The 72,089-nt window shown below is 30.3% G+C and overlaps 7 protein-coding genes across 14 annotated transcripts in view; 2 read left to right on the top strand and 5 right to left on the bottom strand.

Annotated features, from left to right (window-relative positions):
* The first annotated feature begins 13,282 nt into the window (after positions 1-13,282).
* Positions 13,283-16,446, top strand: LOC114376398 (high affinity nitrate transporter 2.4-like). The gene is made up of 3 exons (XM_028334492.1): positions 13,283-14,198; positions 14,633-14,748; positions 15,212-16,446. Exons 1-3 carry the CDS (start codon positions 13,389-13,391, stop codon positions 15,876-15,878), a joined length of 1,593 nt encoding a protein of 530 aa, XP_028190293.1. The 5' UTR covers positions 13,283-13,388; the 3' UTR covers positions 15,879-16,446.
* A 1,357-nt stretch (positions 16,447-17,803) lies between these two features.
* Positions 17,804-20,618, bottom strand: LOC114376399. 6 transcript variants are annotated; one of them, XM_028334493.1, is made up of 5 exons: positions 20,461-20,618; positions 20,225-20,302; positions 19,612-19,760; positions 18,624-18,772; positions 17,804-18,385 (listed from the first exon to the last, which is right to left on the bottom strand). In XM_028334493.1, the coding sequence occupies exons 1-5, from the start codon at positions 20,519-20,521 to the stop codon at positions 18,262-18,264; spliced, it is 561 nt and encodes a 186-aa protein (XP_028190294.1). In that variant the 5' UTR covers positions 20,522-20,618; the 3' UTR covers positions 17,804-18,261. The 6 variants fall into 6 exon arrangements, with proteins under 6 accessions (XP_028190294.1, XP_028190295.1, XP_028190296.1 ...); XM_028334494.1 differs by having other exon boundaries at positions 17,804-18,380; XM_028334495.1 differs by having other exon boundaries at positions 17,804-18,354; positions 20,461-20,615.
* Positions 20,619-26,199: 5,581 nt separating this feature from the next.
* Positions 26,200-33,069, bottom strand: LOC114377320 (cell division cycle protein 48 homolog). 2 transcript variants are annotated; one of them, XM_028335773.1, is made up of 10 exons: positions 32,855-33,069; positions 30,597-30,728; positions 30,334-30,499; positions 30,023-30,251; positions 28,752-29,518; positions 28,424-28,645; positions 28,240-28,311; positions 27,879-28,160; positions 27,326-27,685; positions 26,200-26,749 (listed from the first exon to the last, which is right to left on the bottom strand). In XM_028335773.1, the coding sequence occupies exons 2-10, from the start codon at positions 30,623-30,625 to the stop codon at positions 26,456-26,458; spliced, it is 2,421 nt and encodes an 806-aa protein (XP_028191574.1). In that variant the 5' UTR covers positions 30,626-30,728; positions 32,855-33,069; the 3' UTR covers positions 26,200-26,455. The 2 variants fall into 2 exon arrangements, with proteins under 2 accessions (XP_028191574.1, XP_028191576.1); XM_028335775.1 differs by lacking the exon at positions 32,855-33,069 and having other exon boundaries at positions 30,597-30,756.
* A 4,633-nt stretch (positions 33,070-37,702) lies between these two features.
* LOC114373988 (auxin-induced protein 6B-like) lies at positions 37,703-38,550 on the top strand. The gene has a single exon (XM_028331567.1). The coding sequence runs from the start codon at positions 37,742-37,744 to the stop codon at positions 38,150-38,152; it is 411 nt and encodes a 136-aa protein (XP_028187368.1). The 5' UTR covers positions 37,703-37,741; the 3' UTR covers positions 38,153-38,550.
* Positions 38,551-40,448: 1,898 nt separating this feature from the next.
* Positions 40,449-44,137, bottom strand: LOC114373796 (ABC transporter F family member 1). Its single transcript, XM_028331340.1, has 5 exons — positions 43,769-44,137; positions 42,923-42,996; positions 42,615-42,825; positions 42,290-42,524; positions 40,449-41,759 (listed from the first exon to the last, which is right to left on the bottom strand). The coding sequence occupies exons 1-5, from the start codon at positions 43,976-43,978 to the stop codon at positions 40,702-40,704; spliced, it is 1,788 nt and encodes a 595-aa protein (XP_028187141.1). The 5' UTR covers positions 43,979-44,137; the 3' UTR covers positions 40,449-40,701.
* Positions 44,138-53,249: 9,112 nt separating this feature from the next.
* On the bottom strand, positions 53,250-55,220 carry LOC114377132 (heavy metal-associated isoprenylated plant protein 3-like). The gene is made up of 5 exons (XM_028335538.1): positions 55,105-55,220; positions 54,861-54,993; positions 54,396-54,625; positions 54,130-54,214; positions 53,250-54,045 (listed from the first exon to the last, which is right to left on the bottom strand). Exons 1-5 carry the CDS (start codon positions 55,207-55,209, stop codon positions 53,585-53,587), a joined length of 1,014 nt encoding a protein of 337 aa, XP_028191339.1. The 5' UTR covers positions 55,210-55,220; the 3' UTR covers positions 53,250-53,584.
* Positions 55,221-71,700: 16,480 nt separating this feature from the next.
* The window catches only part of LOC114376222 (4-coumarate--CoA ligase-like 7), a 5,966-nt gene continuing 5,577 nt past the window's right edge, over positions 71,701-72,089 (bottom strand). For both annotated transcript variants that reach the window (XM_028334216.1, XM_028334217.1), the window contains exon 8: positions 71,701-72,089. This exon is cut by the window's right edge and continues 94 nt beyond it. In XM_028334216.1, the coding sequence (XP_028190017.1) occupies positions 72,070-72,089 (20 nt within the window). In that variant the 3' untranslated portion in view covers positions 71,701-72,069.

Below are 72,089 nucleotides of genomic sequence, written 5' to 3'. Positions count from 1 at the left end.
CACCAACATACTTTTTGAATAATTCAAGTAAAAATTTATTGAAAAAATTATTACATTTTTATATTTTGTGATAAATATTTTTTTAATGAAATGCAATTGTTTTTAAATGTTTAAGATTAGCGCTAACACTTGATATCAGCAAAATTAATGAAACTACAGCTTTAGAAGTGAATCAATGAAAAAATGTTTACAAATCACTTCTTTTCAAACTATGAAGTCTGAAATCCATAATTTTGCAAATATTAATATAATCTAAATAACTTGTCAAAGCTATTAAAATATATTTTTGCATTAAAAAAAAAAAAAAGCAAAGCAAATTTTATCTAAGAAGATTGGTTCTTCAATAACTTAAACTGGATATTTCTCAGAATCGGAGTGGAATGTCGAATGCCCAATTACCCATAATGTGCTGTCTCGTTATCCATTAGGGTCTTTGTTGTGTTTATTGTGTTTTTAAACCACCCTAGAAATTAGCATAAGATTCAACATCCATTATTTCTAAATCATTTCCCTTCCATTAAATTGCTATTATAAAAAGAAGATTTTTTTAATTGAAAATTATAAGAGAACGCATTTTAAACTCACAACAGAGCACATTTTTTTTTGCAACTCGATAAAAATCCGTCTTTTTACCTTTTTAACCAGTGTCTGCCTTACATTTTTTTTGTTGTCATTTTCAAATATAATGCTTTGATATCATGTACAAATTTAACCCAGCTTATTATTATTATTTTAAAAAATATATCTCTTTATTGATTATCTTTTAACCTAAATTGTATTTCGCACAGTTAATCAGAATATTTGGAAGATATACGAAAAATAAATAAAAAAAGATACCATGTATTTCTTTACATAAATAGTCAACAAGTATGAACGTTGAAGTATAAAATTAAGATTAAATTGATACATGATTGAAGTGTAATAATTAAAAATACACATTATTTAAGTGTAGTTTATGTTATTCATACATTATTTATATAAACTTGAAAGTCACGTGCTTTCTCTTTAATAAAAACACCTTAATTATGTTTTTCTTCTTATTATTATTATCTCTATTTCATGAATTTAGTCTCACTCTTTTTTCACAAATTTAATTTCTCACTTGTAATTTTCATTTATTCATTAGCTTAACCTCATATATATATATATATATATATATATATATATATATATATATATATATGTGTGTGTGTGTGTGTGTGTGTGGAAATGAATTGGTGAGGTTAATAATATAATATAATGTCATTAAAAGTACAAACATATATCATAATTATCTTTCGCATATTTAATATTTTTACCACAGTTTCACATTAAATTCTTGATGATATATAGCATACAAAAATAAAAATAAAAGATATTGAGCAACAAAAGTGAAGCATAGGTCATGCAATTTCGTAATAATATTTTCTTATTGTTTTTAATTATTTTTAATTTGTATTCTGATTATTATATTTATTATTTATTATATTTGAAGATATATCCAATAAAAATCATAACTTAAATATTTAAGTGTTATGTATTAATTTGACAATTTTGTAACTAAAATATAAAATAATAATGAAAACAAATGCATGAAAAATTATGAATGTGTTTGGAAATTCATTTTACAGGCGTCGAATGGACCTTTTTCCATATTTCAATAAAAAAAATGTAAGAGAAATAAAAGGGTTGAATTGACGATAAGTTTAACATAATGGATATACAAACATACTAACAAGACTAAAAGAAATCAAAACTAAAATAAAAACACATAAAATATTTTTTTAAAATAAACTAATTATACTATCTTTAATAAGTATAGAAGTACTTCACTATACAAATGCAGTAGATTATTATAATAGAAAATTTTAAAGGTAATTTTTAATGAGAAAAAGAGTTATGCAGTTACAATATAATTTTCTTTTACACAGTTATTTAATCATAATCCATTATGTATGATAAATTTATTAATTTTTAAAATAATTATCTTAAAATAATTAAAATGATGATATATAATTGAAAAACGATATAAAATTATTTCCGTCACTTTATAAGTATTGAACACAATTTTTCAAAAAGTTAATTCTCCAAGTAAAATAAAATAAAATGAGTATGAATACAAATAACTTATTTAATAATTAGATATAACAATAGCAATTAAAATGTATATAACTGTATTTTTTTTATTCATTAAAATATAACAGTATATCAATAATAAGAAAAGATAAAATTTTAGTGGCGGCAAACAGGACAATACAATAGAGTGTTATGATAATACTTTTATTAAGACTTAATAATTAATAAAATGTGTCAAAGAACATATTCTTAGAATTTTATGTTTTAAGGACGTGATAATTGTAAATCTGTGTATAAAATACTATTATGGATTGATGATCAAAATTAGAAGTGAGTTAATGATTACATAGTTACTTAAAAAATTATGTATATTTATTTTTTAATTTTAACTATTTAAACATAATTTAATAATTTATATTTATTATTCTTATTTTTCAAAACAAATTAGAATTAATACTTGTTATGATATACTCCATATATGAAATAAAACTTTTTTATACAAGTATTATATTAAAAATAAATATCAACTGCACGTTAAAAAATATACTTAAATATAATAAGTACATCTCTTTTAAGAAAGTAGTAGTACGGAAAAGGTCTACGCTTATTTCGTGTACAAACCAACGAATTAATCACAGCCACAGCCTAGGTATAGTATTATAGTTAGTGATCCTGAATAATTGAAACAACTCTAGGAGCTCCTGAAAGGGTGGGTTGGGTTATGTACGGTGTGTTTCTGTCGCCATCTATTGTCAAATTTTAAATTACAAAAGCCAAGAGAAAGAGGGAGACAATCTACTTGTTTGTTTATCGTTTAGCTACTTTATCTTTTAACACACTTTCTCTAATTTTTATTTATTTATAATCGACTGAGATTTATAAAAAAAAACCATCAATGTTATTAAGTTTTATTTATAGTTTTAAAAATTAAGCCGGTGATTGATTCATTTATGACATTGGATTATTAGGTCAATGATCAAATCCCTGAGTCATTATCTAATATGCATGATCCAATTTATAATAAAAAAATATAAATTTTTTATACTTATCTTAAAAATATTTAAAAATAACATTACAAATTAATATAATTTTATAATATAGATAATTAGATACCAAAATATTAAAAAACATCATTGTTCGAGTTCAAACAAATAACTAACAAAGATCACACACATAAATAAATAATTAAATAAGTTCAAGTTCAAGATATGTTTTTAAATAATTTTAACTTTTTTCTATGACCAAGGGACATAAACTAAGTCATTCCCAACGACAACAACGAGGAAGAGGTAGAAGGTGTGTGTGATGTTGTGAGGGCGACCTCGACGGCGTAGCATGATGACGTAGCGGTGGCAAGCGGTGGCATAGACTCGTTGGACTTGGAGAGATCGAGGTACTGTGAGATTGCGAGAGGAAGGAGACTCAAGAGATGCCGAGACTCAGGAGGGTTTCTAAAATGGCTTGAAATGGCGCCGTTTCGAGTTGCATGGAGAAAAAAGAAGAAGAAAGGATTAGTAACCCGATTCGGGTTGATGAGTCACCAGTTTGACTGCAAACTCGATCAGATCGCCCCGGGTCGAAAGCACAATCGATCAAATGTATGACTTAACTCGGTCCAGTCATCGGATCACGGTTTGATCAATCGGACCGATTGGGTTGGTCCGAGTTTTAAAACACTAGTTTACTTTTAAATTAAATTAGGAGAGAAAATGATTAAATAAGAAGTAATACCTATCAAAATTGATAATTTTTAATAAATTTCAATCAATCTTAACAAAGGTGTTAGAATTAAAGTGTCAAAGATAATATTGCTAACATTCCTCTAAGTGATGGACAATATTCATGTATATAAATTAGTATTTTAGTTTATAAAGCATAGATGATAAATGATTATTTTATATAATTAAAATTTAAATAATAAATACATAATTTTTAATATATAAATTATATTATAGTTATAATTCATAATAAATAAATATAATTAATCAACAAGTCACTTGTTTGAGTAGTATTAGACTTGGTTTCTTTAAACAAGCTCTCGAGCTTGAATCTTGTAGATTAAAAAATGTGATTAAAAGTGAAGAATCCAATTTACAATGAAGAACTTAAATTATGATTTTAGATTATTTTTAACTATTGATAAAAAAAATTTAGAAAAATTATTGAAATTTAATTGAAAGATGAAAATAAAAGAATGTAGATTGAAAATGATAGACCATTAAAATATTCAAATATTATGTGTTTGTAAAGATAAAAGAAAGGTAGTATAAAATGAATGTGCTGAGAGAGAATCATTTGTTAATTACAAATATAGTATGTAAAATACACATCTAAAAATGATTTTTTTTTATAAATGCTTAATTGAGAGAATAAAAAGAGTGAGACTAGAAATAAATTTGTGGAGACAATATTTATATTATAAATAAATCTTATTTTATTATACTTTAGATTATAAAAACAATTAATAATTATACATGTCTATTATATAAATAAAAAATAAAAAGTTAGTGGAGACAATTGCCCTCATAATATTGAATGTAGATCCGTCCCTGATTCTTCTTATACTTTATTCATATATTCATTTCAAAAGAATTGATTTTTATGCCGATACTAATAAAATTTGTGCATCTTGACACTTTTGATTATGTTTGAATAATCTTGCATCAGTTGATCATGAACTAAATGATATTTTTTTAATTTAAGTATATTTTTAATCCCTTAAATTTAGGGCTCTTTTTTACTCTCCCAAACTAAAATTTGTACTTTTATAGTCATTTAAATTTCTTGAAATTTATTTTAGTCTCTCTTGTGATAAAAAAATCACCACAAAATTGTGCATCCAAACCTCCAAATATTAGTCACAAGGGACTAAAAAATTTACCCAAATAACTAAAAATATATTTAAGTCTTTTCAAAATTATATTATTAAATTAAGAGGAGTTGTTTGTGATGTAAGTGTGTTTGAAATAGTTATGAAAATTAGATTATTTTGAAATTAATTATATATATGATCAATTATTATCAAAATTGATTTTTTTCTTATATAAAAAATTTGATGAATTAAATTCTGGGAACTCATAAGAGTCAAAACAAACTTCAAAATTAAAGAGACTCAAAAACAATCTTGGATCAGAACATTTTGATGAAAACTGATTTTAAGATATTAATTTTTCAAATATTATTTTTCTATAAAAATAGCTAAAACGTTTTTTTTTTCAAAGTGAGTGAGTAATTGGAGCAGTGGATACAAATATATAAAATTAGGGAGCAAATTAAGATTAAAAAATAATTTTTATATGTAAATTTTTTAAAGGAATACATTTGTATATCTTCATTATTACTATAATTAAGTTTGTCTCTAATTAAAAATAAATGTTACAGGAGGAAACTTGAATTCGATTCTCACATAACACATTTTCTCATATAAGTGTGAAAATCTCTGGCTTGTATTTAAAAGAATATATGAACGGATGATTTTTCGTATATGTCAAAGCCAATATTATTGATTGATTGACTTGCAACTAGCTTGCTTTGGCCTAAGTTATGTTCAAACCCTAAAGTTGTTATCAAAGAGGGGCAACAAACTTTTGCTCTACTACTTGCCAACTATTACTATCTGGATTACGACAGTGAAGCATATTTGTTTAGTTTTTGAATATGAATTATCAAATTTGGTCAAATGTTGTCACACTTGGAAGCAAAAGTGAAACTATATACGTGCATCAAAATAAATAAATAAATAAATCCCAGTGTTTTGCATGTCGTCGTCAAAAATTCATCATTTTTTTATTATTAATTTACTTCCATTACTAAGTTCTAACAATTTGCATGAAATTTTCTATGAGATTATATGTAATTATTGAATTTGACTTTTCTAAGGCAAGGAATTTATTTTATAAAAAGGAATATGTTATATAAGTAAACAAAGAAAATAAGAGGATATATAAGTTTAAATTAAATAAATTTATACGGTACTTTAATTATTTACATACATGGTTTTTTAATCTCAATTATTAATTTTTGAATCACTGAAATTTTTTCTTCTTTTGCAATAGATATTTTCAATTTAAAAAATATAAAAACAAATCTCGTCATTATTAATAAAGAGGGCAATTAAGAAAATGATTTCTTTTACTATTTCTTGATTTTTTTTAAGAAGGAATATCACTTAAATTTTATAATTTTTTTCTCATTAATTTGTTATCTGCTTTTTTTTTTTTTTTGCCTCAAGTTATCTCTCAATTTACAGTTAAAGACTACTATTTTAGGAGTGTAAAAATTATTGAAATGTGTTTTATTTTTTTAAAGAAAAGAAAATATTTTTTTACATATAGTCAGGAATTACACTTTCATTAACATGTTTAAGAGATTTAATTACCTACTAATATTTGCCTCAATCTTTTTATATTTCTCTTTATTCTGACTAGGGTAAAAAAGATGCTATGTGTCTGGATATAAAACAGATATGTAATTGATTTAATTGAAAGTTAAAATAAAATGTTGTAATAATTTATAATAGTTGAAGATAAAAATGTTCAGACAAAAAAGATGACACTTAAGTAAGAATATTTATATTAAAATAGTTAGATATTTTTTTATTAGTAGCACATCGCATTTTTCTAGATTTGGTTTACCTCCAATAAATTTTTCAGGCAATCAACAACAACTTGGGTCTGTCAAGTCAAGATCGGCTCAAGTTTTTTTTATTTTTTATTTTCGGTTTATATATGTTTTATCTTTGATAAATCGAAAGCTAAAATATCCAATGTTCATCTAATTAATGATTACAATACCTGTGAACTTGAATGTGTGGAAAAACCGACTGCACCAAATCTTGTCCTTTTCTTATTGAATTGTGACAGTAGCAATAGTCGGGAGAAAATGACATCCAATTCAAAACAATGAATTTTTTTCCCTTTTTTTTTAGAGTTATATAAAGTTATTTTTTTAAAAATTAAAGTATTTTTTTTTTGTCTAGACCATAATTACCTTCCACCGATACATAATTATTCAAACTCAACACTTCCAATATTAAATTAGAACAACTCTATACATTTACCATTCACATGAATAAAAATCATTTATTTATTAAAAGAATTTATGTTTAATTCTCATTATATGTAATTTTTTTTTGTATTAATAAAAATTATACATGTGTGTGAAATTAGTCTCTAATTCAATAAATTATACTTATGATTTCTGATTTAGGATAAAAAAAATTTCATATCGATTAATCTACACACTCGGTTGAAAAGAAAAATAAATAGAAATTGAATTTTATGGGAGTGAGATAAAAGCAACACCTTGATGATGGTAAGGTTTTTTTTTTTTATTGATAAGGTTATATTATTAATATTAAGCAATTTATCTTGTACGCATTAAAAAAAATTGGAGAAAACTTTGAGGTGCAGGTGTAAAGCAATTTAAATATAAATTATACTTTTTATTCTTCATTTTTCTCGTCAAAACATTTTAGAGAGGTTATTGGTGACTAGTGACTGACACCTTATAGCTTAATGTGATGCGTGTAATGAGGCGCGCGCGCAAGAACACAAATCCTCATTTCCCCAATAAATTTGGTTGGTTAATTTAAATTTCGCAACTACGTTATAGGATGATAAAGTCCAAGGAAACCACACTGTAGATAGAATAATGCAAACCACACACGTACAAATGTTGAATCACCTCTTATATTTGCATAGTTTCCATCATGTAATAACAAGTGAGAGAAGTGTTAGATGTAATAAGAGTAATAATAAATGGACAATCATATATCACGCACAAATCCTTATTATTTGACATTTTTTTTATTTTTTATATCTTTTTTCTTATTAAATTTAAATCATATTATTAATTATATTTATATTTTTTTTCTCTTTTTGTCAAAGTGTCTAATATCTAACACTATTACAAAAAATACTTTTAAAGACAGTTGCTTATGTCTTTTCACCACCGTTTTTAATCGTTTTTAAATCTGCTGTCGTTGAAAGTCAATACTTTTCACAATAATTTTTAAACCATCTTAGAATCTCAATTTTCACATCAGTTTTCTTCGAAATTGTCTTAGAATATATTTTTTTATTTTTATTTTTTTTAAATGTTAAAAAATTGATGTTTATAAGACGATTTTTTCAAAAACTTCATCTTAAAAAGTGTCATTTGCTTTCTTTTTTGTTGAATTTCACGTTCCAAGTTCTCAATCAGTAATTAAGACAACATTTTACAAGAAGAATATGAATAAAAAAATACAAGCATAGATTAAGGCAAATTAAAAACACGTGTAAAGAGCAACAAAAAACTTCTAATATATAAAAATATATTAAGTTGTTGGGAACAAATTAGTCATCAATATGTTGATTTTATGATAGACCACCAACACTTTATAAAAATGCAAACTTATTATCAAAACCAACAGCCATAAATCAAATATAAATAACAAAGTTCTAAAACTTAAAAGAGCTTCTTCCAAAATCACAAGCTCATAATCTAACATTAGGAAAAAAAGGAACAACTTATAATAGTACATAGAAATGCAGTTTAAAATATATATATAAAGTTTGTAAGTAAATCACAAAATATTTAATTTTTTTTAGGAAGTCACTCCAAATTAAAATCATAACATATGAATCAGATAATTTCTTGAAAAACATATGCAAAAGATTATATTACTGGTCTGATTTTCTCAATTCCAGGAATAACAGTGAGATCAGGAAGCTGAAAGGATGATTTCTCTATACCTCGTTTACCCTGCCCAAAAAAATTGATGAGATATAAGTACTTTATATGGGCATACACTATGTAATTCATCTAAGTTATATCAATAATAAAAAATTAAAAATAAGACAAAGCAGAACTATGAGCATCTTTGTCATAAAGAAGTGTCCATAAAAATTATGCAAAAAAGTCATGATTATTCATTATAGATCCCCATTATATAACATAATGCAAGCTCCATATTCCCATTCAATCTAACAAAGATAATAAAATAGAAATGAATCAAGATTACCCATTGTCAAACACCTATAAGTCCAAGATTGGTGATAGCCTCAACAATTCCCCTACAAGCACCACATACATACAAATAAGAGAAACCTTATCAACATTATCTTCTTCATCCTATCACTACACCCCTAATGCAGACTACAACTATCAAGCATGTTTGCATTGCATCTTAACCCATAACAATCAATTTATAATGCAGATTTACCTATAAAATTTTTCTCTTCAAGACTTCAAGAACACCAACAACTTTGGGTTTGATGCAGTAGCATCCCACACCTTAAAAATGAAAAAGAAACCATTATATAACATTTGCATAATGGCCATGAGACCAAACTAATAGTGGGAAAGGGATGTCAAACAATTGAAATCTAAGCATGCTACACAAAAACATACCTCAACAACATCTAGCCTTGAGCAAATTTGTTTCAATTAAGCAATTTTCATCCTCAGTTGAAGCTGAACAAAAAAATAAGTTTCTTTTCGAATAATTATCAAAAGGAAGACAACAGTAAAAAATAAATAAATGGAAGCAAAAAAAACATGTTACAAATTATTACACCTTTTTCTTCTTATTGAGATGACTTTCTCTTTTTGCTCATTATCATTTTCTTCCTCTTTAGAATCAGAATCAACCTTCTTATTAGTAGCTGCATTTTCTTCTGAACCATCCTTCTTTTCAGTATCCTAGTTGTATAATAACAAACTTTCAATAAAAAAATATACAAAGAAGATGTAATGAGAAGAAGAAAATTAAGACATAAGATTACCTCCAAAGTAGAGACATCAGTGAAAATAAATTTCTTGAAGATTTTTCTAAATTCCTCATCCATGCATTTAACTAACTTTGCCTTCGTTGTACGTACTCAATTTCAATTTGTTCAACAAGCTGCAATTGAAGAAAATTAACGACAAAATTTGTGCACTAATGACAATATATTTCAAATATCATCCAAAAAATTTCAATCTATGATTAAATGGAAATAATAATCTGCTTCAAGATATGACCTAATAACCTATATACATTCCAAAACACTCAACAATGATACTCAATGCAATAGTTACAGTAATTAGTCATGTTTAAGAACTTCAATCGAAACAAAGTAAATTTGCAACAGAGGAATAACTAGTCCAAATACACAAATCATTTTCCTATCTTTTCCCTCCAATTCCCTTTCACCTAGCAAAGCCTTAGAAATTCTCTCACTCTCAACCAAAAGCTCTAAAACACAACGAGCTCTATTCAAATATGAAAAACCCTAATTTCACAACAATTGTTGGAGCAAAACACAAATATAAACATTCAATATCAATTTCCTATGAATCTATCTTTTCCAACGATAAATTCATTATCGATAACAAACCTCCAATGGAGTAGGAACAATAACCAACACAGCAAAGCCTACGAAAGTATCAAAGTAATTAAAAGTTAGATGGATGACAACCTATCTTGAATCATCGTTCTCTTTTGCATTGTCACTGTCATCGGCAGAGTTAGGAACCGGAGCCTCAAATTCCTTGTTGTTCTTCTTCGCTTCCAATGGCGGCGGTGGTGATCACTTTCCCATGATTTCTTGGCCATGGCGATGGAGTCATTGAAGTTGGAAATGATGCCATTCTAGTATGAAATCGTTTCAGCTGCCATCATTGAAGGTTTTTACAAAGTGAGAAATTCGATTAACAAGAAGGTTAAGTGTGAGATAAGAATCATGAGTGAAGTGAAGAAGATAATGAAGAATGTAGAAGCAAATTAATTTTAGATTCAATATGAAGATAATTTTCCAAAATCGTCTTTAAACTTGTCCAATCTAAGATGGTTTTCATCAAAATGATTGTCGTATTGAATGACTTAACGATAGTTTTACCTAAAACCATCGTTAACGAATCCACTTATTTACAAAAATGCTACCAACCATTTGTTAACGATGGTTTTGGCAAAACCGTCGTTGTTCTCACGTCATGAAAAGCTTTTTATGTTGATAACTGCTAAATATGAGTTATTTTTTATAATAAAAATATATTAAAAATATCTTTAAAAATATTTATTTAGCAATTATTTTTGGCTTAAATATTAAGAATTGATATTTTTTTATTTATGGCTTGTAGATATAAAAATGAGGCATTAAAAGCAAAAAAAATCTAGAAAATATCAAAAAATATAAATAAGGAAGATTTTTTTACATTAGATCCAAGTCCACTCCATCAATTATAAAAAGGGAGTCAAGCCCAAGTCTACTCCAACAGCTATAAAAGGGGGTCAAGCCAAGAAGAGAAGACATACCGAATCTCAGAGCACTCTAATACATACCTAAAGCCTGAGAACTCTCCCTTAGGAAATTCTTTCATTTCTTTCATAATTTTCTATTCTCTTTTTCCATCCCTTCTCCTCCATCAGTTCCTATACCCCTTTTCTAGTGTAAGGTCATTTATGGCTATGAGAGACTAAACCCTTAGTTAGGGCTTAGCAGGCCTAAAAAGTCAAAAGATGTATTTTACATTTCATATTTATCAATGCAAACAAGTGTTTTCTTTCCTATTATCTTTTCTTACTTTTAATTTCATGCATCATTCATCTTTGCATCATCTTTGGGAGTTAGGTGCTCGACATAGGGTAATCCTTAATAAAAATACAAGAAAGGTCTTGCATACATCTGTTTTAGGAATTAGTCGACCGACAGAGAATAATTTTTAATAGAACTAAAAGGAATGAGTATCTTAATAAAATCATCGTTAGACATAGAGTGATTGCATTATGCCCATGCATCAAAGCAAACATCTAGAATTAGAACTTCATGCATTTTTATCTATTGACTCTTTGCAAAGACATTTGAGAGATAGATGGGTAAAATAAATTTGTCATCATGAGACATCGATGACAAGTATTTTAATAGATGTGGGTAGGATAAATTCACCTGATTGATAGAGAAAAATCACAAATAGTACATCTTAAACAAATAAGGCATGTTAGGTCCTAACATTCTCATTCCATTGAAATTCCTTTTATATCTTTTGTCTCTTTTTATCTATTATTGTTTCTTTTAAACTCATCTTTTCTTTTACCTTATCTCATCTTTTCTCTTATAAATTAAAAATTATTCAACACAAATACAAAATAAAGTCCCTGTGGAAATCAACACTCAGACTTTCGAGTCTTTACTACTTGAATATTTGGTACACTTGCTAAATGAGTTAACATGTGTAGTGGTGTAATAGCTCGTGGGTGTCCATGCATGCATATTTTTCCACATAATAAATATATGATTGGCAAAAGGAAAAAAGTCTTTAAACATTCAAAACTAATTGATATCTTGAGAGAGAAAAGAGAGAGAAATATTGATATGATAGATGATTAGATGTGATAGAAAGAGAGATAGAGATAAATTAAGGTTGTTGATGAAATATAAGAACTCATGACAAGAAGAGACAGATAGAGAGAAGTGATAAATGCTAATAGGATGTTTAAAATATTTGGATGTCCAAATATCATTACTTGACACTTAATTTCCTTTGATTGCAAATGTCTAACTTTGTTTTTTGTTTATACTTTACTTTGTCATTCATTCCTTTTTCTTTAGATGAACTCAAGTATTTTTTTTTTTATCAAAAGAGAAGGATTAATCTCTCAAATCAATTAGATCTATTAATGAGATAATATAGTAAATAGATGAGTGCTAGCAATATTTTAACATACTTTTCTTAAAATATTCTTTTGTTGATTAAAAGTTATTAAAAATTATAAAATTATACTCATTAAATGAGAAATATAGTCTATTAAAATTTATAATTTTAATAAACTTAAGTTAATAATAGATAGCATATTATTAAAAAAAATGTGTTGTTAATATTTCTGAGGTATGTCCTTGTGAGAATATTTAGTTATGATCATCCATGACAATCAATGATCATGTGCAAGTTGCCACCCATTATTTATCTAAAAAATCAAACCCAATGGATAAAGTTAGAGACAAAGCGTTGAATAATAGCACCATACAAGTGTTATATTTATTTACCAGCAATGTAACTAGGCATATCTCTATCAGAGTTGATATATGTGTCACATATGAACCTTTGAGATATAACATGGGTTCTTTTTGGCATACGCGGCGAAATGCATTACGTCAAATACACCTTTGTTTAATGCATAATCCTTGGCAGCCGTTGGGAATCTCATTGGCTCTTTGCGCATTGTCAACGCCTTCCCCCTACTATAAATACAATCATACTCCTTGTCTCTCCCTCACAACTCAAATCAACAAAGCTTTTTCTCTTTAATTTGGTTTAAGCTTTGTTTGTTAATTTAGTTTTCCAAATTTAACACATTATTAAGGCTAATTATGGCTGATATTGAGGGTTCTCCAGGAAGCTCCATGCATGGAGTAACTGGAAGGGAACAAACCTTCATAGCCTCAGTGGCTTCCCCTATGGTCCCTACAGACACCACAGCAAATTTCGCTTTGCCAGTAGATTCTGAGCACAAGGCAAAAATTTTCAAGCTTTTTTCCTTAGCCAACCCTCACATGAGAACCTTCCACTTGTCTTGGATATCCTTCTTCACTTGCTTTGTCTCAACCTTCGCGGCGGCGCCACTTGTCCCCATCATTCGCGACAACCTTAACCTCACCAAAGGCGACATCGGGAACGCCGGCGTTGCCTCTGTCTCCGGCAGCATCTTCTCCAGGCTCACAATGGGCGCGGTTTGTGACCTACTTGGACCGCGTTACGGCTGTGCCTTCCTCATCATGCTCTCTGCACCAACCGTGTTCTGCATGTCTTTTGTGAATGATGCTGCTGGTTACATAGCAGTGAGGTTCATGATAGGGTTTTCGTTGGCCACTTTTGTTTCATGCCAGTATTGGATGAGTACTATGTTTAATAGTAAGATTATAGGGCTTGTGAATGGGACTGCTGCAGGGTGGGGGAACATGGGTGGTGGGGCCACTCAGCTCATAATGCCTATGGTTTATGAGTTGATTAGAAGAGCTGGGGCTACTCCCTTTACGGCTTGGAGGATTGCTTTCTTCGTCCCTGGTTGGATGCATGTGGTCATGGGGATCTTGGTCCTAACCCTAGGCCAAGATTTACCTGATGGAAACCTTGGTGCCTTGCAGAAGAAGGGTAATGTTGCCAAAGACAAATTCTCCAAGGTTAGACTCTTTCTTCCGTATATGTTTGAGGACACAAATCAATATATTAAATTTCTTAAGAGGTATTTCATATTTGGTCTGTGAAAATGTTTTCAGAAATCATTTCTTATTTTTATAAATAATTATGAAATTATTGCATTATTTTTTATTTATTTTCTATTTTTTCAAAAATTTATATAAACAATAATCTTGTTTTAACTTTTTTTGTTTTATATATATATATATTCAATCTTTAAAAATAAAAAAAAAGATGTAATATTTTTATTATTAATTATGAAAATAGAAAATGGAAACACAATAATAAATGCTCCTTACTTTGTTTACCAAGATCATCAAATATTGAATTAGGCAAAAATAGGGAAATATTTTGGGAAGAAAAGAAAATCAAGTAATTGATTAACTCATTAACTAATTTGGCTTCATTTTGTGTTCAGGTGCTATGGTATGCCATAACAAATTACAGGACATGGGTTTTTGCCCTCCTCTATGGGTACTCGATGGGAGTTGAATTAACCACTGACAATGTCATTGCTGAGTATTTCTATGACAGGTTAGTTCAGTTCATCATTAATTGAGGTCAAGCCTAAAGGCCCCAGGTTTAATTTTATCTGCACATATGATAATATGATCTCCCTCACAAAGCAACTGGTAATACAATAACAAACTTTTTACTTTTTCCCACTAATTAATTATTTATATATGTGATGAACCATATAATAATATATGTACTAATGATACAAATACTTTTATACTGGTACCTAATTAATTACAAACTATCACATATAATAAATTTGATAATTTATGGTAAAAAGTTTTACACTAAAGCGCGTACCTATTGAATTCATAATTAATTAGTACTTTTGCTATATTTTTTATTGACAAATATTAGTAGTTAATTTATTAGTTTTTATCAGTAAATTTAAATTTGTGATTTCTCCTGGCTTTCTTTCTCCCTTTACCACTAAAACAACATTATATTTCCTAATTAATTAGTTATATGTGATATAAAACAGGTTTAATCTCAAGCTACACACTGCTGGAATCATTGCTGCTTCATTTGGAATGGCAAATCTCCTAGCTCGTCCCTTTGGTGGATACACTTCTGATGTTGCAGCCAGGTTGTTTGGCATGAGGGGCAGGCTTTGGAACCTGTGGATCCTCCAAACCCTAGGAGGCGTTTTCTGCATATGGCTTGGGCGTGCCAATTCCCTTCCCATTGCAGTCTTGGCCATGATCCTCTTCTCCATTGGTGCTCAAGCTGCATGCGGTGCAACTTTTGGCATCATTCCCTTCATCTCAAGGCGTTCTCTTGGGATCATATCAGGCCTAACTGGTGCAGGTGGAAACTTTGGTTCTGGTTTGACCCAATTAATCTTCTTTTCAACCTCAAGGTTTTCTACTTCCACTGGTCTCTCCCTTATGGGTGTCATGATTGTGTGTTGCACTCTTCCTGTGACTCTTGTTCACTTCCCTCAGTGGGGTAGCATGTTCCTCCCTCCTTCAAAGGATGTCAACAAGTCCACTGAGGAATACTATTACACCGCTGAGTGGAATGAGGAAGAGAAGCAAAAAGGGTTGCACCAGAATAGTCTCAAGTTTGCTGAGAATAGCCGTTCAGAGAGAGGTAAGCGTGTGGCCTCAGCACCAACACCACCAAACACAACTCCAACTCATGCCTAGCTTCTCCACTTTGCACTCTCATTCATGCGCCTTCAGCGTATTTTTAACCATTGGATGAAGATCAGACAATTGAAGTTGATCGAACGAGATAAAATATGAGTGGTCTGATATTCATCAGACGGTTTTAAATTGCTGAATGTGGGTGAATGTGTTGAAGAGTGAATGGAGTGATTGGGGAATCCGGATCCCAAGTTTTAAGGCCTTAGGGTATAACTACTGCAGTAGAAAATACCACCAATAATGAGGAACAACCTAAAGGGAATCTCAAATTGAATAAGTTACTTTTTTATTTTAACCAAAAAAAAAAAGTTGAAATACTAGTAATGTTTCTTGCGCTTATTTTGGTGTAATGTTTACACCAGACTTACTTATACGTGGGCCATACATATATATATGCAAGAATCAATTTATGATTATGCAAAAGAAGTGATGTAAAAAAAAAATAATGTACTGTGTTTTGAATTTTGGTGTGCAACTGATGATATATTTACATCATCTTATAATATGTACACATTGAATATTCTGGCGTGTACGATGGGAGCAATATAGAGAACAAACTTCAGATTCAGGATGGGTAGTTGTTAATTAGCAGGTGAATGATATCACTAATTCACTATGAATAATACGTCAACGCAGATCTCGATGGTGGGTATTCTTGTTTAAGTTGATGACGTTTGATTAGTGGAATGGAATCAATAATTAAATTGAAAAATTAATTCCTCAACTCAATAATTGTAGATTTGTTTAAGTTGCATATTCTGAGTTCTGACTAACACAATGTGATGCCAATATTATAAACTTTCACTTGGCTTGGATTCCGTGTGAACTGAGAAATGTTGCAGACGTTGCATTGCCCCTTTTTCAAATTTTATTTTTGTTTACATGGGTTACGTGCTTACGTTTGCTTTTGAATAAGAGCGGTAACGGTAACCACTATCTGTCGTATATATGCTACTTGCTGTTTCACTCAATTCCAACTTTCCAAGTTCTTCGGACGGCAAATCTAATGTTAGTATTTGACAATGTCAAGAGTGAGACAAATTACAAGTATGATATATGTTTGTGAGCTATTGTCGGTTTTTGGGTATGCAGATAATTAAACTAGTATTATTTTCCATTCCAATAGTGAAGACAAACATAACAAACACAGAAGAAGCTAACAAATTGAAACAATTGTTATTGACATAAAATCTGAATCCCCCGATCTTTATCTAATGATTCTGATTTGCTGAATCTGAGAATGCATAAAAAAATTGACCGTAGGAAATTTGGATCCGAGGACAGAGTGAGGCTAAAATTTTGGTGCTCAAGTTTTGAATAGTGTACTATGCTTCTGTGCTTGAGCCATTTGCTACTTCTGCTATTTGTATCCATTCTTGTTAGGTACATACTACATACGTATGTTCTTACAGATTTCATGGTATCCATAACAGGGGACTTTAGGCCCATAAGAAATAAAATTAACAGATTGAAGGATTTTATTGAATTTTTTTTGTGTATAATGATCGCATTGAAGTTAGAACCTATTACCTCATATATACCAACCAAAAGATTTTAATTATCTAATATTTTTATTTTATATTTTCCTTTTATTTCCTAAAGATAGATGATGACACTTGTAAGGTTATTATCAATTTATGTTAGTAGCTATATGTTATTTAAGGTGCTGTTCCAATGTAATTGAAATAAGAAGAAATTAATCATCTCGGAATTCCCCATTTAGCTTCTTCCTTGTCTAGTTTTGTTAACTTTCAAGTAGCTAAGCTTTTAGCACTCTAACACTTCATGCTGCTCGAGTGTTCCTAAACACTATCAATACTATGTTGTGCTTTACTCCAATGTAATTATCTGTGGTCTATGTTCATTATTTGATAATCGAAAAGGGAAAAATCTCAGGAATGGCAAGAAAAATAAACTCAAGAATATAAAAGGAAACTCAACGTCATTCACCATAATTCATATAAGGAAAAGATACTAGCAAAAACCATGGTACGGACATAATCTGAATGTTTAAAATAAGTTACAAGGGATCAGGGTGCTATCCAATTTGCATGGGGAGCATATGCAGTGTGCAAGTTAGTGCAAATACCAATACTCTTTTGTGTATTGACAGTAAACTCAAATCCTATTCTATCAAGACCCTACTTGGTCGATTTAAACTCAACACCTCTCTAGTGCAACAAATGCATACTATACACTACCATTGAATTACATATAAGATTTTGCTTTATGCAGAATAAATTAAGGAAAACAAATGAATGTGAATCACTCATCAGCTTGAGTTCAATATGTTGCCTCAATATTCTGAACCGTGATTTAAACAAGAACATGTGAAATGCTGAGGAACTAACTGTCTTTTGAACTGGGTAGACAACATGTAATGCTAAACTAGTAACTTAGCTTTCCACTGCCACCACAGGTTGAACAGGATCGACCAGAAGAGCATTTTGTGCAATAGCTCCATTTCTTTGGAAGTCTGGTACAAGTAATTGCGTTGAATGGCTAAACTAGAAAATTAAAGAGAAAATAGGCTGTGAACCAACAGTATAAAATAGTTTTACACCATCATCCAATCACAACTTACCATGTCTAATAAGTTTATTGACTTTTATGATAATTATCCTAAGAGTCATATCAACAGTGATTTATGATTGAATGATAATACAAAATTGTTTTACACTCTCAGTGCATGCTCATTAAACTCAAAATAAATACTAGGGGAAAAGAGATGTAACAACATAGTACCCCACTGTGAATCGGGTTGCCATGTTCTTAGCTTGCACTCTTGCCTTCTCAGCACTTTCATCGGAACGTTTCCTAAGAACGAATCCTTCACCTTTGCATTCAGAACATATACCAGAACCTCCACAATCTTCACATGCTTTGAATTGAATCTTTAATTTCAAAAGAGCTTAATTTAGAAAAACAGTTAGCAATTCAGCACACAATTTAATCACTGTTCTTTCTATCTCAGTTCTAGCCCAATTCTGGCAATAATGGTATCAATGAATGATCCACGCTGCCTTACTAAAAGGAAGTGGAAGCATAATTCACCTTGGAGAATACAATTACCAAGCTGTCAAGTGACATGAAAGAGCAATGTTATTAATTTTTAATTTTTACAAGAATTTTCTTTAGTGAAACAAAATTAGAAATGTCACATAAACAATGTGAACTCTCTTAGAATTTGGAATTCTGTCTAACTCAACTCTAGAAAACCAACTTGTAAGATGAGGACTGTCCTCCACTTATATACTTTAATTTTTGCAGGATTAGACATTTGCAAATGGTTTGATGGCAGGTGGTTTGATAAGCCCAACCATACTAGCTATGATAGGCTCTAATACAATTTTAGAATTTCAAATTTGGTCTAATTCAACCGTACAAAACTGACTTCTAATGTGACGATTGTCTCCCACTTATATACTTTAAGTTGACTATATTACTAGTGGATGTAAGATCTAGATATTAAAGTATGTAAATGGGAGGCACTATCACTTTACATGCCGGTTCTGTAGGGTAGAGTTTGGCCCAAATCAAATTGTAAGAAACTCTAATAGTTTAATGTATTACACTACAATTACAACTACAACAACCATTGAGCACTTGAACAGGAGAAGCCTTCCAAAGATTTTCATGCTCTTGCACGGAAAAACAAGGTGGATTTTTTAGTGGCACACTGGCATATTGCTGAGTTAATAATTAATACAAACAATAAAGATAAATTATTAACCTGTGATGACTCAGAAGTTTTGGATCTCTTTACAAGAAGGGTAGCTGCTGCACCAACGACAGTTACAGCTACTGCCATTGACGCTGCAGTCTCAGCCAGGGCAGAGGAAACGGTGGATAATCTCCTTCTTTGCAATTGTAACTTCACATCTATTCAAGGAATAAAATGAGACTAGAAGATACAGCTTTCCCTTTAAATTTTAGATCATCAACATTTAACAAGTCAGGTAGCAGGTATCCATAAGTTTTTCATCAGCAGATGGAAGAGCCATTTTCAAAGGAGCACAATAAGTATTTTTTTTTATCTTTCAATAATAAATTACTATAGCTAAGGAATTAATTATTCCAATAAATTAATAAGAAGGGAGAATTCCAAACATGGCATACTTTAGGTGTATTCCAAACATGCATTAAGTTGTGTTTATTCTTGTTGTTCTATTTTAAACAAGTAAGAAAATTGTGTTTATTAAATAATCCAACTCCACCAAAACCAATTTAAGAACCCAGCTTAAACCAACCAGTATTAATTCTCGTAGCTGAATTTTGGATTCCCTTGAAACCAATATTCCTGTGATATGATAAATGGTGAACGTGAACTACACGTCTAAACCTACCGGGAGTAGTACTACTCCTCCACGAGGATAGCAATGAATTGGCACACGGTGGTTCCACCGAACAGAATAATATAACCGCTGCTAGGGAAAAAGAACATCTTCAATATACACCAAAATTAACTACTTGCTTTTTGAAGTTTCAGTTACCACATAAATAAATGTAAATCAGAAAGTACAATAAGGATTGGTGACAGTAGTTGTTTTATTTGAGAAAATAAGAAGAAAAAATATCTTACTCTGAGAGTGAGAGAAGCAGGGAAGTGAAACAGGAAGCCGCACACTAAGATGAAGATCCATTCAGATAACTATCCTGTTCTGTTCTGTCCACCCAGTATTACTCTCTCTGCTGCTCCCTTATCACCTTCCCTTCAAACCTTTCCAAAATTATAAAAAAAAAAAATTAATTATTGTTAATAGAAATATATATATATATATATATATATATATATATATATATATAAATCTCTTTCCATTTGGTTATTCATCTCATTCTATATTTCTTTCTCTCTCCTTTTAATTTTAGAAATAAATATGTATTTTAAATATAATTATAATTAAAATTTATAATAAATGATATGTTTTTAAGGAATCAAAACAAAATATATTTTTAGTTCCTGTATTTCATAAAAAAAATTGTTCAAATATTTGCACTTTGACATTCAACATTTAGGTCCCGAACTTTTAAAAGTAAATGTTTTTAGTTGGAAGTTAGAACAAATGTCAAGTATGAAACAATGTTAATAGTGTTTGTCCTCAAGAACTATAAACACTTGTATTAAAAGTTCAGATATTAACATACTCAACTAGTGAAATAAACATACTAAAATCAAAACTTTTATAAAGTATAAGAAATAAAAACATATTTCACCTATAGACGAGTAATGGTAAATAGAAACATTAACTTGCTGTTTTCGGCCTCATAAAAGTTCCTTGTGGGATTAATTTCATTCCTCTTCTTTTAACTAAGGGAGGGTAAAATAAATAACCTAAATAGTTAGTCAAAAAGATCAACTGCTACTATTTTAATACAGAAATATTTATTGTTTATGGATATGTAATATCAATTGATATTTTTTTATTATCAATTATACAGTTGTTATTAATTACCTTATTCTCAAAATGAATTATTCACTTAGTCGGGTACTAATTAGACTAATTAAGAAAGCTTCAAATTGAACAATAAATCATTTTTTAAAGTAAGGTATTCTCATTGAAAAAAGAAAAAATTCTCATCAGAAGTTATGAAACTGATTTTTTGAAGTGTAAAAATTATTAAAGTAAATTTTATCTTTCCCAATAAATTTTTTAAATACATAAGGTCCGAAAATAAAATTCTTATTAGCATACTTAAGAAACTTAATTGTTTAGCAATTGTAATAGACTTTGTTGAATTCAATAAATCATTTTAACCATGCTCAAGTAGTATTAATTAATAAGCTGAAAAATAGTATTAATTAATAGAGGAGGTAAAGTTTAAATAAATATAGAGAAAATATACTATTATTAAAAGTATAAAATAATTTTACACTATCATTTAATAAAAAATTATCATATATATTATAATTTTATTAACTTTTATAATAATTATCTTAAAATTTATATCAACAATAATCTTTTATTAATTGACGGTGTAAAAAATTTACATTAATAATACATATTAAACTCATAAATATATTAAGTTTTGATCATACATTATAAGAAATTGTTAAGCACTAACATCAATGATAATGAATACTTTACAAGTGTTAAAGATTAAGAAATCACAAATATTTTAAAATAAGTTTATATTCTCTTTTCATCTTTATAATTTTATAATTTTGATTCCTAAAAAAATTATTAAACACTTGGTCTCTCACATTTTTAAAATTTAATAATTCTAATCTATTATTAATATGTCATTAACTTTTTAATAAAATTTAATGATATAAAATATTAAAGATAATATAATACTCACATATGACATGATAAATGATGTGATAATTTAACATATATGTTATCCTATTGTGTTATCTTGTAAATATGATTCATTTTTCTTAAAAAAAAATTGACAACGAGTAACCATAAACTAAAATTGTTACATTTTAAAAATATATGAAATCAAATATACAATAACTTTTAAGAGATTGGAATTACAAGATAGTAGATAAAAAAAAATGGATTTAAGTGGTTGAAAATAAGTTTGACAAAAAAAAGTACTTTAAAATAATAGTCGTATATACTATATGGCACGTGTGTCAGACAAATATTCATTTGAACGCTTCGATTCGCGAACATTTCGAATACTCATAACTGTATTTTATAAATTTTAACTTATTTTTTCAAAACGTATACTTACATAAATAGGAATATCATAATAAGAGACAAATTATGATATTTTGTTTAATCGTGTTAATTCTTAAATAATTAGTTGTGCATTTTTATTTGAGATTTATACTGTGCTAAAAAAATTATTTATATTTTCTTATATTATAATTATATTGTGTCATATCCGTGTCTAATGTAGCTTCAGTATAGCTTCGCGGGTAGAACTTGGAACTCAGCTCCAACTAGTGACATGCTTCCCGTGAGCAAAATAATTTTGGCGGCGTCTTCTCATCCTTTTTGGAGAAATTATTGTATGATTTGTACTATTATGTGCTCAGTTCAATATTTACATGAATTAGCTGAATTTTTCAATTGAAAAAAAAAAAAAACTTGAATTTTCTGTAAGTACCTCATAAAGATTCATCGAAATCATACACACCTAATAATCTGGAATCATATAATAATTTCTTGATCCTTGACATATTCCGCTGTATGCTTATATCCACAATCAAAACCATGACAGACAATTACTGTATCAGCCCAAGTCAAAATAAAAAAAAAAATGAAATGGGCTAGAATTCTACAATTTAGGGGGAGAAATTTGTACAACTGAATCTTTCCTCTTTCACCCATCTTTTTTATCAACAAATTATAATTTATGTTAGTCCAAAAATCAAATCCATGATTTTTTTATTCTCTTTTAATCATCCAACTCACTTTTTATAATGCTGGAAAAATTTATTGAGTCTGTGAATCAAATGGCAGAGTTTCACATTTTATGACCTTTTACTATGTTGGTTCAGCAATGTATGAGGTTGTAATTATTAGTGTCAGTGAAATTGTTTCATAAATGTTTTTTTCTTGAACCTGTTTCCTTTTATATATATATATGGGGACTACGTGATGTGACAAAATAAGAGCTTATGTGTGAAGGAAATATAGTGGGGCCTACTATGATAAAAATGATAAAAACTGTGATGTAAAGTAATGTGTTGGGTGAGTAGCTGTGCCTAGTGTCAGTAGTTACGGTGCACTATGCATCCCATGTCTATTAAATTTGAGACCCAACTTAACCAATTGTTCCCATTTTGCATAAACTTTGAAAAAAGATCAGAGGGGTTGATGTTCTTTTGGTTCCCTTTAAACATCACAAGATTTACATGTCTCCTTGTAGTTGAATCATTTAAAATTAATCTCATCTAGTCTATAATCACTTAGCACATTGGTGCCCAATAATTACTAAAGTATTGAATGGAACTTTATGGGTGGGGAGGGGTATTATTATTGTTATTAAGAGGATCTTTTCGAAATTTGTGGATGGGGGGAAATCTACCACTCCCAAACAATATTGATTAGGCTTATTAGGTGGCCAACCAATATAATGGGAAGTAAAACACTATAGTAGTTGTTCACTATAGTCAGATAGGAGTTCGTTAATTAATTGCCTTGAATTGTTACAATGACTAACCAACGGCACAAGACACTCATAATTGGACTATTATGCTACCTACAATGATCTTTAAATGGTTCCCCAATTGGTTGGCAATATCTCAATTATTTTTTCACTAATACACGACACACTGTTGGACTTTTTTTTTCTTTCTATCACATACTATTGATCTAATAAATCTAGTAATATACTTCTTAACACACATTCTATTATTACTTAAAAATTGTTAAAAACTATAAGATTATAATAGATTCATTAAATAAAAAGTTAAATCTATAAAAAGAAATAATCAATTTTAACTAATAATGAATAATATGTTAAAGAATGTGTTATTATCATTATGAGTAATATCATATATATGCTGACTAATCGTGAACAAAAAGAAGATATTGCTTGGATTTAGGGGCAGAAAAACAGCACAAATTTGACTTGAGTGCAATAAGATGAACTCACGAGCATCCTCAGTTACAACACAAAAAAAAAAAAAGAGCACCCACCTCGCCAACTCACTTCCACCACACCCCCAAAGTTATGATGTACTATGAACTGTGCATAACTGCATTCACTAGCTATTCACGAGCCTATTTAAGACACTTGGTTTTAACCCCTTTACAACAATCTAGCATAAAACCCCTCCCTCCTTTCTTTCTATCACAAATTAAAACCATAGACTATACAAAGTTCAAAAAAAATAAATTAAATGTCTACTACTACACATGTCTCCCTTCTGTCCCTTTACCTCATCCTATCTCTAAATTCCCTTCACATGACCATGGCTGCAAGGATCATTCCCCAAAGTGCTCCTAGCACAGTTACAAGGCCTCAATTTCTATCAGAAGCTGAAACTTATTTGAAGCCACATCTTGGTCACGAACAAAATGTCTTCCAAGGGAGACAAGTCAAGAATTGCTTGCCAAAAGGGTATAGGCATAACTCAGCTCCAAGCAGATTCGTGAACTATGACACGCTAGGCTCTAGTGGCTGTTCCGGAATGCGTTCGGAGAAGCCATGAGGATGATCATGTTCATGTCTTCCTGAATGGAAAAAAAAAATAAAAAAAAATTGCAAGTGTTGAAGTTTGTACATGGTTTTTTTTCCTGGATATGAGAAGATGAGATAATCGTGTTGTTTTTGCTTTTGCTTATTTATGATTGATATATGTTACAATTTTGAAGGATGTGCTTAGGCAAGGTGAAAATGTTGGTATTCTTTTCCTGTTGTGTATAGCTCAATGCCAAGACATTGACCAAACATGAGAAACAGAGAACATATTTTTGTTTTTACCAAGCCATATCAGCATATTTGCCATGCATTACGCTAAGCACAAGTATGTAATAATGCCAAAGGAATATTATATACCATGTAATACCCAAATAGGGTGATGTGATATACTATGTAATGTCTTTTTTTACATGTCCTCATGTATTCCAATATTATTCAGTGTGATGGGCACATTAGCCTTGTATTTGTTTTTCCTGTTGTGTTTGGTCTTCATTTAATTAAATAAGTTAAATTTATTAACTTGGTTTCTACCGTTGTTACTGTACTGAGTTTTAGTCTCTACACAAGAAAACGGGAAGTTTTAATCCCTACACATGCATACAAAAAGTTAAGTTCTGATTCTTGTTGATAATATCAAAGAAAATTTTCTGGTTGACAAAGTCATTACAAAAACTTTCTGATAGCAATAAATCGTTATGAAAAACTGTCCAAAGACTAAAAGTTATATTTTATATGGACTAAAACTTAAAATAATGAGCAAATGAATTGTTTAACTAAAATTATACTAGATATCCCAAGGAGTATACGAGGAGGCTGTTTCAATCTACTTTCAGTTGAAAGTTTGAATGGCCATCCTACGGCAACTCTCTGTTTAAGGCAATTTGTTTTTAGAAGAGAAAAAAAGTAATTAAAAATTAACAAATTGAATAAGTTAATAAAAACAAAAATCGTCAGTTTTCGTGTTTTATTAATTAAAAGGGTTATTTGAAAAATCAAAAAAATAAACAATCATATTTTGCCAAGTTTAAAAACAGACTCATTTCATATCTCTCCCCAAAGATATGTTGACCCCACAAACCGGAGTGCAAACAATATGGACAAAGGGGATAAGGCATGAAAAAAATGAGAGTTGCTACCTGCTACGGGTGTATTTTCTTTTCTTCTCTCATATCGTGATTAGTTGTCAAGCCTTTATTATAAGCTTTTGAAATCCACCAAGTATAATAACATCCAATAAATTGTATTAAGTTGTTAACGTTATACTAGTAAGTAGTAACCCACCACACTACAGTACTGAAATCCAGGATTAGGCATGCTCAATTATTTTCCAACATAATCCGAATTTCATCCATCATGTGTGTGTGTGTTTTACAAAATCCAGTACTACTAATGTTGGCTAATTAATGTACGAAAAGTAAAAACTGAAAAAGGCTTCGCAGTTCCGAGCTAGGGGTGTAACTTTAAATAAACAAAACCTAACTATAGAGATCATCTTCATCAGCTCCACCAGCAGAAGTTGCAAAGGGTTCAGATCCTGCGGTCCTACTCACAGCTGCAGGAAAATTAAAGTCACTTCCAAAGCCCCTGGATTGCTGTAAAGTCTGAGCAAATGCTTGGTATTTGCGTATATCAGCATCACTAACACTCCTACGCGCATACTTCATTGACTCTTCAAAATGAGCCGCCTTGATCTCTGAAACATCTTCCCCCTCCATGTCTTCATCCATAGCCTCGGGGTTTTCTCTTCTCTTCCTCTCATGCTCTATGTCCTGAAAGAAACCAAACACAAACATAATGATAAGAAACTCGTTGAGCAGGAATAAGAAAAGAATCAGAATCTTGAATCGAAAAACAACTCAGTGGTGTGCCTCACTCCATTCCAAACCAATTCATTCACACTATATGATCCAGTAGACCTCAAATTTCGGAGATTTGCGATAATTAATACATTGACAACTTAACAAAACTATTGTCAGTAAATGCAAAAGAAAAGGATGAATTGCTATCATGGCCTATACCTCCTATCCAAAATGTGATTTTCTGAATCAATCATCGGATAACGAAGATTGATTAAGCCTATATTAATTGACCAATTATCACAAATATACAAATTTAAAAAGGGATTGTTGGTCTGAGCAAAATGCTTAACAGATTAATTTGAAGTGTGTACTTCACTAGTGACTGAAAGCACCACCAAAACACAGAAGAACAATGGAAAGACTAGCAAACAAGCCTTCATTAAGTTTTAAAAGACTTCCTAGACAGCTGTAAACTGGCAACATAGATCCTTGAAAGTTCTAAGAACTAAAAGAAAATTTTATCGATTCACCTAACAAAAAACGTACCTTTTCTATGTTTTCTCTAATAGCATATTTGCATGCTCTTTGGCATATCTCAGTTATATCAGCACCGCTAAAGCCTTTAGTATACTCAGCTAGTGCTCCCAAATTAACATCTTTTGAGACAGGTGACTTTTTCATGCAGGCCTTGAAGATTTGATAACGGGACTCCTGATCAGGAAGAGGAATGTAGATCAGTTGATCTAGACGACCAGGCCGAAGAAGTGCTGAGTCAATGATATCAGGTCTGTTGGTGGCCCCAATTATGAACACAGTCTTTTTGGCGTTCATGCCATCCATTTCAGTCAGAAGTTGATTCAGAACTCTATCAGCAGCTCCACCAGCATCTCCACCACTACTTCCTCTCTGCAACAATGATAGTGTGTGTGCCCCCACACACAAAATTATAAAGGTATTAAATAACATTCAAAATATAACTTTGGCATATGGGATAATTGGAATATTTTACAAATGTGTAAGCGATAATAAACACATACAATTATAACTCAATTTAATATCAATTAATATGACAAACTAGAAATATGTGACAAAAATAGACCTGAGTAGCAATGGAGTCAAGCTCATCAAAGAAGAGGACACATGGAGCTGATTGTCTGGCCTTGTCAAAAATTTCTCGAACATTGGCTTCACTTTCACCAAACCACATAGTGAGCAATTCTGGGCCCTTCACACTGATGAAGTTAGCTTGACATTCATTAGCAATTGCTTTGGCCAACAAAGTTTTTCCACATCCTGGAGGACCATAGAAGAGAACCCCTTTTGACGGTGACATACCAAACTTCTCAAATTTTTCTGGGTGCTCCACAGGATATTGAACAGTCTACATCCAGAAATGCAAAATCCTTTCAGATTAAATTGATATAAAACTAAGTAAAAACGTTTAACCAAGAATAGCAGACCTCTTGCAGCTCACGCTTGACATTCTCAAGGCCTCCAATATCCTCCCAGCTGACATTAGGCACCTCAACAACCTGTCAACAAAGATTGCTAATTAGGGGAAAGAACAGCAAAGACAGAAAGCCTCACCAGCTAAATAACAATTTAAATTTAAAAGAATTAAAAAGAATAAAAAAAACTACTAACAGTTTCTCGTAAAGCAGATGGATTGCTTGTTCCCAAAGCAGTATGGAAATGCTCATTTGAAACTGCCATAGAATTCAGTACTTCAGCATCAATACTCTCATCTTCCAAATCAATGACATCCATCTTCTCCCTGATGCATTGAAGAGCAGCTTCAGTGCAAAGGGCAGCAAGGTCAGCACCAACATATCCATGAGTATCTTTTGCAATTCTCTCTAGATCAACCTACAGTAGGAGAACCAGTACAGTAAGTTAGACATACCAAAAAATGATAAAGAAAAAATCACAAAAATCCACCAACAGAAATGTAAGTTAAGCATGCTGAATTTACATTATCTGAAAGCTTCATGTTTTTGGTATGTACGCGAAGGACTTCAAGTCTTCCAACTTCATCAGGAACACCAATATCAATTTCCCTATCAAATCTACCAAACCTTCTCAATGCAGGGTCAATGCTATTTGGTCGATTTGTAGCTCCAATAACAATAACATGAGCACGAGATTTCAATCCATCCATAAGAGTCAAAAGCTGTGAAACAATTCTCCTTTCGACTTCACCATGTGTCTTCTCCCGCTTGGGTGCAATAGAATCAATCTCATCAATAAAGATGATGGAGGGAGCATTCTTTTCAGCTTCTTCAAATGCCTTCCTGAGATTACTTTCACTCTCTCCAGCCAGTTTAGACATAATTTCTGGGCCATTAATACAAAAGAAGAATGCTCCAGTTTCATTAGCAACAGCTCTAGCTATCAATGTCTTACCAGAGCCTGGGGGTCCATACAGCAAAATTCCTTTGGGTGGTTTCACACCAATTGATTTAAAAAGTTGTGGGTGTCTCAGTGGAAGCTCTACCAACTCACGAATCTGTGCCATTTGCTTCCTGACACCGCCCACATCATCATAGCCAACCTCATCTAGCCTTTCTTCGTCCTCTCTTTTCACAGGTTCCCCCTCACAGAATATTTCAGTGTCTGGAGCAACCACACAATACTCCCCAGGATCAGTTTCAATGACTTTGAACTCTACTCCTCTCATTCCTCCTCGGACAAGAAATAAATCCCCCTTTCTGACAGGACGATAAGCCTCCAAGAAATATGCTGCAAATTATTTATAAAAAAAAAGAGTTAAAACCTTAAACAACACAGAAATATTCAGTGAGGAGGCGCCAGAATCAAATTCCTGGAACATTAATAACCCCATACCATCTGTTCCAATAAAAACAGCCAAAAGCAATTAATGTGGAAAAAACATAATGGTATTATGATTGGAAGAGCTCATTTGAATTTGCACTCTGATTTTAGCTTATTCTAATAATTTCTTCAAAATAACTTATGAAAACAACTCAACATATGAAATCAATTTAATCTTATTCCCTCTCCAATTATAAAAACAACTTATACATAAGCACTTACACGACAGGTGCTAAATCATTGCTTTTTACCCAGACGCACTCATAGTAGACAATAAAACTTCTTTATAACATCAACACGAATTTTAAGTAATGTACAACAACTAAAAAACAAAATCTTGCAATAAAGTATTACATATTAATAATCATTAAGCACACTCAACGTTTTAATAAAGAGGGATTATTCACTCACGTTTCAAGTAAGCATCAAAGAGATTGCCAGTGACACCTTCGATGGTATCATCAATGGGAAGAATGTGGACGCGCTTCCCATACTTGACATCAGGGCACGCATGCACAGAAACAACATCTCCAAGACGAACCCTCAAATTCGACCTAACAACTTTATTCATTCTTATCTTCGATTCTTCACAATTATCGTCTGCAAGAGCTATGCAAACCGTGTCCTTCCGTTTCTTCCCCTGCATCACAAATCCCATAACAACAACAACATTAATATTAATAAATAAATAAAAACCTAGAATTTTTGGAATTGAGTGAGACCTTGATGAGGATGGTGTCTCCCCGAAAAAGTTGGAGTTTTTCCAACGTTTGAGGGTGCATGGCAACCACCGAATTGTCATCGTTAACCGCTTCGTCCACGACTAACCGATTCGGCGATTTCTTCCGTTCAAGAATCGCAGTGGAAAAATCCTTCTTCCAAGATTTCCTGAAATTCATAAAAAAAGAACCAAATTCAAACTTTATCGTATGGGTATTCAGCATTTTAGGGGGGAAAGAAGAAGAAAGTTAACGAGTTGACTCACGAGTCGGAGGATTCGGCTTGGTGAGACATTGCTTGAATGGAAGATCAAAGAACTTCACGATGATGAAATTGAAACGAAAGCAAAACGCAGAGAAGTGCAGTGGTGAATGGGCATGTGAGTCTCTTCTTATAGCTTTTGTATTGGGAATTACGAATCAATTTTTTATCAAATCCAATATTATCTTTCAATCAGAAAACATAATTTAAGTAACAAATTAGACCACTACAAATAATGTATAATTATTTAAATGAATTATTTATTCAATTTTATGAATCTTATAACATTATAAATTTAACTACTTTATACAAAAATTCATTCTTATATTAATGTTGATAAAGTGAGTACTTAATTTATTGTGTCCTACAATCCATTAATTTAAAACAAAAAATCATATCTTTTAACCTTAACAATTTTCAAACAAGTCTACTGGAATGCCACATCATGCTCTCTAAAAGTAAATTTTGTTGAGTAATGTTGTTCATCTTAAAGAAATCCTTCTCAGCAACAACATTCAAAATGACCTTATGATTATCATGTGTTGTCTTTTATTGATTTATTTCTTTTGGTTATATAAATGGCATTTTTACGGATTGATCATGACTCAATTAATTATTAAATTTTGTTTTATTTTATTAACTATCAAATTAAAAAAAATTAACAAATTTGAACTAAAAAAGTCGATTTATTTTGATCGACATTTGAACCAAATAACATCTTATTTTTATATTTGAATCAAATGACCTTTTGCCTTAAAAATTTCATTTTTTGCACAAAAAAAAGACTTTTCCCTCAAACAAAATTGCAAACACTACTGCCTCAAACCAACGTATCATCCCACGATCACTAACCACTTTCTTAAGTCCAATGACACATCAGGCCTAAGCACCTCATAAAATTCAAGGAGATTATTTTCGAGCTTCTCAATTTTATTTTTTTTTTGTCTTCCAAAAAATAATTTTCAAAATTATGAGAATTAACTTTTATATTTCAGAACTTAGTTTCTAAAATAAATAAAAAAACACGAAGGTGAAGAGAGAAAAGAGAGATACAAATAGAATTTCCCTAAAATCCACTTTGCTAAGCAAAAGGCCATTAGCAATTTCTACAAAACCGAGCCACGGGGCCCTTCATGAACCCATGCGTGAAAAGGGTTCCAATAGCATAGAATAATGGTTATTGGACTTGTAGTGCTTCTATGACTTGGGGGTTAAGCTCATTATATGCACTGTATTGGACAATTATTTAACACACCTCATTTCTACTTGGTACATCTTTCACACTAAAGATTGTTATCCTAAACGGACAGAAATGCCCTTCACCTCTTCCCTACTCTCACAATTGGAATTCTGCAGCCACCTCACCGCCACTCTCCTCCGTAACACCCCACTCACCTCATCGCTTGAACCCCATTAACTTAATCGACCCTTTCAAACCTCAAATCACTAGGGGTATTAGTGGTGTGGTTTGGTACAATTTTGGCTTAAAATTAGTCTAAATCAAACAAGAAAAGAAAATTAAGTGTGATGTAGTTTTGTTCAGTTCAGTTTTTGCAGTTTGAAAATTCTGCTAGTGAGTATTGAAAAATGCTTAAAAAGTTTATTATAGTTGGACAAAACTTGAATAATAACTAGTTCAACAATCAACGGTATAAATGATCAACTTAAACTTTCAAAAATTGAATAATATTCATTCAACTTAAAATTAATCATTCAACTTAAATAATAAATCATTAAACTTAAAAGTAAAAACAATATGTAATACTTGTTTCTAAGTTCTAATGACTAAACTTAAAAAAATAGTAAGTGTTATCGCCGAAGAGAGATGTCGCCACAAACATAGAGAGGACCGCATGGAGACTAATTTCAGACTTTTAGTTTAGGATTTCACGAAAGAAGAGAGTGAGAGATTGGAAGTTAAGCATTTTAGTCTTAGATTTAAATTGAGTGTAATTATTTTCGTTTCACATAAGCTTAAAATTACATTGTCATTTATGTATATGACTATACGAGTCTTATATTAAACTAATGAGTGCAGTTTGGTTTAGTTTCCGCGTGCCAAATTGAAAACCAAACCTAACCGAATTGCATGGGTTGGGAAAAACAAAAACCAAACCTAACTGATGCCTTCAATTGTTTTGTGGTTTGCAGTTTTTCAGGCCAAATTTTGGTTTTACACTCGGTTTTGTTCAGTTTTGAGCACCCCTACAAATCACCTGGCAAACCAAACACAAACCCAACAACATAGTCAAAATCACTAACCTCCAAACCCAAATCGAATCACCCAAACCAGCAATGACAACGGGGGTTGTTATGATTTATCTTGAATCCCTTTTCTCCTCTAGTGTTGTCGCTTGTTCTGATTTACATGAAGATTCAACTTTTCTTTTGTGGGCAACCTAGAGGCATTGCAGGGTGTTTTTGGGCTTGGTGGGTTTGGTGCAAATGGGTTTGGGTGAAGGTGGCGAGGAGAACAGGAAGGAGATGATGTTAGGTTGTGTTGGAGAAAAGACATATTGATGAATCTATAGCTATATTTTATTACATATTGGTAAATCCATAGTTATATGTTGATAAAGATTGATCAATCTTTAATTATATTAGATGAATTATGAATTAGTCATTCCATAATTATATTTACAAATTTTAAAATGATGATCTATACGTAATTCATCTAAAACAATTACGGAATGATTAATCTGTGATGTATATGTTGTTATGGATCGGTCAATCTGTAACTAAAATTCAAGAAAAATATTATAAAAAATAATAAGCCTGCAACATAGTGATTACATACCATAAAGTTATAATAAACAAGAATATTTATGGAATAATAAAATTTATGAGGTGCACCAACCAAAAAATGAGATGAATTATATAATTTTCAGTTGTATTGCTCAACACAAATTTTGGATATAGTGTTGGGTGCATCATTGTGGATGTATCTGTTTGTTAAAGATACGATGTTGCATCTTTTGGATCAATTGCTATCACAGCAAGTATGTGTCTAGAAATCCATTCGCTTCAACATAACCTTAATTCACCCTTTATATTGTTTCTATCTTTATGTTCTGATTGCTTGTGAGGAGAGAATTAAAGTGGAATAAAATAAAAGAATATTAATTTTAAAAGAAAGAAATATAACAGAAACAAAGTTAAATGTTGAATTGTTTGATACTTTGATGGAAGAGAAATAAGTGAAAATAATGAAAAAATAAGATAATAAACTTATAAAAATAGGAAAATATTGTTCTGCCCCTTCTTACTTGATAATTAATGTTATACTATAATAACTATGAGTATTATATTATTTCGTCAATCAATTTGATACATTTTAAGGACCGTTAAACAATCTTCTTCACTTGATATATTTTTCCTCAACATATTATTATTACATAATTAAACTTAAACTTTTTAATAACTATGAGTATTATATTACTTCAGTCATTACTTTTTAAAATTTAAAATTTGATGTAAGAAATACACATCTTAATCGTTTTTCAATTTGGTTTATTTTATAAACAAAATGAAAAATAGACAAGGATGAGATAATTTAAATATTTGAATTTAATATTATCATGTATGATAATATTATTCATTTTTGCGACAACTGTTTTTAAGAATCATTAAATTAATTTCAAATTGCTTAATGATGTAAAAATATTTATAACAAAATTACATGAAAATGAATATTTTTCCCACAATTTATGTTACAGGAAAACAAAATATCAATAGCCTTTCATCACTCTACATCCTACTGACCAGCTATGATACTTATATTTAACCGACAATCTATTTATACTTAATTACTCATCAACATTTATGATCAGTTTCATCAGAGAGATTAGTTTGATTGATCAGCTATCAAACAACTTTTCATATTAAAATCACGAATTGTACTATTGTAGATAGGTTCAAAACTCCGACCACAATAAAGTTCTGCCACAATCCTTTTTAATTGGTGGTTGACTATAAATATATGAGAGACTTGTTTTTATTTTTGTTATTGATAATATAGGCATGAAATACTTATCAATTTTATTAATTTTAAATTTTTTTAAAGAGTTTAATTGACTAATTTTAATAAAAAAATTCTATTAATTATATATATATATATATATATATATTTTTAATTCAGAAGACAGACTTGAACTTAATATTTTATAAAAAAAAAATCGAGTAGACCAATCACTTATGGATTATGAGAGACTTGTTTAATCCACCAACTATCAAACCACTTTTCATATTTAATCACTGAGTATTGTTAAGCATCGAATTCTGACCACAATTAATAAACTTCTACCATTTTATAGTCGATTAATTATAATAATTATAATGATCTCTGGCTAAAAGTGTGTGCCTAGTCATTATCATCTGCCTTTTTTGCTGAATGGCACTTAGCACTAAATCTGTCAAATCATATGTTATATTTATTATAATTATATTATTTCAAGTTATATATAAGGGAATTCCTTTATCAAAGTATACAGATACTTTTTTTTTGGGTGAAAAAAAAGTATACAGATATAATCTTTAACATTATATATATTTCAATTTCATTATTGTAACAAACTAATTTTTGCTTATATCTAGATAATTATTCTAAAATATATTTAGAGAAGAAAACTAATAGAACATAAATAATGGTTTGTAATTAAAAATGTCATTTTCATATGTTAAACTATTTTTATTAAGGGTCACTTAATATTTCAGGAAGAAAAAATAACACTCTTCCATATCATCTTTTCCGTTTTCCCCAGACAATCATTTTTCATAAAAGGAATCATTAACAAGTTCTTTTTTGTTGGTTTTAAAATTTTAATATTTATTTTAACTTTTAATTTTTAACTGTCCGTTTTACATGTCTTTTAATGATCAAAGATGCATTTTAATAATAAAATTTTATTTATAAATTAAAAAATAATATGTCTAGATAAAAATTATTTCAAAAGATATATTATCTTTTTAATCGACATATTTATTTTCATATAGTTATATCACGATTCACGCATGAAAAATACGGCTAGCATCGTTAAAAATATCTGTACTTTTGAGATATTTTTTCGGGATAGCGTGTGACATGATTCACTTAAGAAATGTCCCACGATGGTCCAACGAGACCTGAATAGATTAATACAAAGTTCATGTGCCATAGTATTGTTATTTGCAAATTATAATCACAACTAATGCTTAATTATATTTGCACGTCCTCGGGTAGTAAGTGATGATTCATGATTTCGTCTCCAATCTTGCTTAATTACCTTTGCTCATATCATTAGTCATGTAAGAAGTTTAACATTTATCATCATTTTTAGTCACTTAATCATGTCATATAAGTATTTTGAGCATATTATCTACAACGATTTAGTGAATAAGTAAAAATTAAAATCTTGAGACGTTTAACATTCGTGGTTGAAAGTGGATACTAGTTCATCAACGGTTAAAAATTATCGTTAAAATCCTTCTAAAACATTATTGAAAGTTTTTTATAGTAATAAATGGTCAAGATAATTAAACTCCCTTCATGTGGTTTGACTTTTCTTAAATATTTCCTGTGTATGTCTTGAATCTTTATTGGCTAAAATGTGTGTCACCTCTTTTAATTTTTGGTTAAAATCAGTCTTATTCTCTAAACTTTTTTTTTTACTGCAAGACACAATAAATAATGTCTCATTCTCTAAACTTTAAAAAAATGGTTTTAATCTCTCTTTTTTTTATAATTGGTGAATTTTGTATCACTTAATTTATAGAACTTAGGATATTAGGGTGAGAGATGAGATTTACCAATTATAAAAAATATGATGAACAAATTATTGTTTTCAAAATATATGAATTAAGACTATTTTTAACCAAAAATTAAAAGATCTAAATCAAAATTTACCTATTTTTATTTCTTATATTCAAATTTTACGTTTATGTTGGGCATTGTTTATTTTTCCCTCTGAGTTGAATGTTCATCTAACATGGGAAAGTGACAAGTTGATGGGGAAGAAACTATTGTACTTATTGAAGTCCTTACTTATTCATAATTTCGGTCAATTTTTACTTAACATACGATGGAGTGTTAAATTTACGAGACAAAATTAATAAAACTAGATATATAATGTATTTTGTTTTTCCTTTTCAAAAATTATGTTTGAGAAAAAAGTTATTTGGTCAATAGATCAAGATTTTTATTTTGTTGTTCATTTTTCTTTGATCAATTAAATTTATATTGGATTGGAATGTGCACGTAATAATTTCAATTGCAATCCAAACATGTATCTAATTGTTCCAAAAACATACATATACTTTCTAGTTAGCGGGTGGAGGGCCATGTATTCTTGCCATTATCCAATAAATTTTAAAAACTTGTTTGAAACCTGCTATAAACTATAGGTAGAACAATTCACAACTTCACGTTAAAACGCACCTATATATACTTTCTGCCTAATATATAAGTAAAATGTACCTGCCCCACGGATTATTTTCATAGACACGGTCCTACATGCTCCATAATCTTGAATCATTAAAGAAAGTCGTAGAGAGCAATAGAGGACCACGACACTCGTGAAGGATTGGCATTATATAGGAAAAAAAAAAGTCATAAAGAAGGATTTTGTTGACCAATTAATATCTCTTTAGAATATTATTTAAGAAATTAAAAGAAAAATATTTAATGTAAAGATAATAAAAGAGTGTAAAAATCATATACAATATAATTTTATGTATTTTAATAAATAAATAAAATAATTTTTTAATCATTACTCTAAAGATATTTTGTAAAGAGTTGGTTAATCAATAAATAATTAGGAACAGGCAGATACATGACATGACATGACATCCACAAGAGACGTTTCTTAGTAAATTAAAGTTCGACAACACTGCACTCTGCGCCCGCACATGCATGCATGCACTAGTCTCATCTCATGCATGAAGATTTTTTAACCACGAATCAGTGACTTCTTTCTACCACATCTCTCTTTCGTGTTTGGTATGTGTTCAACATGATGTATCTGCCGTCCAATATTAGTCTTTTCCTCCTCCTCCAAGTTCTTCTTCCACCACCATGCACACACACTATAAATATAACTTGAGTCACCTATATCAAATTGCTCAAAAAAAAGAAGAAAAAACACCAAAAATCCAGTAGTAGTACATAAAATCGCGATGGCGGAGCTTAATGTAAGAAGCAGCAGCAGCAAAAGGAGGGTTTTAGGTGGTATTTTGAAGTTGAAGGGTGTGTTGGAAAAGCTACAAAAGAGTATCTTATTTCGCAGAAATAATAAATCAAGTTGTTCCTATTGTGGAGAATATGATTATGAAGAAGGAGATCATAACACAGTGTGTGTGCAAGAAGGACATTTTGCAGTGATTGCTGAGCATGAAGAGGAGATCACAAAGAGATTCTTGGTGCCATTGAGCTGTTTAAACAACTCAACATTCTTGAGTCTATTGGAGAAAGCAGCACAAGAGTATGGCTTTGATCAACATGGTGCACTAACCATTCCTTGCAGGCCAAGTGAACTTGAGAGGTTGTTATCGGCACAGCAATGGAAAGAAAGAGGGAGATTCTTCTGAAACTCCTGCAACAAAACCATGGCTGCAAACTACTGATATCTATCTATTGCCGGGACTAAAAGAAAAAAACAAAGCTACTGATATATATGATATGAGCCTATTACTAAAAAAAATAAGATCTTATTAGGATGTTTTTTTTTTTCATTAAAAAGATTGGTTCAGAGGAAGACACGTCCCTGCAAATTAAATTAGGAAAGAGGATCAGTCTCAACGAGGATTTATGTATGGTGGAATCAAATTCAACTCACATCTAAGATGAACACAAGACTCGATCAAATGTGTCAACCCTTTAATATTAGGAAATGTTTATTCGTATAAGTACAAACTATGTGCATTTCAAAAGGTACTAATACCAATTCCATAAGTAAATCAATAAATTATACACATGTATGTATAATATTCACTTTATAAGTTATATGAAACTCACAACATATGACTTATTGATTAAGATCTTGTTATTTATATTTTGTTACCCATTCTATTTATATATATATATATATATTATCTTCAATATATTTATTTTAAAAAATATATATAAATCTTCATAAAATTAATTTTTTGCAATTATAAAATTTAATACAATCTTAAAATTATTAAATACTGACTAATTTATTATATGATTTTAATGTATAAATAATTGTTTTTTATTAGTTGAGGATGAAAAGATATATAGGTACTCTATTAAGATTTAAGATACCATGCATGTTTTATAGCCATTATAATACAAATGCTAATGTATTGGCCAAGAGGTACATTTATTGCTAATCAGAAAAAAGGAAATGATGTGATCGTAACAGATTATATGATGAGATTTGTATGTAAAAAAAATTATTACTAGGCATGTTCCCCGCTAGAGAATATATAAGAAAAACGGGTTTTTAAATGTGTTTGGTTTTTATTTTGAAAAACTATTTTAAATTTTGGGGAAAAAAACTTGTTTAGTACATGAACAGAGAGTTAGATTTTGATTTTTGTAAGGTTCCTTTTTTGAGATCTCGATCCCATGTGCGAAATGAAGGGATGAATCCATGCCTGCAGCATGCATGGGCATGGCACACCGACTAATGAGTAATGAGGCGTGTTATATATATGACTGGAACATGAAGAATAGACCATGAATTACGAGAGCAAGCAAGGCTATCAGTATAACTAACGACAAATTCATATATGCATGCGAGCACAGAAGCAACAAAAATATCTAGTTTCTATTTTTGATTTTTAAAACATTTATTTTAAAATTAAATTTAATAGATTTTTTTTGTATAAAAAAATAAAACTGACTTCATATGGCGCTGAACGCGAACACATCGTTTTACACAACAAATTTATTTGATTGGCAGGTTGATAATGTCCAAGGTCAGCATGTTGCATGTAACTAATCAAGTCAGATCTCTCTACTCTAATATTATGTATGGCACATGCTAGACAACCCTCTCAGCAGAGATCTATCCGTTTCATCAGATGGGAACCTACTCAACTGCATGCAGTTAAGTTGAACATGGATGGAACCTCCTGCCACGGTTCCTCTTGGAGTGATGGCTACCCCGAAAAAAAATTACATCATAAAAATGTGTATATATTTTCTTAATTTGCTCCCCTAATCACATAATTGCCTACCCCAAAAAATTTATTATCAAATAAATTAGTGTTAGAGAATGTGTTTTAACATTTTCCTTCTTATATTGTCCCTCTATCACTTAATTTATCTAGAAAAAGGAAAGAATAAAAAAACCAATTTTTTTTTAATGTTATTTAAAATTATATTTTATTTAATTTATATGTGGCCCCCTCATAAAATTTAAGCTACCTCGGCCCCTGCTGGCAGCGCTGGGCATTCAAGGTTACTTTTGGCAATTTACCATGGTCTTCAAAAAGCTTGGAAAGATGGATTTTGTGACTCTGATTCAGCTATGGCGTTGGAGCTTTATTCAAAAGCATCGTGACATTTTTCTCCGACACTCTACTTTGATTAAGCTGATTCGTGATGAGCTTATGAATATGGATTAGAAAGTTCGATTGCAACACACTCTCAAGGAAGCTAATGCCTGCGCATATTAGTTAGCCAAGTATGAAACAACTCATGAAGATGTCTTACTCAAACTGGACAAACTGTTCCACACAGATTTCTCCTTTATGCTTGCAGACATAATGGGAGTCATGCATATTAGATCTAGCTGTTTCAGCTTTCGTTTTTTTTGTGCCTTTCTTTCTCTTTCTCTTTCTCATGTATCAAAAAGAGCAAATACGGTTTCACTGGTTGTGGAGTGAGAAGAGATATAAAGGAAATGAAAAGCTAACAGAGAGGAATTAACGTAATTATAATACCACAAATAATAATATTCTCGGTTGAAATAGTTCATTTGTAGAATAAGCTTCGTTTCCTCAAGGTGAAATCCCATTCATCCACGCTTGTTAACAACCAGGCAAATAAATGATAAGCACAAGAAATAGTAACTAAAAAAAATTATTACGGATCTCTGCTCGAACAAAAATCATAACCTTTTAATGTAATACTACTACACACCGGCAGCATCCACACTCGTATTGTTTCAGTCAGATAAACCCGCCTTCGACTTTAGATGCGCCTTGAATTCCATAATGTCACCCTCCCATCTGGTCACAGATTGATTAGCACATACCCATATCTCATGCGCCACCTGATTTATGAGCCTAAAATCATGGCTGACAAGCACCAAGCCACCGTCCCATTCATTCAATGCCTCGGCCAACGAGTCAATTGTCTCAATATCCAAATGATTAGTTGGCTCATCCAAAAGAAGCATCTGAGGCTGTCTCCAAGCTAACCAAGCAAATATCACTCGGCTCCTCTGTCCATCTGACAAGTTCTTCATTGGCATCACCTGCGCTTTACCTGACAGCCCAAACTTCCCAATCGCCGCCCTCATCTTCTCTTCCTCGTTTCCAGGGTATTCTTTAATCATAAACTGGAGAGCAGACATTTCCATGTCTAGCTTTTCGGCCAAATGCTGGTGATATTGTGCAATTCGAAGATGATTATGACGTCGGACCATGCCATCACTAGGCATCAAGTCACCTGTCATTAGCTTCAGTAGTGTACTCTTCCCAGCACCATTGGGCCCAACCAGCGCAACCCGAGAATCTAAATCAACCCCAAAGTCAATGTTCTTGTAGATGAGATTATCAGGAGTATAACCAAATGACACCTCAACAAACTGGAGAACTGGAGGGGGAAGTTTCCCAACATCAGTAAAACGAAATACCAAAACTTTGTCTCTGACCACCTTCTCTGCAAGTCCACCACGTTCCATTTTTGCCAGTGTTTTCTCCTTACTCTGTGCCTGGCGAGCTAGTTTAGCCGAACCATGGCCAAATCGGGCAATGTATTCCTTCATTGAGGCAATCTGCTCCTGCTCCCACTTGTACTGTTTCATCTGGTTCTCTTCTAGCTCAGAACGTGTCTGAACATATTGATCATAATTACCAGTGTAGAGCTTCAGTTTTTTGCTTTGCATGTGGATAATATTTGTGCAGACACCATTAAGAAAGTCCTGAGAGTGTGAAATCACAACCAGAATACGTTCAAACTTCTTCAAACTCTCCTCCAGCCACACACAAGCTTCCAAATCTGCAAACAGATTTTAAAAATTAATATATGTACAAAGTTATTCCAGGGAACAAAGATGTAGATGGGAATTTCTCATAATGAAAAAGTGGAACAAAATGCATGTCATTTAATTTGAAAGTAAGACAAGGCAATAAAACAAAATGATAGACAAGAGGGGAGGGTTGAATTTTTTTTCATAATATAACAAGGGAGCACAAGTAATAAACAATGATAGGATGCAAATGATTGGGTCTGGCATTCTGATCACATATCAAACATGTTGATATGACACATCCACTATACTATCCAAACTGGAAGCAATCCAACCAAGGCAACATCTACAATCCTATCCAATGATTAGAAAGCATTTGATATGATCATTGCATTTATTTGAGACATAACTCAATCAAATAACTAAATAAAGCATCGTCAGGACCTATAATAAAATATCAGGTTATCCAACAAATTACCACCCCAACCAACTAATGCATAAGACAGATAAAAATTATTTACAAAAACAAGAGGAACTCTTTCCAGGGCAGAGAGTATACCAAGGTGATTGGTTGGTTCATCAAGTAGAAGAATGGTTGGGTTCATAAATAGAGCTCGCGCTAATGCAATCCTCATTCTCCAGCCACCGGAAAAATCACGTGTCTTCTTTGCCTGCATTTGCTTGTCAAAGCCAAGACCATGTAAGATTTCAGCAGCACGCTTTTCTGCAGTGGCTGCATCTAGGGCATCCAATCGTTCATAAATGCGTTCAAGGGATTCACCACCTCCATCATCCTGGAACCATAATCACTCATTCAAAGTTAGCAAGCCATACAAAATTGTAAAACAAAGGGGCAAAATCTAGATGCATAAACTTAAACAAACCTGTGCAGCTAAAGCTTCTGCTTCTTTCTCCAATTTCAATCTTTCTTCGTCACAGCTTATGACAGCTTCCAATGCAGACATATCAGAGGCATCAATCTCCCTGGTTAGATGATATATGTCCATGTGGTCGGGAATTGGAAGTTCCCGACAACCGATGGCTGTAAGCAGTGTAGATTTTCCACAACCATTTAATCCGAGTAAGCCATAACGCCTGAAAGAAATTCAAAGCAACCACCACAATCAATAGTAAAACTTCCAATTATGATTTATAACATCCTATCTGGACCAACGGGGTAATGACAACAAACCTTCCATAATTCAGCTCCAATTCAGAATCAACAATGAGATCATGTCCATGGAATGTGACGGATAGAGACTCTATCTGTAAGAATACACCAATGCATCAATACAAACAGATCATTTTCAGCATTAACAAACAGTCATAATTAATATGGCAGAAATGTCCTTTTGATGCGCAACATTACAATATCACCTACCTTATTTGGTTACATTCACAAAGGAGAACCAATATATGTGACCTTAGCAACAAGGAAGAATGGCCATGCTACAGACCCAGCTGCCCGGCTAGGCGCGCACGCACGCTAGCAACAATAAGCTACAAGTAAGACTCACTAAACCGGGAATGTCTACCACATTCTAGAAAACTCACACATTATCAAAACAAATTATGTCTTCTATGAGGATGCAAAGCAAACAAGTGAGTCAATAAACTTATATATCTGCAACGAACTCGGTTCTAAAGAACTTATACGCTAAACCGGATTAATAATTAATTATAGAATATCCAATGCTTTCTTCTTAAAAAGCGAGAAAAATATCTGCTATGACCTTGCAAAGCAAGCAAGCCTTTCAATTTTCAATTGAGAAACTAAGGCAAAATTTCTCTTAGATAGAAAAAACAGAAGAAGGAAAATCATTTAGCTAAATTGCTAAAACGTTATACTGTCTGGCAAGATATTTTCAATCATTAACAGAACATTTTAAAAAAAAATATGGCAAAAGTTAAATGTCTCTATCTCTATCGGATACACGATTCATCTTAAATAAACTATTTATTTTTAATTGTTTTTAATTATTTAAAAACGAATCGTATATTATTCGGTAATTCCCAATTTACGGTTAGGGTTACTTACTCGAATATCTCTGGAGAGAGGATGCGAACAGAGGACGCCGGTGCAGGTCCGATCCGAAATCTGAATATCGGCGATTCCGTTGGCGACCTTGTCGGCGGCTTTGGAAGAGGTGGCGGCCATAACGGCAGCGGCGGCAGCTTTGCCACCTCTCTTGGCGGCGGCGGCGGCCTTCTTCTGTGCGGCCTTCTTCTTGCTGGCGTCGGACACCATCTTCGATCTCCAACGGTGGATCGGAAAAGAGAGGAGAGAAAAACTGAATAGATCTGGAAAATGAGCCCTAGGGTTTGGCACTACACGAACCCGAGCGAGTGCTTAGGGTTTCGAGATGAGTTTTGAAGGAGGGTAGTTAGATGTGGAGGGTGTGTGGGGAAAGTTTGGGATATTTATAGAGAGGGAGAGGGGGGGTGTGGGCTTCTTGCGCTTTGGTTGCGTGTTGGAGTAAGTAAAGTCAAAATTATAAAATTTGTGTTGGCATAGCACTACACCAACAAGTGGTACTCTGTGTGAGGTCTCTCTGATTTTATGTAACGTGATAAATACCACTGAAGCTGCTCCTTATAGGCTTCCTAGCCCGTTCTTTTGATGGGCTAATAAGCCCAAACCTTTCTACAATGCGGCTATTGCTTTCTGCACTTCCTTTATGACTTCCGGAATGCACCTCTTTTTTGTCTTCCAGAATTACCTAACCGGAAGGTAAAACATATTCTAGAGTGAGTGCAGGAAGTACCTACAATGCTCATGTTCGTTTAAAGACCAAAACCGGCCCCGTGTGTTATCGGCATAAACAAACTAGGGGATTTATTATTGAAAAATTGTGATGAGGAAACTAATTTTTGTAAAGCAGTTAATTTTTTATACACTACAAATGAATAAAAAGTAACTAAATCAAGTAAATTAGTTTCATAATATATACAAAATACTTTTGTAATAAAGTTCTTTTTATATATTAAAAAATTCTAACATTTGTGTGAGAGAAAAAAAGACAATTGCACTAGTGAAACAGAAGGTTGTGAGGGAGAGAAAAGGAGATGAAAGAGGAAATGAGAAATGCTAAGAGCACACTCTTAGAAACACTTTTTTGAACACATCCACTTTTTATTGGTTGAAATTCATTAAAATGATAAAATTTTATGGATCTCAAATCATATTTAATGATTATCTCCTGATTTTACTATTTTGAATAAATCTTAACCAATTAAATATATATTAGAATGAAAGTGTTTAAAAGAATGTCTTAAATAGTGTGTTCTTAGCACTCCTCAAGAGTATTGAGAGAAATAAAATGGATAGGGAGAGTTAAGGAGGTATTTTCTATGAGAAGGAAAGAGGGACAATGGTATTCTGGAAATATTAGAAAAAAACAAATAGAAAAAGATAGGGTGTGAATAGAAAATATAGGTGTAGAAAAGAAAGGGCTACAAATTTCGACCCTAAAACAAGTCTGATTTTGTTTTGACCAAAAAAATAGCTGATCCATGTTGGCAAACCCAAAAACATTGATCTGTTTGTCGAAGTATAGTAAACAAGAGGCTATATTTTTGTTTTTGGTGAAAAACAAAATGTATTGGAGATACTTTTGGATCCTACTGAGGCTATTTAAAGGGAATTGATATTGGTCACTATTACATTACTATTGGCCCTATCACTTTTTAAAAATGGGATGAACTGCCTCTCTAATTTTCCCTCACTTCCCATGTTTTCGGTTACAACCATATCATAATTCCATTGTGTTAGGGCACACAGAATTGTTGTGATTTCATTATGTTTTTTTAAGTCAAAATAAATACTTTAACAGAGACATATTTTTATTAAGTATTTTATACACACTTTATATGAAAAAAAAACATTTTCATTATAATACAAGGGGTGCATACAAAATATAATACAAAAGCATGTTTTCCTACCAAATCTAAAACAAAAATATGTTTATGTTTTATATTTTACTCGCGCCCTTACACTACAATGAAGACGTTTATACAAACGGAACTATGATGTCGCCCTTACACTACAATGAAAACGTTTATACAAACGGAACTATGATGTCGTGGAACCATTAACAATAGTATTGGGCCAATATCAATTTCACTGTTTAAAATATCAAATAGGGTTGTTAAGCCTAATGAGAATCCGATAAATTACCAAACCCAAATCGCCAACTAGAAGATTTGTATTTTTTTTATTAGTACTAGAAGACTATAAGATTTGTATTGTTGCTCTTGTTAATATCAGGGTAAACCTTAAAAATTATGTTTGGAGAGATGAAAAGTGATTGAATAAATTAAAGTGAAATAAAACAAAATGATATTAAAAGTTATTATTTGAGAATAAATAAAATATAATTTGATGAAATCTATTTTATTTTATTCTATTCAATATCTTTTTCATTTTTTGTTTTCAATCTGAGGTATGAGATAAAATTTTATTTCATTTTAAAAATATTTAAATAATAAAATAATAACTTGATTTGATTTTTCTTCTTCTTATTTGATCACCATTAAATACTCACATAACTATTGTATTAAATAACAGTTTAAACGTTTACAAAATATTTTTTTCTTATTTTCTGCAAAAATCAGAATCTTTGCTACCATATTTTGTTCCCACTGAATTCAGGGGAAAAAAGAAGAAGGAATAGAGCAAGATTAGACGAAAGAAAATGACATTTTAGAAAGGTTGCTAGTTTAATTTGCTACTTGCTAGATTCCTAAAGATGCCCAACAAGACCTTTGTAACTACAATATAAAGGATTTTTAACCACCATTATTCAGTGGTCACAATATAAAGTCTATTCTCTGGTAAAGAAATCTCAAAAATAAATATTTTCTGATTAATAATTATTAATTTATCAGTAATATAGAATTTTATACAACAATTACTTGGGATATATCAGACTTTCCAATACTTTTGAGTCCACGGGGTACTGCTATCTATAGTCTTGCTTGTTACTTCAACAATATTTTTTATTACATTCTCTTTTTGGGTTCATCACTAGATTGTAAAATCATGCTAGACGGTGAAGGGAGTATATATGGCAGATGCAAAACATCATTTCTATGAAAATCTTGCAGGTATATATCATTTGAAGAAATTGGGTAAAATATTTCTTTTGTAGTGCAATGCCCAAAGAAGAAAAATTCAATTATGGTCATTTGCTTCTTCTGCAGGGAGTATGTTTTTAATTAGAAGATAAACTCACATGATAGCACTAGCAATTACATGTTAAATGTGCAGTTCTCTTTATAGCAGCATAGAAGCTTATAATTTTTTTTTGATAGGCAATATATATATTAAGGAATAATAATATAAGCTTATAATTGTATGGACAGGACAGACGTAAATACAATATTCAATTTGTATAGATTTTTCATTTGAAAACATGATTTAAAGAAGAAAAAAAATGTATATTATATATGCACGCGCTTCATTGTTAATGTTATCTTCCATTGTTCTTCTTGACACTTAGCTTCATGTTAGTTTGATTCTTTCCTTCCTTGGAGACTCTTGTGCATTGGCAGTACTGTTTTGTCATGATTTCGTGGAACTTTATTTGCTTCAGAAATCTTTATGCTTTTATTATTTATTAATTTACGGCCATTCTTCAACTGACTAAGCATTGTTCATATATTTGAGTTTTGTTTTTATTATCTCATCTACTTTAACTTTTGGTTCCAATGCACTTTTCATTTTTTGCTTTAGCTATAGATAACTATTAACCTTAGCTTTATTACGATCTTCGTCATTGTTTCTGTCTTAGATTTTATTTTTTTTGGTGAACTGTTTTTGTCTTAGATAATCCTACTTGCATGCAAAACAAATTAACTAATTACACAGTGAATGTCTCCGTCTAGAAATTCAAATGACAGGACAAATATTGTTGATGATACCTCAATTGCTAAAAAAAATCTCATATGATTGTATTATGATATTTGACTATGTATTTGCATTTGTTGATGAGACTAAAAATTATACTCGTAGATTCAAATTATTCACATACAAATTCTTATATCAATAAGAAAATTCAAACTCACGCCCAAATCCCATTCTTACTAACTTTCTTTGCATAAAGAGTACCATTGCACGTCCCAGTACTGCTTATCACTGTAATATGTTTTTTATTTTACTTTTATTTCTTTGAAAAGGTCATTTTACCTGTTCAGTCACTCATAATTATGAATACTTTTCATTTATGTGTTTGCTTTGCATCGTCTAACCTCGAAGAAAAAGTCACGTACGCCTCTAAAATTATTTGTTGTTGTTCTTTTCCATGTTCGAAATCCTCTCAAATTCATTGACTTTAAGTCTTAAATTAAAGATACACATGAAAGAACTTTTTGGGTCATGGCCCATGCATGATACCATGGAGAAGAAAAGAGGACACTAAATTTTGGAAATTGCTCGTTCGATACCCTACTAAATTTGTTTTTTATTTTCATGTTCGAAAGCCTCTAAAATCCATTGACTTAAAGTCTTAAAAGGCATACTCTACATGAAATGACTTTTGGGGTCATGGCCCATGATACCATGGATAAGAAAAGGGTATAATAAATTTTGGAAAATGTTCATTCGAGACCCCACTAAATTCAACATATAGCATAGCTTTTCGACTCAACTGAGCGACAAACCCTACTGCAAGTTGCTCAGTTGCATATCCATCTAAACTTCAATTATTTACAAACTAATTATAACCATTAACCCTTGAGATCTTCTATTTTTTAAGAAAGACGAGAAGACTTTTTGACCAATGATTTTTGTTACCAATTGTCATATTCGGCCATTAATTGTGTTTCTTCAATGATCAAAAGGAAGAGTTGAAGGATAAGCACAAGCTGATATTTGGTCATATAGCTTGCATTGTTAGGTCAAGTTTCAGAGCTTGGCTCTGTACATACTCATCGCGATCGAGGATTGTATCTAAAAGCTTTGGGGCTTTTGCTAAATTTTATGTTTAATTTATAATTTAATATAAATTATCAAAATTTATTTTATTTTACTTTCCTAATTTTTGAACTGTAAAATTATTGAATGAAATTTTACAATCAGATATTTTTTTATATTTTACTATGTGGTACAAAAAATTCCTTCTCTACCCTCTAGCCTTGGCACATCTGCTTGGTTGTCATATTTATTATATCATATACTCCATTGTGTATATACTTATTATTTTGGCTTCTTCAAGGAAAAGGAAAACTATATGATATTTTTATTTATTAATAATCACTATCGTATACTCCATTTTAAAAGAAGTAATGTTTAATACACAAAGAATTCATACTAAAATTTGTTTGCTTCCATCCTTGGATGTGATTTTCCAAATCCAAGTATGATTTTAAAAAAGTTAATAATCATAACTTCCACATCTCAAACATGATTTTTTTATTTCTCAACATGTTTCCAAACACACTGTATAATAGCATGGTTAATTATAGGAGTATTTTGTAAACTCACATATGATATTTTCATGTTTCCATTCACCTGAAACAAGAAACGAAGCAATCAATACATTTTTAGAAGATTTAAATGATTGGGATCTTTAATGGAACGTGAATATAGCTAGCTACACTGGCCAAATTATAATTAACTTGGATAAATAGTGTTTGTAAATTACAGGGAATCACTTAATTAAAAGTAAGAGCAAGAACTCTGATTTTTTGCTTTTGCTTTATGCACAAAACAAGGAGCTTCCATAGAGAACGTTTGGCAGTAATCTTTGCATAAAGCGTATTGCCAAATGCCAAGAAGGCATCAGCTAGCTGAATAAATTTTTGCAACCCTTAACCTTTTCCTTCTCAAACTTATGTCTGGAAAAGAATATTTAAGGTCCTTTAGTGCTGTGCCTTACCCTTTACGTGTGTGGCCCCATTTGGGAAAAATTCAACTCTGAATAAAGCTCACTTTATTTTATTTTATTTTCATTAATATACGTTAGTACGTAGAATTTAGGCACCAACCTGTGTTGCCTGTGTGTGAAATGCCTTCCTAAGCTTCAACCTAGCCACCACTGTGACTCTGTGAGCAACGTGTGAATTATTGTTCAACCAAATATAAACACACCACCAATTGAAAATAATAGTAATTGAATTTATGACTTTCAAATAAATGAATAATTTATTGTACGGATTTGGATAACTGTATGGAGCATTATTTTTATAGTATAAATGTATTAACAATGTACACTTTTATTGTATCTTAAAATATTTTTTTATTGTGGTTTATTAATACCCTTATACTAAAAAACAATAATTTGACCTTAGCAAAATCTTGTATTGTACATAGCTCAATTGCCATATGTATAGACAAATACCTTTATTTATTTGTCTAATTTTGCTAAACTCAATTATATTGATCATCTGCATTTCCCTGGTCACCACTCACCGTCTTAGAGCTAGCCTAATGGAAAAGTCTATAAAAATAGAAGACCTTTAGCCATGTGGATACGGAATCTTTAAAATGAATAATGTTTTGTTTTTGTGAATATACAGGAAAGCATACCTACTTGTGAATACACTTCATTAAAACAATTATTAAAAGAAAAAAAGCCGAAAAGTATTTCATGTTTGGTTTGGTTGACCTTGGCTTTGGAGTGATTGACCCTTTTAGGTCATTTTTACAAACCTTTTTACTAAAATGGGTTTTTTTAAAATAAATTATTGACATGAGTATGTTTTGATCAAAGTACGTCCAAGATCAAACTGATAATTTGAGAATCTAATAGTTTAGTAAGTAAAAAGGATGAACTAACAATTTCAAATTGTTTAACGTTAACATGACAAACCAGTAATTTTGAATTGTTACTTTGTCACATCAGCATTCAACAATTTAAAATTGTTGGTTTGATGATATTGTTATCCACAACCGCTGGTTCATATGTGTGCAGCTCGAGTCTGTAATAAAAAATGGTAAAATACATGAATCAACATTGATTTAAGTACACGTATAAATAACATTATGCTTAACATCAAAACAACATTATCCTTAACTCCATTTTGAACAATAACAGCTAGATTAAGTGGGTCTTGATATTTGAATTATATATGCACAAAAGGGTTATGGAAGGAAAAATTATAAGAGCAAAAATCAACATATTTATAATTAGGGAAACAAAGGACCCATGTAATACAAATTGTTGTTTCGATGCTAAGTATAGTGTTGTTTTCACGTATACCTTGAATCAATGTTGATTCGTATATTTTACAATTTTTTTATTGTGGACTCAAGCCGCACGTATACAAAGCAGCACCACCTGCGAGTAGCTATATCAACAAATCAACAATTTCAAATTGTTGAACACTAACATGACAAACCATCAAAATTGAATTACTACTTTGTTTTGATGTGACAAAGTAACAATTCGAAATTGTTACTTCCTTTAAAACGATTAAGGGTGAAATAATTATTTAAAATTATTGTTTCATCTTTTTTTCTTACTCAATTGTCAAGTTCTTCAATTATCAATTTGACCCTGAATTTTAGTTAAAACAAACTCATGTCAATAATTTGTAACTCATTTTAATAAAAAGTTCGTAAAAATGACCCAAAAAGGTCAATCACTCCTCGCTATGTAAGTAGGCAGAATATTCTTGTATTATTAAAAAAAAACTAGATTAAAGAATTAACATCAAAGTATATAAAAGGGAAAGGGAAAAGGAGTGCAATGGCTATGCCACTTTTTTTTATCACACACAAAAAAGCCACTTTTTATCTGTTAGTTTATTTATTAAAAACAATTATGATCTTTTCATGTTAGTAAATATTATTTTATTTATTCTTTTATTATCTTATGTTATTTATTACTCATATTATAATATGAATTTAATTATGATTATAAAATATCTTTCCTTTTTAACCAATTAAAAACCACTCTAAGTGTCACTTGTAAAATATTTATTACAAAACTAAAATTGTTAACCATACATAGTAATCCATAATTGAGTGATAATATCTCCTAAAAAAATTGAATGATAATATAATTTATTTTTTTTTGCATTATCGTCGTATTTTAATTGAATTTTTATGTACTAAGTTTAAGAACCAAAGATACAATTAAATTTATATTTAATTATCATCAATTTAACCAGTCAAACTAATGAATCATAAATTTAAATCTTCACTGATCACTAATTAGAAGACGAATTTGATTTGAAAACATTGCTTAAAAGTGTTCCTGAACCCACTGGTTTTTGGCTTTTCACATCCTTTTACAAAGGTTCTTGTTTCTTTTGCCAAAGGCAGCAAAAATCAAGGGGGCATTGAGTGCACGGTAGCGTGGTCAGTGGTTATGCATAGCATCATCGTCGCCAAAGAAATATGCCATGCATAAAACCCGATGCATTGTCATCATGATCCCTCACGTTTGTTCTTAGGGTCATGTAGCACATGCAACCCAAATACTGTAGCTCAGTTGTTACAGGGGATGTAACAACTTTTGTGCACAAATAAATGCATAGGCATTAAGTGATCATAAAGAGAATCCACAAGTCATTCATAATAATCATTATATAAAACAGTATTTTGCAGTAATTAATAGAAGTAAATAATCATCACATAACACTAATGATTATGGTTATTTTCTTTTTTTATGAAAACTGAGTCACATGTAAACACGCATAAATGGTTGATTTTGTATATATAATTCAAATATATAAATAGGGTCTTTTGAATAAGTTTCTTTAGAAATATTTTAAGAGAAGAAAATAAGAATAAAAAAATAATTTTTTTCATAAATTAAAATTAATTAATTTGTACACATTTTTTCATATAATTTCTCTAAAAAATAAAAAATCTATTAATTAACTAATAATTGATTAATAAAGAATTAATTTTAACCTAGAAATGATTGAAACTCAATTATTCACCAAAATAATTTTCTTTTAAGGGATTTGAAGACACTCAAAATGGATAATCCCACTTAGTTATTACTCAAGTAGCGGGGAAGAATAAGATCCATCAAAATACAAATGGATAATCCCACTTCTATGAAAAACATCTTGAATTAAACCCGATTATATATTTGTATTAGAGCTGAGAGCTGAGCAGCATTTTAATTCGTGGGAGCATTGGAAACAACGAAAGAGCCAAATTGGAAAGCGTATATGGAAAAGAGCAGTTTAACATATAGGACAAATGATAAAGGTGAGAAAAGGACAGAGTTTAAACCCACTAACGAACCCTACTTCGAGGCAAATGGCGTGGCCTAAGGTGTAGTACTATACGAGTAGTAGTGGACAAGTTATAAAGGGAGAAAGGAAAGGACACACAAGAAACTTGTAGGAATAAGCGTCATAACTAATGAGTGCACCAAACACCCTTCTCTGGGGACACAGGACACCTAATAAGGACATGTTCATGCCAGCGCCCTTTTCTGTCCATCCCTCAAAAATCAAAATCCATACACAATCATTAAATTATCGGGAAAATTGGCAGCAACTTCTTCGTTCCACAACACAACACAGCATATAGAACAAAAACAAATTGGACCAAGGTGTGTCAGAATTGAGATCTATTCCATTTCCAACTCCATATCACTCCATCATTTACATTATGCATCAACTAGTAATAACAAATTCTGAAATTGGCATTCCCATTTAATAATAATATATCAGCGGTATTGGTTATCTAATCACATCAAAATTCAAAACCCCCCTTTTCTTCCCTAAACACAAAAACATCTCAAAAGTTCCCGTGGAATTCTAAGAACCAAAAATTGAAAGAAAAAAAAAAGAATGGAAAGAAACACTCTAGACTCTAGTATCTAGTTCTCTAAGCACACCATCATTATCACCATCCATCACCCAGTTAAATGGAAAGAAACAACCTCACTCACATGACAGAACAAGCATTCGGGTTTTCATCACTGAAAATTTGTGGTGGTGGTGCATGCAAGTGAAAGTGCATCTGCTCCGGGTACACTGGCACATAGCTATACCCACCAATGTTGCCATGCCCATGCCCATGTCCATGTCCATAACCACCACCATAAGGTCCATAACCAAAGCCAAAAGCAGGTGGTGCCAAATACTCCATTCTGTTATACTCTATTTTCTCTATTCCATCTTCAATATTCTCATTCTTGTCTCCTCCACCACCACCCTTGTTCTTCTTCTTCCCTGATACTTCCTTCTCATCATCACCACCACCACCTTCCTTGTCTTTCTTTGGAGGAACCACCTCAACCCTCCTCTTCAGCTTCTCCATGAGATTCTCTGCCAGAGCCTTAACATCCATTGTCCCTTTCACAGTCACCATTTCCTTTTCCTTGTCAATGGCCATTTCTTGCACTCCTGCATCATCATGTCCAAGTTCATGCCCAATTAGCCAAACCAAGAGACAAACTAAATAATAATAATAATAATTAATTAACTAACCTTTGGTTTTCAACACAGTTTTGCCAATCCTGTCTAGGCAACCCTGGCAATGCAATGCCAGCTTCAGAACAGCGGTGGTTACCACCTGATAATTAAATTAAGCATAATTAAACAATAAGCGACAAATAAATTTTGAAAAAATTAACAGAGGTCACCAGAAACCAATTAGAAAAAAAAAAAAAAATCCCAGACTGGCAGTGGCAGAGAAAGTAAAATAAATTAAATAAACAAAGGGGGCAAAGGTTGGGGACCAGTGATGAACCAACCTCTTTGTCCTTGGTTTTTTTGTCCTGGGTTTTGTTATTCTCGGATTTGTTGTTTGCCTTAGCATCCTTGTTCTCTTTCTCGTTCTCCTGCTCCTTCTTGGGCTGCGGAGACACCAGTTCCACCTTCTTCCTTATCTTCTCCGCCAGGTTATCCCTCACTTTCGTGGGGTCCACTTTTCCGGTCACGGTCACCTTCCCGGCGTCGCTATCAGCCTTCACCGTCTCCACACCTTCAACAACAAAAAGTCCAATCTCAACTCTCAAATTCAAACACAGTAATAAATAATAATAAATTAAATTCAAGGTGCATTACAAATCACAGTAAAATTAAATAATCAATACTGGTAACACTTTTGACGGTTAGCATTTTGCTATAAAAATACAGAGATTAAATGCCAGATAGATCCATAAATAGTACTGGTGAAAATGAAATGAGTTTCATGAGTGTGTGGAAGCAAGTATAACCTTGGAAACAGCGGAGGTGTTTGATGATTTTGGAAGCGCAACCGTCGCAGTGCATTTCGACCTTCAAGACGACGGTGATGGTGCTGTCTTCGTTCTCCTTGTTGTTGCCGTTTCCGCCGCCATTCTTCTTCTTCTGCAACATCATCAACACAACACAACACACACTTTAACAAATTAAGTACTAACATGTGAAGAACAAAATCAAAGTAGTGAGTGAGTGAGTGAGTGAAAGAGAGAGAGTTACCGCGGCCATTGTGGTTGTGTTGTGCGAGGAGTATTGGTAGTAGTGGTAAGTGTGAAACTTTATGGCGAAATGTGGGTATATATAGCAGGGAAACAATAAGCACATGGTGCGTGTTTATGGCGTAGGTGAGTGGGGCCCAGGCTGCGCGTAACATGTTATTTAATTGTATTGACTGAGTTGGAGCAAGAAAGAAGAAACTTATTGCCTCTTGGGAGGCAAATGGGTGTCGTGGTTTCACCATCCTTCTTCAATTGGATTGGGCCTCCCTTAATGCACACTGTTAATGTTTGCTTTATCCACCAGCTGGGACCTTAATTTATTCATCCATTTATAGCTTTGGCTTTTCTTTGTGGATGCCTCAGTTGTTGTTATAAACCTTTTTTACACTATTTTTTTTTTATTCTTATGCATAAAAAAATATTAAATTTTGGTAAATGTTTTTTTTTTAAATTCCTTAATCAATATCAGATAGACTTCTTGATTTTTTTTTTGTTAGAAACTACAAATATTTTCTACCATAGACAGTGTTAAACTATGTTTGAGATTAAATTCATTTTGGTGACATTTTATGTTTTGTTACCCTTCAAAGTATGTTTACATATAAAAAATTTGTCTTAAAAACTTAATTTTATAGAAGGAAGACGTGAGCAATTTTTACAAACTTTAATCTAACCATATACTTATTTTATTTTAGTTTGATAAAATCATTCATTTATTACAAACAATAAAATTCTCTTTCTAAATATTCATTATGATTTTAAAATATTTATACATTATTAATCAACAAACACTTAACATCTGCAGCAAAATTTTAACCTAAGTACTTATGAAATACGAGTCATATTCTTATTAATATTAGACCTACTTTCCTTGGCTACCCGGGGCTTTACTTGTAAGGGTGTGCATCATATTTAATAACATGAAACAATTAGATCCCTTTTTGATTACACTTGTGCAAAGATTTTCAGTATGTGATAGATATATGGGATATATAATATAGTAGAATATAACATGATATTCATAAAAATAAAAAGAATAGAACAATGATTTAGATTGCATATATTGTAAAAGTGGTTAACAAAACTAAGTTTTTTTTACCGTAAACATACAGTATGTTATGAAATATTTTAATAAAAAAATAACTTTTAATAGATGTAATATATTTAAATAAATAAATTTCTCATTAACATCAATTTATATTGTTATAAAAGTATATTAAAAAGATTCAATATAAATAGAAAAGTTCAATGAATGTCATATAAATCTTAAAGTAATAAATAAATAAATTCTATTACTTTTAATATGTATTATCTTCAAAAATTATTTTCATATACAACTTTAAGTATTGAATTGAGATGTTTGCATGTATAATTTTCATTCCATGTAATAAACACACTAAACTTTCTAAATATTGTCTGTACCAGAAAAAAAAACTTTATTTTTTGACAAATAAAATTATTATAGAATAATACACGCATCCAAATAAAATTATTTTTAGAAAAAACATAATTAATTAATCTACTTTTCAACAAGAAACTATTCAACTTATTTTTTTTCATAAATATATTTTTCTTTTTTATTTTCATTCATGTGCATTTTATAATATTTACTAGTATATACAATGTTTTTCATTGGCCGTACGTGTAAATACAGAAACATTTAAGTTGATTTTGCTTGGACCAGTGCTTGGTGGTTGGTGTAGAGTTGTTAGCCCAATTACATTATCCCATTTTCCCTCTCTACTGCTTTGATAAGGCTCAACTTAGTCTGATCTCTAAACCATTTTTAATTATTTTCCCTAAAAAATAACAATTAAAATAAATAGTGAGTAGTATAAGCTTTTGTTTTGCATAGGATATGAATTATACAGGATAGTTAAATTAAAAAAAAAATTAGCAAACTACTCCAATTTAAACAAAAATTGATTATTAATTTTGGTTCACCTTTAGAGCATTTCTAATAAGAATGCTTATATGAGTTGTTTAATTTTAAGTAACGTTTAACTTTTTTATTCATTTAAGTATATGACATCAAGTTATTTTTATAAGCAATTGTTATTTAAAATATTTATACCATAAATAATATATTTTTTAAGTATTGTATGACTCAAAAAAATTTAAGTTAAAAACTTACTTTAATAATCTTAACATTGTAATGAATTTTTATATAAAATATTTAAATTTATATGAAATTATAAAATTCACAAGATTAATATAAAGAATGATTTATGTAACTATGCATAAAAGCTCTTACAAAAGAAAAAGAAGAATACATAGACATTGATCATGTAATCGCTATTTATATATTAACATAACAATAATTATTTAATCATAGTTCACGCAATACCTCTGCGAACAGTCGTAGAAAAAGGAAGGAGGTCGTGCATTGCGTCTCTCTTTGGTGTGTTTTGCGTAGGTCACCGTCCACTTGTTTTGAATTCCCCCCTTATTCACATATTGTATTTTGGATTGGACTTTTGGAAATATAATAAAACATAGCAGAAAGTAATGATGGGAGTGCAGGAAGCAACATCTTGAATTATATAGCCCATTATTCTTTTGTTCTAGGCTTCCCATTAGTGGCCAATTTGGGCCATGTTTTTTTTTTCCCTTTATTTTTGTCTCATCTTACAATGGGCAGAACAAAAGGCATTATTCTCGACATGTTATTTTTCTAGCTGTTTGTTAGTCAAGCTAGTTGTGTTATAATGTGTTAAGAGTAGCTAATTTAATAGAAATGTTAACTTGTTGTTAATAGTTTGCTAGAAAAAATTATTAGGTCTAATACATATACGGTCTTATTGTATTTTTTATGAATAAATAATCAATTTAGTTCTTAAAAATGATAGATATTATCACATTAGTTCCTGAAACTAACAAGATGTTAAATAAGTTGTCTTAAAAAATGTCAAATAAATTCATAATTTTTTTTTTAAGAAATAAGTTTATAAACTTTATTATTTACTAACATTTTAGTTTCTAAATACTAGTATATGTTAATATAATCACTTTATTCACACGTTTTTTTTTAATTTTATACTAATGTAATTGTAGATTTACATCTTGAGTGAGTTCTTTTTTAAAAAAATAAATTCCTTCAATTTAATTAGAATTATTGTGTTTCCAAAAAAAGATCAAGGACTAATGTAATAACACTAACACTCCCACAAATTTAAGGACCAAAATGACTATATACTCTATCTTTTATCATATCAATCAATCCAATGAAATATTTTTATGGAAGTTATCTTTTATTCTATGAGCTCTATAATTTTTAGCTCATCAACTTGAAGTAACTCACAAATTTTTCTCAATTTTCTAATGTGCATATGCTTAATATATGACACTCTCTTGATGCATATTTTTTGTGCATATGCACGTGACACTCTTATGATGCATGAGTAGAGTTGTGGGAATATCACTTATTTTGAAAGGTTGTCTAACAAGAAAATTCAAAAGTTCTATAAAATATTACTTAATGCTAATAAGCCATTAGATGAATGAATTATAGATTCTGAACAGTCACTATGTATGAGGTTCTTTATTGTTATTTACTTAAATTTGATTTATTTTAATAAAAAAAATATTTTCTTATTAATTTAAATTTTAATTAATAATTATTTAAACAATTATATGAAAATAATAAATTAATGATTACTAAAAGTCATGTGGCAGGTATAACTATGGTTACAAATTTCCCATTTGTTACCAACGCCTAAAACACTTAAATACCTACGAGAATTTTAAACATTTAAATGGTTTGACTGTTCATAAATGTCACATCTGATTATTTAGTATTTTTTTACCCATAAAAATTAAATATATGTATCAGTATTTATAATAAAAGTATTTAATTAAGTGAATTAGATCCACTTAGTTAATTAATTGTCTAGTATGAAACAACTTAGTGATCGCTAGGCTAAAGGTGTGTTTGAAAATTCGTTAAAATAGCGTTGAACAAAAATTTTGCACTTTCTAATGAATAAATAGAAAAGTAATGTGAGTGATTGATTAGGTTGAACGTAGGTTGATTTGGTTGTACGTAGGTTCAATCTGATGAAATTGTAATCCTCCAAATGTCAGCACCAATGTGGTCATTAGTAATTGCAAAGTTTCTTGTAATGAATTAAATTGTTTAGAAAAACACATTCTTATTATTCTTCATTTCTTTGTTCTTTTAATTTGTTAAGAAATGTTTCAAATAATTAAAAATTAGGCGAAAGTAAAAATATTTTAATAAAAATTAATATTATCTTAAACTTTTAAAAGAATAGAATTAATAATTAATTTATTGGCAATGTAAACATTTTATTTACACTTTCATCTATAATTATGCAATGTCATGCATTTATGATAAAATCACTATTTTGTAATAATTATTTAAAAAATAGTTTTTTTCCTAAATTACCGACACTTAAAATAATAAAATTAATATTTATCTTAGAGTTAATTCTAGGATTCTACTTTTTATTTCAATTTTCCACAAAAAAAATTTCTTGGGAAAAAAACACACATAAAAGGTATCTAGAATGGATTACCCGTAGTTACTTTAGTTAATGACCGAAGAAGGATCCTACGGCTACATTCAAAATCCAATAGTTTATTTGTTTTTTTTTCTTATATTTTATTAACTTTTTAATATATAGAAGAGAAAAGAAAATAAAAGATGAGAAATTTGTGGCATTTTTTTTAGTGCTGGGATGGGAATCCCATTCCCACATAAAACTTCTTTTAAAAAACCTACTCGGAAAAACCTTCCATTCGCGTTATTGATAAACATCTTCTAACACGTAACTTAAAACAAAGTAGACGATGCCCAAAAAATCATCATTAATTAGTCAGAATATTCTCCAACAATTCGATATACATTGGTTGAGAAGAAGTGTTAACAAGGAGAATCATAGACACGAGTAGAAACTAGTGATATTCACCGTAACTGAGCAAATTAATATAAAGTTATTTTAGTTTAACATAATTTAAAATCTAAGTCAGAAATGTTTAAAGAAAATACAAATTATTCTCTTTATTAAAAATAAAAAATCTACTGTTTTGAGAAAGTGATATTTTCTTGTTTTTTTTTTCTTTCATATCTACACATAAGATAAATATAGTAAAATTAGTTGAAAAATTAATTAAAGTATCTCTAATAAGAATTTCTTAACTAAGTTTTTTAAGTTATTTTTTTTATATTTTTCACAGTTCTTTTGTGATTTTTACATTGTAAGAAATTCAAAGATAACTTTTTTTGCTAATGATAAGAAATTTGAAGAAACTCGCTTTTATATTTTTCTTATTTTCACTTTTGTTATATTTTTCTTATTTTCACTTAATTACAATATTGTTATATGTCAGGTAAATAGTATTTTTTATTATTAAGAAATAAATTTTTGCATAAGATACCAACTTTATTTTTAAGATTTTTTTTTATCAGATAGAATTGTTTCAATAGGGAGAAACAGTAAGAAACAATTTCTTTAATTAAAAATTTCTTCAAAAAAATCCTGTGGATATATTTTTAGTAACGAAAAGTTGATAGTTGAAAGATACAAATATTAACTTACTAAATTATAAATTTTTAAAAAATATAACTTCAAATAATATTTTAAAAAATATTAAAAAATATTAAAAAAAATTTGTTAATCGAACAAATAAATAAATTTTTTAATTAGAAACTAACTGGATTATGTTACTAATCATAATACAAATTTGAAAAAGAAATCTCTCTAACCACGTATTTCGAATTATCAATCATAACAAATCTTATTATCATTGCACCATATTTCATCTCCGAGGTAGTGCGCTCCGTCGCTTCACGCCTTTCCTGGGACTCGCATCGAGAAGATAGACGTACTTAACTTTTTCTTCACTTTATGCCATTTAGGGGAAGAAATTCACGTGGACCCTACATATTTGAGAGAAATTTTTAACATAATGTGAGTCTCATACTTTTTTTTTTCTTTCATTATTTTCTCTTTCACATAATCAAACTCATCCTAAAATTAAATCCCAAAACTGAAAAGTCAAAGCTTATGTGAACATATGACAGAGCCAGGGTTAAACAAATCAGATTGTGTGTGTGTGTGTTGAAATAGGTGATGTTGAATAGGTGATAAAAGAAAAATATATTAAAAAATGATATTCAGATATTTTATCTAAAAAGAGAAAAAAATACAATTGTATATCTCTACAATAAATACAATAAGAAAACCAATATATTTATCTAAAAATAAAAATATATAATTATCTTCACAATAAATATTATTATTTAAACCCAAAATTTAAAATAATCACTCAAATATATATATATATATATATATATATATATATATATATATATATATATAGGCCCCCCACCCTCTTACGTGCCAGGTGCCTCCGTCCCTAATCGGGATCCCACCAAGAAACAATGACACTAATAACGGTGGTTATAAAAAATATCATGTTTGCTTCAATCAAATAATAAATCAAAACACAATTATTGAAAGTGAAATAAGGGTGATAGAAATAATGTTGGTTATTTAGTATTATAGAAATAAAGTGGAAATAAGAGTGGAGTCCAGTAGTTATTTTTAATCTATTTTTCATTTATCCTCATTCATTTTTTTTTAATTCTTCAACCAAACACTTTTTGCAGATATATCTCAACCGATGGCTGAAGACAATTTTTTTTTTTTTAGAAAAGTCAATCAATGTGCAGTTTGACTTTCTAGGAAGGGTTCATCTTCAACATATCCTATACGACTTTGTCTTTTTGTGTCCCCTTTGCTTTGAAGTCTTTGTTATATTAACTGAAGTTCTATATTTTTTCAATGGTAAAAAAAATTAATTTTTTGAGACACTGATGTAGATTTTGGGTATGTTTGGTAAAAAAACTGAAAAACTAATTAAAATTGAAAAAATTACCTGATTGTTAAAAATTGAAAGTTAAAAAACTAATTTATTAAATTATAAGTGATGGATAAAATTAATTTTTGAAATAACTGAAAAATATAAAATGATAAAAAAAATAATAAAATAATAAGAAGAAAATACATACAGGCAGAAGTTAGAAATAAGAAGAAAATTTTACTTCAACTAGCATTTTCAAAAACGTTAACAAATATTAAAAAATTATTAAAAAAACAATATTTATCAAACGAACTTTTCAATTAATAAAAAAAATTAAAAAAATTAGTTAAAATATTTTATCCAAGATAGGCTTTATGACTCACAACCCAGTTATCTTGTCCAACAGGTTTTAAAGTTTTATTACTCACAACCCAGTTTTTTTCCCTATACATAGGGTCTGACAAAGAAGCCCTACAATATACTTAGAAAATTCAGTTTTCTAATAAATGTGTTGGACGTAATTGGTTAAATTAAGGACGATACTTAGAAATTGAAGGATTTAGGATTGATTAAGGAGTGGAGAGTGCAAAGCAACTTAAAAATTTACACGTTGAGCAATCAGCATCCCATAGAGATGAGAATGATCCCTTTTGACACGCATCATCTGGTGTGCCGTATGCCATGTTTTGATCGAAGAGAGACACATTGTTTCGCCATTGGCCCCCAGTCCCCTCCACCTTCCCATGATAATTTTGTACAATATTATCACTTCATTTTCATTTTTTATATGCTTACCCTGAACAAAGTAGCCATAGTGTTAGTGATACAGTTAAATGGAGTGAAGCGTGAGTCCCATTGCTGATGTGGCAGTGCAACATTGGCCAGGAATCAAATCCCACGTGGGTCTCATGGTTTACTTCACGTGATGTAAGACCAGCTTGTTGTGTGGCAGACATGCGGGTGCACGGCTCTTTCTTACTTTGGACATCAGAACAAAAACATATCATGGAGATCTTCATCAAATCCTTATCCCTTTATAATCAAACGAATAATCACTCTTTTCATTGGCTTCTCCCTCCCACAAAACCCTTTATTAGCATAATTTGGATGCATCTTGTCTTGTCAATTTCTTTTTCGATTATATGATTAATTTTTTTTATTTGATACTTAGTTACATTTAATTTTTTTTTAAATGTCTTCTACAGAAATCAAACTCTTATTTTCTCCCCAAAGTGTTTGTCTAACTAAGCTACATCCATAATTCAATATCTCTTGTCAAATTTGGTCTATGTACATTTTCACTCAACAGCTCTTAAATTAACTCTCTTATTATGTTACCCCTTCCCATTTCTCTCTCTCTCCCTCTCCCTTTAAATCCTCAACATAAAATGATGGCTACGAGTACTAAATACTCAACCCCATGTAGAAAGAATAGAAGGCCATTGTTTTCGTTCCAATATGCTGCCTTTGCCTGCATTTGCACCTGCACTTTACTTGGTTTTCTCTGTTCAACTACTAAGACGTACTACCACAAAAGCATGTCAATGGAGAAGGAATAAAAAGATTACGTAGTATGTGTGTGAATTAATGGACGAGAAACCAAGCACGAGGTGCAGGTGCATCTGCAGGTGAATGACATCTTGGCTTATATATATCAACAATTCACCAACTTTTATTTTGTGTGGGTTGCTCCTGATGAAAAAGAAGGGTAAGAAAGATTAATCAACATGGTATACAATGGTTGATCAATAATTATGTTTCTTAAGTATGTTACCAGGTTCGACTTTTAAGTTTGTGGGTATGAAAGAATATTCGTTACCAGAAAATAGATCTCAGTATTAATTTACAAAAATAAGTCTTTAGTTCTCGGCTAAGGATACTCAGTGCAGGTTCACCCTGAAAAAAATGGAAAGAAGGGTAAAATCACTGTAGCTTTTTGGTTCTTGTAGATTCCCTTTCCTCTCTACATTTCCTAGCATGATATGTTGTTACTTACCGTACGTACTTGTGCAGATCTAGATCTGAATATGGGAGTGAAGTCATCCTTTATTTATTCGATGTTCAAGTTTTGTTTAAAAAAAGGTTCAATTTGAGTGCATGGTCTATATATAAATTCTAGCCACCCTTTTGAAACAATGGATAGTTTTGAAGAGCTTAATTATCAAATTCTTACCTGAGATAGTATATGTCTCAGGAATATTGTTTATTTAGTCTGAGGGTGTATGGAATCATTCACATGGTTCTAAGGAATTTTAAGCCTTGTTTTCATGATGAAAATGTTGATACTAAAATGGCCTCGAGTCTAAGAAATTGACCACACTGGCTTGATTTCCCTTTCTAATTAACTAGAATTCATCTTGAGAAAGAGATGGGAATTAATAATTTTTCTTTGCTTTTGTTTTGCCTTTCCTTTCGATCCATGATTCTATGGGGCTCATATCATGAAAACGATGGTGAAACCAAATTGCTTCTTAGCCGATAGTTTATGCAATGAACCTCTGGGCTATTAACATGATCAAGTTCTTCTGGTTCATAGTTAATTTGTGATATATTGACATAACGAAAGAATATCTATGAGCTAGAAATAACTATGCCCTAGCCTGTGATTCAATTAATATACTGATATTGTATGATTATCTCATTTTCATTTGTTAACCTGCAGAACAACATACACACAAACAGATTGATATTTACTAATTCTAATTGTAATATTGACGATCGAAGAACGAGAAACGCGCTGTACACGCGTTTTGGGTATAGTGCAAACATCTTGAATGAATCCTGATTATCACTTTTTTTTTTTTTACAGTCACTTATTAAAAAAAATAGAATACACAAACTTTTAGAGTGCACATATCGAGAGAGAGCAGAAAGAAAAAGGAGAAAAATGATAAATATGATAGCTAATATTATATAAAAAATAAATGTAAGGTAGGTGTGAAACTTAAGACGTAAAAAAAGAGAGATATATTGATAAATTTAAAAGAATATATATATATATATATATATATATATATATATATATATATAAAATTCCCCCTTCTCTTTTCTATTTATAATTTGACGCAAAAAAGTTAGCTGAAATAAAATAATTTAAAACCTGAATAAGTGACCGAGTGAGATGCTTCGGTTTAAACACAGTTTCATGTTTTCAAACATGGAGCTTGAACCACGGGGAGCCAAAGGAACATAAAGGTATTACGAAGAAAAGAAGTGCTAATTTTTTTAGTTGATTTTTGACATATCAAATACTTTTTTTTTTTTATAATTATAAGGATCCTTGATAATAAACTTGTATAATACATTGCATACATTATTCGTTGGCAATGATATGTAACTATCAGAATAAATATCATGACTAAAATGTTTGACAAGTTATGATTTTGAAAGTTGAAAGGAGACAACTTTTTCCCCCTTTTGTTTCTTTAGAAACATTGTAATAAAAAAACCATTTCAAAGTAAACAAGTTTCACTAATATATATATATATATATATATATATATATATATATATATATATATATATATATATATATATATTTCTGTTACCAATATAAATCTATTGTAGAAATCGAAAGTGAATGAAAAATTGAAAAATGATGATATATAGACACTTGTATATATTTAAATACTTTATTAATATTTTTTTATCACATTGTATCATTTATCATATCTAATATTTTTCTCTTTTCACTTTCTAGGCATTGAATTTTTTGTTGTTTACATAATATTTTAAAAGGTTCATATCCCATGTTACTTGGTTTTACATACTTTCAATTGCACAAATATCAAGTTTTGCTTAGAATTTTTAAAGAAATTACGATATGGGCTCAAATGCATGAAATTGAGTCAAGCGAGCTGTTATATATTTTATCCACTAATTAATTGATGTTTACTTTATTTATTCATTTTTTTATTTAAAACATTAATTTAAAAAAATTGTTTCAATTACTAATTGCAAGTTTACCTAGTTTTTGAAACCCTTTTTCATCTTATTTGTCTTGGTTTAAAATCATAAAAGCTTGTTACTTCTATTATCCCGAACATTATCAAGAAGGGCTTGTTATATTATAGGTTTTAGGGCATAAGAAAAATTTTGTATAGAAACTTAATATAAATCATCAATTTTCACATTATAATCTTCTACCTTTTTTAGTTTGAAATCATGATTTATCAAAGTTTTGTAATTGAACAATTTTAACATTTGACTCTTGATCAATAAATAAGATGACTTATCTATTGAATCATTGTTGATATTTGATGTTATTTGCTCCAATAATTTGACGATAAATATCAACTTTGAGTAGATATATCAATTTTTTAATCAACTTTAAGAAATTACTTCAAATCTTTAAAAGGATAAAAAGTGAGGTGAAAAAAGAGTAAAAAGGATAAAACTAAAGTTATACAATCAATTATAATTAGTTATCCATTATAATAAGAATCTATACTTATAATGGACTTCACATTTTACTATCTAATTATCATTCTTTATATGAATTTTATTATTTAAGTTTTTTTTTACAATTTTATTACTAAAGTTTTTAATTTTTATAAATTTCATCATTTAAGTTTATTTTTTTACAAATTTTACTATTTAAAATTTTAATTTTTATACATTTTATCATCGTATTAATAACAAAATAACGTTAATTTGAAGAAAAAAAATATAACTTTAGAGATACATCATCATCGGAGTGATGTGAATTATGTGAGCACATTAGGCGAGGAATGTGACTTATATCAGTAGAAATTTAAGGGATTGAGACTGTTGGTTTTGTTTTGTTTTTTCATTGGTTGTATATATATGAGGGATGTCACTTCTGCGAGTGGATTAGATTATGGTTAAAACTTGAAAGTTGAAACTGCAATCTTTTTTCTTCTTTTTTAATTCAAATTACAACCATGACATATTGAAATGCATCAGATAAGATTATAGTTCAGTTGCTGGGACAATGACACTGATAATTCTTCTACCAAATTTTTTTATCTGATACCAGTAAGATAATGAATGATAATTTTTTTAAAAAAATTATTTAATTACCTATTTAAGATTTAAATTTGAGACTATTTAATAATTTGAAACGACTATGTGAGTTAATGCATGCGTTTAGTAGTAAATGATGATTATACTATGACAAGATTCCTTGACACCGAGAAAAAGACGTGTATTAATTTAATCTTGGAAATGAATATTAAAAAAAATGACGATGTTCTTTTTTAATATGTGAAAATCCAAAATAATATAATATTTTTTACAACAAGTCATTCATTCTGTTCCACCAATTTGATCTGTACTTTATAAAAAAAATGAGCATGTTTTGATGAACTATTTCAATAAACAATTATTTTTCTTATAAAAACCATTAGTATTATGCAGCCAAAAATTTACTGCATGTATACTATGAAGCTCTGTTTTTAAAAATTAAAAAATAAATAAAAGTAATAGTAAAATTTTTCTTTTAGATTGATCATTTATTTTCAATGACACTAATAATATTAAATACAAATGGACTTTCATAAAATAAAAATACTTAATTTTTATTTTACAATTAAAAAATATTAGAGAGATTATTAAAAAAAATATAAAAATTTATAATGATATAACAAAAAGTAATTATTTAAGCTAAATTTATAAAATAAAAATTAAACCTTCAGACTGCAAATGCACTTATGGGAAGCAGAAAAATTATGGATCCGAATCCTCTCCCACTAAAGGGGCCAACTGGAGGTCCAATTAAAATAATATGGTTCAAATGCGACACAAGAAAAATTATGGATCCGAATTACAACTAGCCTCCACTTGTAGTGTAAAAAATTAAATATAAGAAAAGCAAGAGAAATTGCTGGTATGAACAATGCAAACAAAAATAATCTTTGTTGTTGACTTGTCATCAAGACATATTCTAAGACGATTCTAAAAAACCACATTAGAATGTGCGTCATAAAAAAAAAAAATTAGCTGTGATTCTAATTCTAGGCGGTGGCTGAGAATATGAAAAACTTGAACAAGAAGTTGGAGAGGACATGGTGAGTGAAGGAACAATGAAGAGAGATGCCAAAAAAATGAGGGACACGTGGCATGATCTCCGTCATTCTTTTTAATCTACGGTCAGTTATGACATTTTCATCTTAAATGAGCGTGAACTCGGATTTTTTTTTTTTCAGAATGCTCTCACCAAGACAATTATCCTTTTTGCACAAGTCCTAAATAATTCGCGAGCAATTATAATAATTTGTTTATTTCTCCACCATGATATTCATTCTTAGGGATCACAAGCACTAACCTAATATATGGAACAAAATCAATCTAGGTTGTTCTAGATTTATCAAGAATAAGAACCACTTGTTCCCATAAACAAATTTAGTGTTTGGCCAATGACTTGCCTACACGTGCTCCGCATGCCTTCAAACTAGACCTTGATGGAAAGTTGGAACTTAGTTGAATGCTTAGATAGGCTGAATCCTAGGGAAAGAGCACGACATTTTGACCTAACTGGGTTACTTTCACAAACTTATTCCCAATATAGGTATGTTCTTAAACTATTTTCAAGTTGGGTCTGTTTTTCTACGTAAACCCCAGCCTATCCCGCCAGCCTGCATGGCGGTATCACTGGCGTGGCGACACGTGGATGAAGCCGCCAGGATGAATGGCGAGACAGCTGCCAGTTGGATGCCGCCAGTCGAGGTAGCGAGATGCCCATGGAAGCCGCCAGTCATAGCAGCGAGACCCGTGGAAGCCAGTTGGATGCTGCCAGTCGAGGTAGCGAGACACCTATGGAAGCCGTCAGTTGTAGCAGCGAGACCCGTGGAAGAAGACGAAGTGAGGTGCACTGTTTCTTGCTGCAGTATCTCGCTGGTTGCAATGGCGAGATTCACGTATGCTTTATAAAATGCTTCCCTGAACCAAACATGGCACACTTTCATCTCACCTCTTCATGCATTCTTCGTGTTAGTGCTTGTGCTGCTGGGTGTGGTTGCTATTGTTGTCCATCTTCCATTTTTTCAGTGTGTCAAACTAAGTAAGTTAATTAATATTTTTTACGTTATAATTACTTTAGATATTAATATTATTTATGTTAGATATTATAAGTTTATATTGTAAATTAATTTTAGTTTTTATGTTAATATTATTTGTAAGTTTTAATTAGAGGTTAGTTTTAGTTATAATTTTTTATGGTACTTAATTTTAGTTTTAGTTTGGGATATCCTAATTTTTTAGTTCTGTGTGTTAGTTTTAATACGTTAGTTTTACAAATGATAGTTTTTTTATTTCGTTAGTTTTAGTTTTAAGTATTTTAAGTTGTTAGTTTTACTTGTAGGTATCCTAAGTTTTTATTTTTGTATGTTAGTGTTAGTTTTTGTTTTATAAATTACGGTAGTTTTAATTTTAGGTATTTGAAGTTGTTAGTTTTAGTTGTAGGTATTTTAAGTTGTTAGTTTTAATTTTAGTTTTAGATATTTTAAGTTGTTAGTTTTATATGTTAAATTGGTTTTAGTTTTAAGTATTAGAAGTTAATATTGATACGTTAATTTAGTTTGTAATAATTTTATATATTTTGTTATGGTATTGTAATAATTTTAGGTACGTTAATTTTATATAGTTTGTAATAATAATTTTAGGTATTGTAATAATTTTACAAATGTTAGGTATGTTCATCTCACAACACACATTGGGGAGACCTTCCTGTGCATAGCTTGCGTTCCTCAGCTGTCTCCTCGAAGCACGAGCGCAAGGCCAAGTCGCTATTCAGAGTGGTGAGAACTTGCCACAACAAAATCTACACCGATATCGCCGGTTCCACTGGCGGTATCATTCCACGTGTCAACGGCTTGCAGATTTCGCCATTCATACTGGCGATACACTTACATGGCTACGCAAAAAACAGACTCACCTTTGAAATAGTTTAAAAAAAAACCTATATTGAGAATAAATTTGTAAAAGTGACCCAGTTAGATCAAAATGCCGAAAGAGCACATGGAGAGATCATTTGCAAGAACTCTAATACTTTTCTTTAAATACTTAAGTCAAAGTTAGAGGTATAGGAGGCTAAGATAGAAGATGTAGTAGGATGTGGAGTTCTATTAGCTTTGATAGGCTCCTTTTTTATAAGATAAGATAAAGTGATTATCTTACTTATGGAAGAATAATTATGGGAATGTGTTTTAGTTGTTATATTTTTAGTAAAATATGATTTTAACTTTAATTATGGGAATGTGTTTTAGTTGTTATATTTTTAGTAAAATACAATTTTAGTTTCCAAACTTTAATTATGATCAATTTAATCTCTGAATTTTATAAAAAAATAGTATTTTTTGTTGCTCATGATGAAAATTGTATATAATAGGAGACAAAATCTATTATTTTTTTAAAATTTTAGAAACCAAATAATCAAAATTAAAATACAGAAATTAAAAATATATTTTATCCAATAATTATTTTTTGGTGGGTAGTAAGAATTTTGAATTGTTCTCTAATTGCATTAGTAGCTCTAGGGGTGGACCCAACAAAATAAATTAAGGGCGGGGACCAAATATAACCTAGATAATTTTAGGGTAAATGATTTGTTTAGTTGTTTATCTTATTTTTTTATTCAATTTTATCTTTTATTTTTTAAAAAAATTAATTTGATCATTTATCTTATCTTTTTGTTCAATTTAGTCATTTATATTTTTAAAGGTTCAATTTAATCTTTTATCTTATTTTTTTAGTTCAATTTAGTCCATTATCTTAATTTTTTTTTGTTCAGTTTAATGCTTTAGTATATTTAAAATTGACATTGTTAATCCTTTAAAAATGAATCATTTTTGTTCAGTTTTTTTTTTCCTTTCCTTCCACTTCATTTTTAATTAAAAAGTCCATTCTTAAATGATTAACAACATCAATCTTAAATGAATTGAAGGATTGAATTGAAAAAAAAAAGATAAATAATCAAAATAAACTTTTTAAAAGATAAATGAATAAACTAAAAAAATTAATAAGATAAAAGGACCAAAATGAATTTTTTAAAAGTCAAGGAGTAAAATGAACAAAAAATAAAAGAAATGACCAAATTAAACTTTTTAAAAGATAAAAATTAATCTAAACAAAAAAATAAATAAAAGATCGAATAAGTCATTTGACCATAATTTTATAATAAGAATCTACATTAATTATTTATTTATAAGAAAAAATATCCAAAATCTATTAAAATAAATTTCAACGAATGCCTTATATAACTTAATATTTTTTTATTATATTATTAGTATGAAATACTTTTTGTCTTTATTGAGTCTCCCTTCTTAATTATATATATTTTTTCATTTAAGGCTGAAATCTAAGATCTTGAATGAGATCACTACTATTTAGACCAACAATTTAATAGTGTACAACTTAATATTTGATTTATTTTTTTATAATCAAAGTCTTCAAATAAAAATAACTAATTTAATATTAAAATATTTTATATATATATATATATATATTAAAAAAATAAAATTAAAAAAAATCAGGGGCCAATACTCGCCTCCCCAATACGTTAGTCTGCCTCTGGGTAGCTCCATATTGGGCCTATCAGATTAGACTATTCACTTATTATCAAATGAGTCTATTAGGCCTTACTGCACTTGGGCTAGAACAGGTCTTATAAATATTATACTCATATTTTTTTTTCCCAAACATTTGTTAGTTATTGGTTTTACTGAAACTAGTAAATTAAGCTTTAAAAGAACCTTAATTCAAACTAGCGATGAATAATAAATTGAAAAAAATAGTACATGCTCTTATAATGTAAAAAAAAAAAATATATATTATCACTCAATCATAACTTGATATAAATATTAAGTTTGTTGGCTATTACAACAATCATCTCAAAAATCATACTACTATGATACACCATAGTGTATATATGGAAATTTAACTTGTAAAATTTTTGTTTCTTATTTTAACATTTTTTCTAACTTCAAAAGAAGAAAATTTAGTTCACAAACACCAGATGCAAAGGAATGCTAGTATAATCTGGACTATGGAGGGATTATTGCATGGTTTTAATTTTAAACTTGATTGGGTATATAGATTAATCTTGCAGGATGCACTGATGCGCGCACTCCTAATTTTCAATATATCTCAGAAATTGTTTGTCCAAAAAGAATGTAATATATTATATTTTGGATCGTGCTT

The sequence above is a fragment of the Glycine soja genome, chromosome 11 (assembly GCF_004193775.1).
Source record: "Glycine soja cultivar W05 chromosome 11, ASM419377v2, whole genome shotgun sequence".
NCBI classification, from domain to species: domain Eukaryota; kingdom Viridiplantae; phylum Streptophyta; class Magnoliopsida; order Fabales; family Fabaceae; genus Glycine; species Glycine soja.
This window is presented reverse-complemented; position numbering and strand designations above follow the sequence as displayed.

Coding starts and splice junctions, on each gene's coding strand:
- LOC114376398 (XM_028334492.1), top strand. CDS start 13,389: ATGGCTGATATTGAGGGTTCTCCAGGAAGCTCCATGCATGGAGTAACT. Junction 14,199..14,632: donor CCAAAGACAAATTCTCCAAG/GTTAGACTCTTT, acceptor TTTTGTGTTCAG/GTGCTATGGTATGCCATAAC. Junction 14,749..15,211: donor GCTGAGTATTTCTATGACAG/GTTAGTTCAGTT, acceptor GATATAAAACAG/GTTTAATCTCAAGCTACACA.
- LOC114376399 (XM_028334493.1), bottom strand. CDS start 20,521: ATGGATCTTCATCTTAGTGTGCGGCTTCCTGTTTCACTTCCCTGCTTC. Junction 19,761..20,224: donor GAGGAGTAGTACTACTCCCG/GTAGGTTTAGAC, acceptor TTCCTTGAATAG/ATGTGAAGTTACAATTGCAA. Junction 18,773..19,611: donor AAACTTCTGAGTCATCACAG/GTTAATAATTTA, acceptor TTGAAATTAAAG/ATTCAATTCAAAGCATGTGA.
- LOC114377320 (XM_028335773.1), bottom strand. CDS start 30,625: ATGTCTCACCAAGCCGAATCCTCCGACTC. Junction 28,312..28,423: donor CATCTGCTTTACGAGAAACT/GTTAGTAGTTTT, acceptor CTTTGTTGACAG/GTTGTTGAGGTGCCTAATGT. Junction 26,750..27,325: donor TTAGAGAAAACATAGAAAAG/GTACGTTTTTTG, acceptor GGTTTCTTTCAG/GACATAGAGCATGAGAGGAA.
- LOC114373988 (XM_028331567.1), top strand. CDS start 37,742: ATGGCGGAGCTTAATGTAAGAAGCAGCAGCAGCAAAAGGAGGGTTTTA.
- LOC114373796 (XM_028331340.1), bottom strand. CDS start 43,978: ATGGTGTCCGACGCCAGCAAGAAGAAGGCCGCACAGAAGAAGGCCGCC. Junction 42,997..43,768: donor CTCTCTCCAGAGATATTCGA/GTAAGTAACCCT, acceptor GTATTCTTACAG/ATAGAGTCTCTATCCGTCAC. Junction 42,826..42,922: donor TTGGAGCTGAATTATGGAAG/GTTTGTTGTCAT, acceptor AATTTCTTTCAG/GCGTTATGGCTTACTCGGAT.
- LOC114377132 (XM_028335538.1), bottom strand. CDS start 55,209: ATGTGCTTATTGTTTCCCTGCTATATATACCCACATTTCGCCATAAAG. Junction 54,215..54,395: donor AAAAAACCAAGGACAAAGAG/GTTGGTTCATCA, acceptor TTTAATTATCAG/GTGGTAACCACCGCTGTTCT. Junction 54,046..54,129: donor AACTGTGTTGAAAACCAAAG/GTTAGTTAATTA, acceptor ATGATGATGCAG/GAGTGCAAGAAATGGCCATT.